The sequence below is a fragment of the Medicago sativa genome, chromosome 1 (assembly GCF_051527215.1).
Source record: "Medicago sativa cultivar Bolivia chromosome 1, Bolivia_mono, whole genome shotgun sequence".
Lineage (NCBI taxonomy): Eukaryota > Viridiplantae > Streptophyta > Magnoliopsida > Fabales > Fabaceae > Medicago > Medicago sativa.
The window spans coordinates 91,222,328-91,289,056 of NC_140749.1; the positions used below are offsets into that span (position 1 = coordinate 91,222,328).

The 66,729-nt window shown below is 34.2% G+C and overlaps 5 protein-coding genes across 5 annotated transcripts; 1 reads left to right on the top strand and 4 right to left on the bottom strand.

Annotated features, from left to right (window-relative positions):
- The first annotated feature begins 1,303 nt into the window (after window positions 1–1,303).
- On the top strand, window positions 1,304–7,972 carry LOC146959078 (uncharacterized). The gene is made up of 6 exons (XM_085753008.1): window positions 1,304–2,045; window positions 2,265–2,955; window positions 3,149–3,542; window positions 3,640–3,843; window positions 3,958–4,133; window positions 7,669–7,972. Exons 1-6 carry the CDS (start codon window positions 1,304–1,306, stop codon window positions 7,970–7,972), a joined length of 2,511 nt encoding a protein of 836 aa, XP_085609134.1.
- A 672-nt stretch (window positions 7,973–8,644) lies between these two features.
- Window positions 8,645–10,771, bottom strand: LOC146959079 (3-ketoacyl-CoA synthase 6). Its single transcript, XM_085740605.1, has one exon. The coding sequence runs from the start codon at window positions 10,505–10,507 to the stop codon at window positions 9,017–9,019; it is 1,491 nt and encodes a 496-aa protein (XP_085596731.1). The 5' UTR covers window positions 10,508–10,771; the 3' UTR covers window positions 8,645–9,016.
- Window positions 10,772–20,300: 9,529 nt separating this feature from the next.
- On the bottom strand, window positions 20,301–21,766 carry LOC146959080 (ethylene-responsive transcription factor ERF118-like). Its single transcript, XM_085734742.1, has one exon. The coding sequence runs from the start codon at window positions 21,510–21,512 to the stop codon at window positions 20,424–20,426; it is 1,089 nt and encodes a 362-aa protein (XP_085590868.1). The 5' UTR covers window positions 21,513–21,766; the 3' UTR covers window positions 20,301–20,423.
- A 5,120-nt stretch (window positions 21,767–26,886) lies between these two features.
- LOC146959081 (alpha-xylosidase 1-like) lies at window positions 26,887–30,899 on the bottom strand. The gene is made up of 3 exons (XM_085740606.1): window positions 30,644–30,899; window positions 29,877–30,559; window positions 26,887–29,127 (listed from the first exon to the last, which is right to left on the bottom strand). Exons 1-3 carry the CDS (start codon window positions 30,877–30,879, stop codon window positions 27,272–27,274), a joined length of 2,775 nt encoding a protein of 924 aa, XP_085596732.1. The 5' UTR covers window positions 30,880–30,899; the 3' UTR covers window positions 26,887–27,271.
- Window positions 30,900–36,866: 5,967 nt separating this feature from the next.
- LOC146959082 (alpha-xylosidase 1-like) lies at window positions 36,867–40,859 on the bottom strand. Its single transcript, XM_085740607.1, has 3 exons — window positions 40,603–40,859; window positions 39,436–40,121; window positions 36,867–38,943 (listed from the first exon to the last, which is right to left on the bottom strand). The coding sequence occupies exons 1-3, from the start codon at window positions 40,815–40,817 to the stop codon at window positions 37,040–37,042; spliced, it is 2,805 nt and encodes a 934-aa protein (XP_085596733.1). The 5' UTR covers window positions 40,818–40,859; the 3' UTR covers window positions 36,867–37,039.
- Window positions 40,860–66,729: the final 25,870 nt, after the last annotated feature.

The following is a 66,729-nucleotide window of genomic DNA, read 5'->3' on the forward strand; positions in this document are numbered from 1 at the left end:
TTGTAAACTTGTGTTCAATCATATGCTTGGATTAATTGGTAAATAATCGTAGCTGGATCACTAGTTCCGTAAAAGGAAAAAGGATAAAATAATGTCTAACCCACCAAAACGGCATTAATGTAGATGAGGCACAAACATAACATTATTTGGATGGTCGTCTTTGCTTTGTATTGGTGATGATGCCCTGTAGTCTCAGACTCAGACTCAGACCTGCCAATTCATACCCATAATTGCGTCAGTCACATTCTAGAACTAACAAAGTTGTATTAATTTCAGTCATGTTTGTTTTGGCTTCCTTCTTCTTTTGTTTGCCGACCTAATTACTAGTCTTTTGGCCATCTTTTATTAATCTTGATAAGTTTGGTAGACAGGTCCAGGCTTTCAACTTCACTTTCACCATATCTCTAAAAAAAATGTCTCATTTCCATCCATACATATAATAATACTATACTATTATGTAACATACCCACATTATCTTATCTTGAGATAATTAATTGCCTTCTTGCCCTAAAATAAATGAAAGCATGGAGAAAAATACAAGTAGATATCAATAGCTTTTCCGACTGCGTTATGCTTAATATGTGATAAAATATTTCTCTTTGGAAGGCAAAAGAGGATATATAATAAACAAAGTGTACGATAGTACACAAACCTTATATACACGTGTCTCAAGCAGCAACAGGAAATGCTGTCAAATTAGTACAAACTATGAACATCATCCAACAGCATTGCAGGACAATTAAGAAAAGACAACACCCACCATTTATTTTTGGACTATAAAATATAAACCTTTTTTCCCCAGGTAAGCTTATTCTTATCTCTGGTTAGCGAATAAAATTAGTTGTGGAGTTTGAGATGATAATCTCATTTCTATGTATGTCGATTCAATTTTATGATAATCATGTCATATTTACTTTAATGGGTCATTAATTTCATCACGAAGTTTGAAAAGATAGAAGATAGAATAACTATGTATCATGTCAAGGATTTTCATCCGGTAAAAATTGAAACCCTAGAGTTAGACCTCTAGCTACTTATATCTATGTATCTTTTTATTTACAACGTATCATTTAATTAGGTAATTAGTTATATAAGTTTGAATTTTTAATATCAAAAGACTGAGTTCAAATCACATTTATAATAGTTGTAGAATTATCAATTTTTTTTTTTAAGGAAAGTTGTAGAATTATCAATTGTCACTTCACTTATTAATAATAACTATTAGGTGATAACATGAGTACACACCTACATATATAAAAATTTGTCAGTCGATGAGGAGAATTGGGGACCCCGACCTAATCGTATGTTGAAGTGTTGGCAAGATGTTCCGGGTTATAAACAGTTTGTGTCTGATAAGTGGAAGATGTTACAGGTGGAGGGTTGGGGAGGTTTTGTTTTACGTGAAAAATTAAAGTTGATAAAAGAGGCGTTGAAGGAGTGGCATGTTACTCATACTAGGAATTTAACTGGGAGAATTAATTCTTTAAAGGAAAGGCAAGCGGTTTTAGATGGGAAAGGGGAGGACGAGGTTCTGCCTGAGACTGAAATTGAAGAATTGCATGATATCTCGGTCAATATTCACTCGTTATCTCGGGCGAATACTAGTATCTTTTGGCAACAATCTCGGCTTCAATGGCTTCGTGAAGGGGATGCGAACTCAAAATATTTTCATTCCGTTCTTCAGGGCAGGCGTCGTCGTAACTGTATGCATTCCATTGCTGTTGATGGGGCGGTGGTGGAGGGAGTACAGCCCATTCGCCAAGCTGTTTTCTCACACTTTTCGAATCATTTTAAGAGAGGTGAGTCTGGTAGGCCAGCTTTGAGTAATCTCTCCTTTAAGACTTTGAGTGGTGCTCAAGTTGGGGGCTTAACTAGACCTTTTTCTGAAGACGAGGAGAAGGCAGCAGTGTGGGATTGTGACAGTTTCAAAAGTCCAGGTCCGGATGGGGTCAATTTTGGTTTCGTTAAAGACTTCTGGAAGGATATGAAACAGGACATTATGCGGTTTATGGTGGAATTCCATCGGAATGGGAGGTTGTCCAGAGGTATTAACTCAACTTTTATCGCTCTTATTCCTAAAATTGACAACCCGCAAAAATTGAATGATTTTCGACCCATTTCGTTGGTGGGAAGTATTTATAAAATTTTGGCAAAGGTCCTTGCGAATAGATTACGGGCTGTGGTCGGTTCAGTTATTGCGGAAGAACAGTCAGCTTTTGTGCAAAATAGATAAATTTTAGATGGGATTCTTATTGCAAATGAAGTGGTGGATGAGGCATATAGATTAAAAAAGGAATTACTGTTGTTTAAGGTAAATTTTGAAAAAGCGTATGATACAGTAGACTGGGGGTATTTGGATGCGGTGATGGAAAGGATGCATTTTCCGGTTCTTTGGAGAAAGTGGATTAAGGAATGTATAGGGACTGCAACAGCTTCTGTCTTAGTAAATGGTAGTCCAACTGATGAGTTTCCTTTAGAGACGGGTCTTCGGCAGGGAGACCCTTTATCCCCTTTTCTCTTTTTGTTGGCGGCGGAAGGGTTGAACATAATCATGAAGTCGGTGGTTGCGAGAAATATTTTTGAAGGGTACAAAGTTGGGGCGTCTTCCTCTGTGACCGTTACTCACCTTCAATTTGCGGACGACACGTTGCTCCTTGGTGTGAAGAGTTGGGCGAACGTCCGAGCTATGCGAGCGGTTTTGATGTTGTTCGAGGCTATGTTCGGTATGAAAGTTAATTTCAATAAAAGTAGGTTGGTGGGTGTTAATGTTTCTGATTCTTGGTTGAATGAGGCAGCTTCTATTCTCCGTTGTCGAGTGGGGATAGTGCCGTTTGTGTATTTGGGCCTTTCTATCGGGGGTGATTCGCGTCGATTGATTTTTTGGGAACCTCTTCTGCGTAGCATTAAAACGAGACTGTCTGGTTTCAATAGTCGGTTTTTGTCGTTTGGTGGCCGGTTAGTTCTTCTCAAGTCTGTCTTGACCTCTCTACCTGTCTATGCTCTTTCCTTCTTCAAGGCTCCGTCAGGTATAATTTCTTCCCTTAATTCTATTTTTTCTAAATTTTTTTTTTTTGGGGGGGGGGGGGGGGGGTTGTGAGGATTTTAGAAAATTATCTTGGGTCAGTTGGACCACTATTTTTTCCCGGAGGGAGTTTGGCGGTTTCGGGGTGCGGAGGTTGAGGGAGTTTAATGATGCGTTGTTAGGAAAATGGTGTTGGCGGTTATTGGTAGAGAGGAGTAGTTTATGGTATAGGGTTTTGGTGGCGAGATACGGTGAGGAGGATGGGAGGTTGGAGGTAGGGGGCCGGAGTGGTTCTTCTTGGTGGCGTGAGATAGCTAATATTAGAGATGGGTTAGCAGGAGTTGGTGGCGGGTGGTTTCAGGAGGGTGTGACCCAGCTGGTGGGAGATGGGGCTGATACTCTTTTTTGGCATGATCTGTGGTTAGGTGGTGTGCCGTTTTATGTGCGCTTTGGGCGCCTTTTTGATCTTGCGGTTGATAGATCTTGTACGGTTGTGTATATGTTTGCGCAAGGTTGGGAGGTTGGGGGTGTGGGTGGGAATTGGAGGAGGCGGTTGTGGGCGTGGGAGGAGGACATGCTAGGGGTGTATTACTTTACTTTCTAATGTTACTTTGCAGTTTAATGTGAAAGATACTTGGAGATGGGACCTGGACCACTCTGCAGGCTATACAGTTCGTAGTGCATATCAGCTTCTCACTTCTCAGGACACCCCACAGGTGGCAGGTGTGGAGGCTCTTGTTTGGCATAAACATGTTCCGCTAAAAGTCTCTATTTTTGCTTGGAGGTTGTTACAAAATCGGTTGCCTACAAGGATGAACTTGGTGCGTCGCGGTATTATTTCTGATAACGTAGCAGGTTGTTTGTTAGGATGTGCGGCAAACGAGACTTGTCAGCATTTATTCATTTCATGTGATTTTTATGGCATTCTGTGGCAGCACGTTCGGTCTTGGCTTGGTGTCTCAGGCCCAGACCCTGTTACTGTTTCAGATTATTTATTGCAGTTTACTCATTCAGCAGGTGGCTTGAGAGCTCGGCGATCTTTCATGCATCTTGTGTGGTTGTTTAATAATTTAGGTAGTTCCATTGATCAGTTATTGGATAAAGTAAAGCGGTATTCGCTTTGGTGGCTAAAAGCGAGTAATGTAATTTTTGTATTTGGTTTTCATTTGTGGTGGTCAAATCTTTTGGCTTGTTTGGGAATTGGCTAATCTTTCTGACTTTGTGTATTTGTAACTTTGGGGGGTCTTCTTGGTACACCTTGTACTTTGAAGATCCCTTGGTTTGTTAATATATAAGCTTCATTTTTGATTGTTCAAAAAAAAAAAATCCTCCCTACATCCTAAGATGATTACCTAGTTAATTGTTTCGCATATGTTATTGTATAATTTTAACATTTAATATATTTATTTATCTATTTGAAAAAATTATAAAAAGTTGATATTTTGAAAATATTATTAATCGGAAAAAATCCAACAACGTCTAATATGATATCATCTGTCTTTATATATCAATAGAAAAATATGATCAAAGTATGTCATGTGAATAGTGATCTTATATACGGCCGATCAAATTAAGGCGGAGGGGGTAAGCCATTAAAATACTAATACATTATAAGCTACATGTCAATGCTAAAGCTTTGTTTGCGAGTTTGGAGGGGAATGCTTGGAAAAAAGGAATGAACAAGTGAAAGAAATAGACGAAAATGGAAGGGGAGGGCTTTGGGGGGTTAATTTTTTTTCATAACACAAAACCCTCCTTATTCGGAGGAACTCAAAAATTGTATTAAAGGAGAGTTTTTTTTTTCTTTTTTTTGGGGGGGGGGGGGGGGGGGGGGTTGGAGGGTTTATATGAATTCTTTAAATTTAATCTATGTTGTTATAATATTTTTAAAATTAAAAATATTGTAGTCATAAGCATTAATTTATCATTCTCTAAAAAACTATTCTTTTAAATTTTTTGAAAGATTTCTTTATTTTCACTCATATTTTCCACCTCTCAAAACTTTTCATTCCCCTCTCCTCCAAACTCTCAAACAAAGACTAAGTGTTTCGAATCGGGTCAACCTTCTCCATATTAAACTTTTGCACCGTACGTACATCTAAATCCACTTCAAGGTAACCATAAACTTCGCGTGCAACCATATGATCAATCAAACAATGGTATGCACATCGCGGCAAGCTCCTTACAATCTATTATATGCACGTAAATCTCTATGATTGCTCAATTATATAAGAGAATTTCTTCACCATAATCAAATGAATAAGTTCATTTTGCAGCTCTACCTCATTTTAATCATGGGCTAACTTAAGTTTTAGAGTATTTGCAAGTACGCCATTCCATAGGAGAACTCGCACAGTTTGTATTCCACTGTATTATAGCCGGCTCTTGAGGTCGATCACCTCAAATTACTAAGACTTTGTTTGGGAGTTTGAAGAGGAGGGAAATGGAGGGCTTTCGATGGTGAAAAATATAGAGAAAAATGGATAAATCTTTCACATTTTTTTGAAATAGTATTTTTTTAGAGAATAATAAACCAATGCTTATAATTCATATATTTAATATTAAGAATATTATAACATCATATATTAAATTTGAAAAATTCGTATAAACCCTCCAATTCCAAAAAACCCCCGAAAACCCTCCCCTCTCAATGTCCTCTATTTCTTCCACTTGTTCCTTCCTTTTTTTTTTCAAAACACTCTCCTCTCTTCCCCAACACTCTCGCAAACAAAAGCCTAAGGAAATACATATCCTCTCATTTACAAACTTGTAAAACTTCTGTCAAAATTTCTTGCTGAGTTAAGAACAAAAAACACTTTTATTTGGATGAGACATTGAAGTTTCTACCCTAATACTTCTGTCAAAATTTCTTGCGAGTTAAGAACATAAAACACTTTTATTTGAATGAGACATTGAAGTTTCCACTCTAATAAACAACTGGTTTACATCCCATCAGTAATTCAATTATTTATCATTATTAATAATTATTATTTTCATGTGATTTCCCCCTACTTTTATTTTTCTTTCGGCTCAAATTATCCATGAATTAATTGAAAGATGTTGATATCCCTAACCCCCAACAAACAATTACTCCCCGTTATCATGGACCAGACCCGTCAACAACATCCCCTTGCCAACAATAGTCACAAAAACCAGAGAGGAACACAAAGCAACCATCAATTTAATGCAATGGATATACTTACTACCAAATGATAGAGCAATTGAAAACTACCATATCTTCCTCCAAAAAAAAATGAAACTACCATATCGAAAGGAAAGGATCACTTGCCAACTGCATATGTATTTTATGATGATTGGTAGGTACTAGTAATTCTATTCACTTGCTGTAGCCATTATTTTAGTGCACAGTCAGAAGTTGACAATTGTGATTGCTTTAATCCAACATTCTGCATTTATGTACTACATCAAAATTTTAGTGCTAAAAAATTTTAGGTCATGCACACAATCAGAAGTACTTTTTATATACATAACCTCAAATTCCGAGTACTAAAAATACATATTTAATCGTGTTAAATGGACTGATCATACTTACAAAATTGATTTATAAGATGAGAGATGTCACCCATTAATTCATTTCAGGCTCTATTTTTAGACAGAGGGTTATTATTTAAACAACCAAAATTATACAACAGTATTTGACAACGTACTATTTCATGAGGTCGCATACTCACCCTTCTTCTAGGCATGCATCCCAAGATGCATACAAAAATTGAAAAAAAAAACCCACTAAATCGTATATACATACGGTGTGGTCGTTGATATTGGATGTTCACATAACATTGTTGTTTTAGATATACGTGAGACTTAAGTTTTGCTCAATACATCCCCCTCACACTCATCACTATAGGGTTTGGAGCATATATATAAATAGTTGATGACCCGATCGATAGACTCTTATACTACTATGTTAGTTTTAATATTTGGTCTAATTTATCTTTACAAAGCCGACTTTAAGATGAACGATGACACTTTTTATAAACTCATTTTAAGCTCTATCTTCACTCTATGTGGGATCTGATTTTTTTCTTCTTATTCTAATCAAAGACTTAAAAAAATATTATCTCTAACTCGTAATAATTGATCTATGTATAAAAATTATTTGTCCTAAAATAATTGACACTTTCAATTTTCAAAGTGACATTAAATATATATTTTTCCTAAAATAATACCTCCGTTGTCTAATTTTAATCGTCATTTTAGAATTGTGTCGATTCTCAAGAATATAATTGGTTGAGTTGATTTTAACAGTAAAATTAGTATAACTTACTAAAAGATCTTTATTAATTGTAGTTAATAGCGTAGTTAAGTTGAGTTAATTGATTTTTTTTCATTGAATTTGAGTTCTATTCATCTTTTTGTGCTTATAATTTGCTTACTTTCCAACCTTCGACTGTCTCTCCGGTGGCGGTGTCCTCCCTTTGGAATAAAGATATCCCTTTGAAGGTCGTTCTGTTTGCTTGGCGTTTGTTCCGTGATAGGTTACCAACAAAGGACAACCTTCTTCGACGTGGGGTGATTCATCTCGATGCTCGTTTGTGTGTTACTCGCTGTGGCTCTGAGGAGAATTTGGCTCATTTATTCTTACATTGTAATTTTTTTGGATCGATTTGGTATCATATTTATAGGTGGATCGGTGTGTCGACAACAATTCCATTCTCTGTAGGGGACCATTTTAATCAGTTCACTACTGAGGGTGGAGTTACAAAGGCTCATCGATCTATTTTACAGGTTCTTTGGTATGCCACTATGTGGGAAATATGGAAAGAAAGGAATAACAGGTTGTTTAATGGCAAAGAGTGCTCAGTTGTGCAGGTGGTTGATAAAGTTAAGTCGTTGTCGTTCATGTGGTTGAAGGCGAAATTTCCATCTCTTCCCTTCAACTATCATGGTTGGTGGCTTAGCCCTTTCACCATGTTGGGCATAGGCTAATAGTTATTGTCTTTCTTTAGTCCCTGTTTTTTGTTTCCATTGTAAATATTTGTTCTGTGACTCTGGTGTCTTTCTCCGGCATACCTTATGCTAGGGAGGACCTTTTGATGTGGTAATATAATTCATTTTATCCTCTTCAAAAAAAAAAAGTATTTGATAATGGCGATGTAATAAAATTATTATTTTCTCTCTTCTTTATATAATTGTCTTAATTTTAAGAAGAAAAGAAAAGTAAAGAAGTCAATTATCATGGGATAGAGAAGAAAAATTTATGTTTACGTTTTTGGTACCCAACAAAACTCCGGGTTGCCAAAATTTTATTTTTTTTATGTTCATTTAATAAATTTATATATGTAATCTATTTATAGACCACATATATAATTTATTGAATGAACCTAAAAAATAAAATTTTATTTATAAGAGTGATCAGAGGGCGCGTAAATATTTAATAAAAAATAATTTTCTTAACATTTTTTCAATATAAGTCTTTGGAACTTTTTCTTTTACAAATAATTTTCTTCAAAAAGTCTTTGGAACTAGAAGACAAAATTAATTAATAACATTTCTACATATAAAAGTGAAAACAAAATATTACTCATCTGAAATCAAAACAACCCCTAAACTTTTCTTTCTAACATCATATCAAAGCATTTCTCTAATTACAAGTAAACATAAAGTAGAAATTGGAGTTGTATTTCCCTTACATGATATTGCACAATATTGATCAATACATAGAATTTCCTATGCAAATTCACAAGAAAAGCCTACCATGTAGTAATTGTTTGGAAAATGAAAAAAATTACAAATATATATATATATATATATATATATCATCATATATTAAAAAAAGAAAGTAGAATAACCAATAAGACTGATGATCACAAATGAGAATGAGAACTATGGTAGGACTTGAACAGAGAGAGTAAAGGGGCCAAATGGTATAACTATGACCACTCATGAACTATTTGATAGTATCAATAAAATAGTAACTGAAATATTCAAAGTAATTGACCAAATTTTTTTTACCCCCTTCAATAGTGTAGACTAGAGTTTAACAATTTCAGGAATATGAACTGGGTAACGATCAATGCAATCTGTCCAAGGTCCATCAATAGGTGTCTTAATGCTTCTGTTACATTTCCAAACAGCACTATTGCATTTAAATCCACTGCCAAATGCTATCTGCCATACCCTGTCTCCTTTCTTCATCCTACCTTTTGATTCAATGTAGTTAAGTTCATACCATAGTGATGATGAAGATGTATTACCAAACCTATGAAGTGTCATCCTTGATGCTTCCACATGTTCAGTAGATAATTGAAGATTCTTTTGTAACTCATCAATCACAGCACGACCACCAGCATGTATACAAAAATGTTCAAAAGCTTGTTTAAAATCAGGAATATATGGTTTCCATTTAGGGTTGAAGATTTTTCTACCAATGAGTGTGATGAGAAAAAGTAACTGTTCTGAAGCTGGTAAAACAAGAGGACCCATTGTTGTTATATTTGATTTAAGAGCTTCACCTGCAATTGCCATAAGATCTTTTTGAAGTGATATTCCAACTTTACCTTCTTTGTCTTCTTCTTCAAAAACACATTTATATGCTTTATCATCACCTCCTTTATGTGTTCTAACAACATGAACTAATCTGTATTTTGCTCTTCTTTTCTCTGATGTTCTGTTTGATAACAGAATAGCAGCACCACCCATTCTGAACAAACAATTTGGTAAAAGCATGGCTCTTTCATTTCCTTGGTAATAGTTTGGTGTTATAATCTCTGTGCTAACAACAACAGCGTTTGAATTTGGATGAACTTGAAGAAGATCACGAGCTAAATCGATCGAAATGAGTCCAGCACTACACCCCATTCCAGAAAGATTGAAACTTTTGATATTGCTTCTTAATTTGTATTTGTTAATCACCATAGCAGACAAAGAAGGTGTTGGAGAAAACAAGCTACAATTTACTATGAGTATGTCTATGTCTTTTGGTTTAAGACCGGTTTTTTCAAACAAAGAATCCATGGCTGAGAAAATAACAAGTTCAGCTTCACCTCTTGCTGATTCCATGGTTGGTTTTGGTGGAATATAATGAATTGAAGGTGGTAAACATGTTTCTTCACCAAGACCAGAACGTTCAAGAATCCTCATTTGAAACTCGACACTTTTTGGATTGTTTTTAAGGATGAGTCTTGAATGTTCCATGAAAGTAGCAAAAGGGACACGACATGTAACAGGTGGTTTGAAACAAGCATAGTCAACGAGGTAGATTGTGCGTGGTTTTGACATGAAATAAACAGTGGCTATAAAAATGACAAGGAAAGAAGAACATAGAATTTGAACAAGGTTTAAGTTTAGTGAGTTCCAAAGATTGAGGATTTCATTTGGGCCTAAACGTATTAATTCAATGGAAACACCAATCATGATTGGAATAAGAGTGAGGGTTATAATGTGATTAACAAGATATTGGTAACCAAGTTTGACATATTTGAGCTTAACTGAGCTAGAGAAATCAGGCAAGATTGGAGGCATGTTTTTTGTTTGAGAAAAGAAAAGAGAAAAGTGCTTTTTTTAATTGCCAAAAAAGGGGTGTGAATAAAAACTTTTAGAAGAAGAAGAAGAAGGTGGTGGTTTGATAAGAAAGTAGGATGGGAAGGAGGTGAGGTTTTAAAGGCAAAGGGGGCCATGGGACTGAAGGGGGCAGATGGGGAGAGTTAATGTAGGACTTCACGTCACTCAACGCTCACTTAACATTGGTATTAATTTTCATAACTCCCCACTTCGACATCTAACTAAACCCTAACCTCCTTACACCTGTAAAATCTTTATATAATTTCTCTTGTTTGTATTATTATTATTATACCTCATTGTTATTAATATGGTTCTCTCACTTAACATCTTTAGCAATGTGGTTTGGTTTGAAAACCAAATTGGAGATACCCGCCCGTGTTTGCTTCCAACTATTCATATATGTGATTAGGGATATAAATGTGTGCCCCCTCTTGTTTGATATATAAGAAGAAATAAACTAGTTCACACCATATAAGAAAAGTACTTACTTTTATTTAATTTTTTTTTAAAGTAATAGAAAAATAATTATATTCTCTAAAATGTTCCTCATGGGTGCTAGTTCCATGAATATTAAAAGCACTTGTGTGTTTGCACTTGGCTTATCGTGGGTTCCTCCTGGACTCTCCTCGTGATCCAACAGTGATGTCAAAGTTGATGGTTCGATAAAAGGTTCGACCAACTCTTTATATCAAATGTCTTCATAAAATGTTGGTCAGACGCATGTCTCGTTGATGTAGTGACAACGGAGCTGCAAATATATATGGATGAAAAGAAGGGGGCATATACCAATATGAATAGATGGAATCTCTCACTTAATGAAGAGATTATTGTGGAAAGTGTGAGAAGAATTAGAAGTTTCACATTGCATGGAAATGAGAAAGTTGAATAGCATATAAGCAAGAGCAGACATAAGCCCAATGACTTAAGATTTTTGGTTTGGATGTGTTGTTCAACTTTCTCTTAGTTCAATATCGATGATCCTCTGAACTTCCGTGATGATCCAACAAAAAGTCCCTAGCTCCAATCGTAATAATTGTTGTTTACTATATTGTTTTTAACAAATAAAGAGAGATAAAAAGAAAGTTGTCATCAAACTTGTCTTAAATGGTCATTCAAATAACACCACTTATTTGAGAAATGGTTTCACGCTGAAACATAATAGAATAAAGCCTAACTAATCCCGATTTAAGAAAATTAAAAATGGTTTTTAATATCATCCTTTAATTTGGAGAATATATAATTGTAAAACTTAGATTACGAAAGAGATTATGGAAAGGGGTAGGTAGGTTCCAAATGTTTTGTAAGAAAGTCAACTAACATATTTGAAATAAGACGTGAAGCAATACGAAGAGATTTTCACGAACAATATGCGATCAATATCTATATGTAACATACAAATATTTCCAGAGTCAATATGCAATATCTATGTGATGCAGCTTTTTGTTCGTTAGTTACATTTTCCTTGATGCTTAAAATTTTAAGATGCCGATAGAAAGATATTTTATGAGTAATATGCAAAGTCAAAAATTGGTACTAATACATTTGATTTGTTTTTTGAATTTGGTTTCTATTTTCACATTTGTACTGTTTAAGATCAGTGACCTTTTTTTAGTCAAAAAAATCATTGATCTTTTGAGTCAAAAAAGGACTATTGACCTTTTAAACTTGATGAATATGAAGTGTATGTATATATTATCAATTGAGTTGCAACCAATAACTTTATATCACTATATATATTTCAATAAACTCGTCTATTTTAATTTAGTTTAATTTACTAAGCAGGGTCTACAATAAAAATTAAGAGGTCATATGTACATAGCCACTTTTCCCTAAACAAATTTGTCAACATAGTCACTACTAGAGACCAGCTGACAAAATACCAAAATTACAAGGTCGAATGTCGTGATCGGGTTTGAACTCCGATAATCATTTATGTGTTTAAGTTTAAATGATTATTTGTCACTTTATCTATCTACCAACAAAAATCATCTAGAGATACAAAAGATTACACATGAAAACAACAAGAAATTTAAATTAAATTATTAAGAAAAAATATAACAGAAATTGGTGCCCGTGATACACGGAGATAAGCTCATACTTTTCTTCGAAGACACAATTTTGTTTTTTGTGGGAAATGGTTCTATCAACATAATTTATAAGTCGGATCTAACCGAAAAAAGTTGCTCGCTTAAGCCTTTCAAAATTAAATATGTTCACATAATCATTTTCGAAGATCACTCCACACTTCATAAGCTATCTCCATCATTACACCTCGACGTGAACTTGATGCATCTAAAAAATTATTGATGGTTTCAAAAAAAAAAATGTAGTCAATGAACTAAAATTTATTACTCCAACAAGAGGAGTTGTGACAGGGAACAAATCCTCTGCACTAAGATATTAGTCGTTAAACTAAGAGCGTTTGAATGAGATTAGGTGGGTCTCTTCTATCTTAAGTAAGGTTTTGGATTCGAATTCAACATTAGGCACGCAGTAGCTTTAAAACTCTTAAGAAGAGCTTGCCACTCATTTGGGTGCCACAAAGTTCGATAAACTAATCTTCGCAGTTGCACATGGAGGATATCTAGTTTACGCAAAAAAAGATCTCAATCGTTTACTTTTTATTCTCGTTATAGTCAAGTCAATTGAGAAGAAATTGAATGATATTGATCTCCACTGCAGTTTCCTAAAACTTTCATGTTGAAACAAGTATTATCCCCAAGTGCCGCTCGTTTGGGTGCCATAAACACAAACTACACCTAGTAGGATATCCAACAAAGGATTGGCCATGTTTTGAAAAAGATGGATGATAGATCATAGATGGAAATTTATCGATCAAGGACACAATCGAAGTTAACCAAAAAAGAGTGTCACTTAAGAGCACCAAAAGTGGAAACTCTGATACATGTTAAAAATTGTTGGAAGATCAATAAAGTAATGAGAAATGCTCCAAGACCCCAAGAAGTAAGGTATAATATAAAGTTTATATTTTTCAAATAACTGTCTATTAAAACAACTCCACGTTCAAATTAATTAGAGCTTTTCAACCATTCCAATATAAACTGAAAAAAATGCTGACAAAATAATAATTTTCAAGATTTAAAATAAATATTTTTTAAAAATAATATTGCAAATAAATATTTAAACCTACCCCCAGCATCACAAAATAATCATTTTTAAGAATGAAAATAAATATTTAAAAAGAAAGAAAGAAAGATAGAAAAAACGGAAATATATCGTAAAACAGCATAACCTCATATATTACTTACTACTGGAGCTGTAGACTGTAGTGAACCATGAATGGAGAAAATCCCTTAGAAAAATGAAAGGAGAAAATGATTTCCAACCATCAGCTAAATCCCTAAAAGCATTTAATATTTGATGGGTTGCCACATATTTAACCAATTTGTACGTGTACCCTATTTTTTTTTATTATTTGACAAATACAGTTTTTTTTACAAATATTAGACAAATACGATTTTAATTCATACTGTCAATATTTTTACTACTCATATATCAACATGAGTATCTAATTTTTATTTAATTTATACACGTGTATATATTTTTACTCATATATCATCAATACATGTACTTAACTTTTTTAATTTATACATGTGTATATCTTTTTACTCATATATCAATAAGGATACCTAATTTTACTTTATTTGTACACATTTCTATTTTTTTTTCTTCATATATCAATACGAGTTTTTTTTTTATTTATACATATATCTATTTTTTTTTCATATATCAATATGGGTCCCTAATTTTACTTTATTAATAAACGTGTCTATATTTTTTACTATATCAATGCGTCTACCTACTCTTTTTTTATAATTTTTTTTATATGTGTCTATATTTTTGCTCATATATTAATAGAGGTACCCAATTTTTATAAGTGTCTAAATTCTTACTTGTTTATCAACACGAGTGTCTTTTTTTTTTTTTTTTAATTTGTACATGTTTATGTAGTTTTACTCATATATCAATACGTGTACCTATGTCTTTTTATTTATACAAGTGTATATATATATTTTTACTCATATATAAATACATGATCTATTTTATTAGTAATTTATGCACGTGCCTATATTTTCACTCATATATTCACACAGTGACCTATTTCATTTGTAATTATTAAATTGTCATCAAAATTCTCTGATTTTTTTTTAAGGACTGAAAAATAGATATTTAAAAATAACTTTTAATTAAGTTTTAATAATATTACAAAATTATAACAACTTACTCAATATATAATATTTTAAATCAATTTTAACTGACAATATACCTAAGTGCGTATTATGAACACACACAGAAAAAGAGTGCAACGCACTCACAATATAACTCAATGATAAATATTTGATCTATGTTTTTTATTTTATTTATGGGTAACAAATATATGTCCTACTTTTTTTTTATGTATCAGTAACAAATATTTGTCTCGTCTCTTCTTATGTTATCAGGGAAAAATATTTATCTCTTGTTTTTTTATATATATTCTTGACAAATATTGTTTGTGTATTTTTTATTTTTTTTTTTATAATTATCGTTGACAAATATATGTCTTGTGCTTTTCTATATCAATCAGTGATAAATAATATTTGTTAGTATTTTATTTTGAATGATTGAATATAACCAGGTGATGTTTGCGTGTGTGTAAACTAATGTTGAAATATTCAAATTCATTAATGAGTGATTTGGATAAGAAAATGAAGAAAAGAAAAACTAAATTAGTTCATTATAAAAAGACACTCCTAAAACATCAACTAACAAAAAGGCAAGAGACGGGTATATTCAAGGGGTTAATTACCATCATGTTATGATAGACTTCGAATTATTTTTTGTTTTTGACTGAGTTTGACTTTGGAACCATTGTATGTTCAACTCTCTACCATGTTCTTTACAAGAGATTGTCGATGCAGCAAGGTTTGAACTTGGCAATGACTAGTTATATAAAGTGAAATTTATCTTCATTCAAATATCCCTTATCAAGTTGATTGTTAAGTCCCACTACTTTGGAGGGTAACTTATATAGTTGGTTTTCAGCTTTCTAGGTTTTTGCTAGGGGCTCATGATGCATCATGGAATGTTGGGGTAGTGTTCATTTTCTTGCTGGTGTGTTGGTTTGGGTTGTGCTCATGTTATCTCTCTCATTAGCTTTGTAGTATGTCAGTGTCAAGTTGGTTGTTTTTGGTCTTAGTTTTGTTTAGTTTTCTCTGAGCTTTGTTTTGTATTTGTCCGGGTCCTTTTTATTTAGTACTCCATCCGAAAATGAAATGTAAGTCAAAGTAATAGTTGAAAAATCAATATATGTGGTTAATAAATTAATTCATATACATCAACTTTTCACCAACCTTTTTATTGTAAATGTCTTTAAAGTACTTGTTAACAAATCTAAAGTGAAAAATTCATCTTCGGAAATGCGTATACTATTCAACACATTGAAACTTAAAAAAAAAAAACTTTTTTAACATAAAATTTATCAATTATTTCATTTTTTAGCATAACTCTAATTATTATATTGGTATTTTCTCTCTTGTCATGATTCAAACCCAAAGGTATTATATATAAGAGAAAGGAATAGCATTTACATCAACTTTTGTTCGAACGCAAGTTGGGTCAACAAAAGTTGAGGTAATTGATCCAAAATTATTGACCCAATTTTCTCTTGAATATGGTACAAAAGGGAGTAGCATTTTAAAACTATATAGAGAAATAGTACATTAGCATTTATAAAAAAAATTACACAAGGTTAACTTAGTAAGAAGTTGACTCATATCCTATAAAGGTGTGGATTCAACTCTTTAGTGAATGGTAGTAAATACTTCTCAAAAAACTCGTTGAGTCTTAAAGCCTTCTCTAACCTGCGCTCATTAAACTTTAAGATTTGTGTGAACCTTGATGACCACATAACCTAACTTAAATAAACTCTTTTCTATCAAATCATCAAGGGGTACACCGAAAAAACCAAAACAATTTCATCGATGAAGTGAATGCATCCATTTACAAAAAGGTTGGTTATTTTAAGAACATTCATACACAAAAATAAATAAACACATTGAACACATATCTACTTTTTTTTTTTTGAAGTAACATATCTGCTTTTCTTAATACATTCGAAATTTGCAAAATGAGCTTCTAGTCATATATCATTATATGTTTTCTTATTACTACTATTCCACTAAGGGTGCGTTTGTTTCAGATTTTTTTCAAAAAAAATCTATTTTTTCCCTTAAAAAAATCACTTTTTTCATTTTTAAGTGTTTGTTTAGGATTTTTAGAAAAATCATTTTATCAAAAAAATCTATTTTGACCCTAAAATGAAAAGCTATTAGGATTAGCTTTTCTCAAAATCTATTTTTTTTCAACAACAAGGAGATAACACATGTACATGTTAGAACTCATTTTTTAAAAAAATGGATTTTTATGAATAGTAGGCAAACACAAATAACTTCAGATTTTTTTTAAAATCTCTAAAAAAAAAATCTCTAGATTCTTTTGACTCAAAATCTATTTTTTTTAAAGCTGAAACAAACGCACCCTAAGGCTTTGTTTGCGAATTTGGAGGGGAGGGGAGGGGAGGGTTTGAAGAAAAAAAATGGAGTAAGTGGAAAAAATAAAGGACATTGAGAGGAAGGGTTTTGAGGAGCTTATTTTTCTTCAAAATATAAAATCATCCTTATTTTGGGAACTAAAAAATTGTAATGGAGGAGGTTTTTGAGGGTTTGAGAGGGTTTATGTGAATTCTTCACATTTAATACATGTTTTTAAAATATTCTTAAAATTAAAAATATATTAATCATAAACAATAATTTATCACTCTCTAAAAAAATACTCTTTCAAAAAATGTGAAAGATTTCTCAATTTTTCCCTATATTTTTGTTCCCCAAAACTCTTACTTCCTTCTCCTCCAAACTCCTAAACAAAGCCTAAGTAACTAAGTCCTATTAAATTCGAAGTTGAACCAAACATTGACCTACCTTAGAAATAAAAAAAATCTTATCATCAATATAATTATATGATTTTAGAAAACTCACACAAGGCTGAGATAACAATGAAGGAGTAGTATTTCTTTACTGTCTAAAGTTGAAAATAGGCTGAACCGAATTAAAAAAAGGGAAATGTTAACTTGTGCCCTCAAGGCACAGGTTAATGATTCAAAATAGAAATATTCTATTATAATTAATGCATTTGACTTTAACTTTTTTACTTTTCAACAATTGAATGCACAAAAATTTAAGAAAATGTTTCCATTTTTGGGTTGCTTAACATGTGCCCTAAGGGCACAAGTTAACATGACCCTTAAAAAAATCATAAACAGGTCACACTTATTTAAAAAGTTTAAGTTGAAGTCCAACTTTTACTTGTTGAAATAGTGGTGCCTATCACTATAGTTTTAGGTTATGAATGAATTTGTTAGATCAAAGTCATTTCTAACATCCTATTTACATAGAAGTGTAAGGTTTAAACAAACTAAAACTCATATGATCTTATATATAGCGTTAATTATGACTTATTTTTTTAGAGGGATTGTATATGAATTATTTACAATCAATCAAAATTCAATGACTTATTTTGATATTTTATTATATAAATTATATGTACTTTCTGACTAGGAAAATTTGAACTAACATGTTTCAAGGAAAATAAAACGTTTCACTGTGAACAATGTATATATCAGCCCTAAGTTTAAGACATCCATAAGAACGTAGCCTGGGGCTATATTTTTCACCGTACAAGTCATTTGTGTTCCTTTAGCTGAATAACCCTTTTCTTTTTAACTATTTTTTTGACGAAAAATGATACTTATATCACTTGTGCACTGCCGCCGTCCAGCCGGACTTGGGTCAAAAAGAAATATATTTTTATCACCTGAAAATTTTAAATTAATTTTTTTAAATTTAATCATTTCTTTACAATCCGATCCAACAGAATATCCAGAAGGTTCTGGATATATCCACTCGCGTGAGAACCGATCCACAGATTGCTTAAAGATTAAGTTTGTTTAATTCTTAAGTCACTCCGGATTTGTGCAAACTCTCCTTATAAAAGGAGAGCTCGCCTCACTCATTCTTCACACCGAAAAACACAGTTGATGCTTCCTGCGTTTTTCATCTCTTCTCTCTCTTTCGGCTTGAGTCATTCTTCCTTTCTTCTACTCCTTCTTTGACGATGGAAGCAGATGGGTGGCTAAGGAAAGCATTCCATAAGTCTAGATCTCGATCGTATTAAGGAAAGGAAATGCTCGTGAATGCATAAATTAACGTGGCCGGTAAAATAATAGAAAATATATGATTGCTGAATTGATTAAAAAATAGTCACCGGAAGAAAATTCAATCTAGCGCCATTAAATACGGAACAAATTGGGCAGGTTACGAATTTGGCAACTGCAATGGAAGAGAAAGGTAAATATGTGGAGTCGGACAATAAAAGGCTACGTGATGGCAAGAATGAAGAGGAAGAAGAAAGTGTTATTACTCAATCATTACCTCATGATCAGAAATTAATGCAAATTGATGTCGGCCAGAATACTCTCCATTGCAACGTTGACTTTCATGAAAAAGCAGTAGTACCAAAAACTGATAAAAAAAAAATGAATCAACGGGTCTGGCGGTCTGGCCTGCCAAGAACAATGAGTTTTGTGAGTTGGAATTGTTGGGGATTGAGTAACCCCAGCATATTTCTGACACTTAGAGACATGACCCACAAGTATCGCTTGGATGTCATTTTTCTTTGTGAGACTTTGGTTCATGCAGATAGATCCGAATCAAGTTAACCTTTGATCCATCTTTTGTTGTCAACAACATTGGAAGGAGTGAGGGTCGGCAGTTCTTTGGAAACACCCTTTTGATTGCAATCTGGTCACTTATTCCTCAAATTTTATTAACATGAAATTTAGTGATCAACATTATCCCAAATGGAGGTTTACATGTTTTTATGGGTATCCATAAAATAAGCGAAGATGAACATCTTAGGACCTGGATTGAACATTTTCACAAGATAATGCACTACCATGGTGCGTATGGGAGACTTTAATGATTTATTGTCAAATGAAGATAAAAGGAGCCGATTTGATCATCACCATGGAGGATATTGGGTTTTCGGAAGGGGGTAATGGTTTGGTTGATCTTAGATTTTCTTAGTATCCACTTACATGGGTGAAAGGTACATGGGCAAAATAGGAAGAAATAATTCACATAGCAATGGCAACGCAAACATGGTATGATAAATTCTCTCGGAGTCAATTGTATAATATCATATCACACCGATTAGATCATTATCCAATTCTAATTAATCTTCATGAGGAACAAAGACGAAGGGGAATTTAAGGAGTTTAAGTTCGAGAATGCATGGCTAGTGGAAGAGATTTTTTAGAACATAGTTGTTGTGGGTGGGAGGAAAATCCAAATGTGGATTTGTTGTCTGGGTTGAAAAATTGTACAGATGATATGAATAAGTTGGGTAAGTTGCAGAATAAGTATAGAATTGTTATTGATGAGTGTCGGGAAGAAATTGATTAATGCTAATAATGTAAAATTACGTAGACAAGCTCATAGACATCAAACGATATAAAATAAAAGAAAAACAATGTACCCAAAATATTTGAAGGTTCATTCATTCACAGCAATAAAAAAACTTTCAAATCAAAATACTACTAGAAATACAGAAAAGTTCAAGAACTCTTAGGATGCCTTTATTAGCATAAGAAAACAAAATGATCCACATTCAACCAAAGATTACAACTCCTCAACAAACAAATTATAAAAGCAAAATGATAATAGAATCACTCTCAACGAAAAACTGATTATGCATCTCCTCATATTGTCTCGCAAAACTACATAAACTTCCAGGCCTCACTCTTAGGTGACTGCAAAACTTAGAGATAACATATGTTGTGTTGGAAGGGCTCTTCAATCCAACCAGCAAATTCATCATCATCACCAATATCACCAAAATCAAAATCAGGAAGCTCACTAGGTTCATTGTCATCAAAACCATGAACTTGAATATCCTCGAAGTCACCTAAGTCACCAAATTCTTCAAAATCTGGTCCAAAATCATCAATGTTAAACCGAGCAAAATCAAATCCCAAACCAAGATTGGGATCAGTCCCAGTTGGATTCTCAACAGTAACTGGTTTAGGCAAGTTACAAACACTCTGATTTGGAATTTCTAGCTCTTGAAGTTGACAAGTCATCATTTCACTCGTTTCATCAACAACAACAGCAACTGCATTGTTTGATGGAAGATCAACCTTCTCAATCGGATTGGATGCTAAGGTATCCAACTCAAGCACGGAAGAAGGTGATATTTTTGAGACCAAGCTCTCATAGTCTTTAGCAGTTGAACATTTCTCTGACACTAAAGCATTGGCAACATCAGCATCTACATAAGAGTTCTTGTTCAATGTTGCAACTGGAGGGATTGCAGAAGAACCGTTATTGAAGCATATTTCTGCAATATTTGCCTGATGTTCGAGTTTAAATTGAAGCCTTTTAGATTCACAAGCTTGATAAGCTTCTTCGGCGGTATCGTAAGTTCCCAACCAAATTCTAACATGTGTGTAAGGATTACGAATCTCAGCAGCCCATTTTCCCCATGGCCTTAACCGAACGCCTCGGTATTTGGATGAAGATTGTCTCTTTGTTTTTGGAGAAGATATTGTTGGAACAACTTTCTTCTTTGTTTGACGTTGTGTTGAAAGACATGCCTTTCTCCTTGTTACAGTCTTTGACTTCTCAAAGAAACTGTTTTGAGAAGCCAAATAAACTGCAGATACACGAGGAGGGAGAGTGACTTCAACGAAGCTTACTTTTGTCAATGTTCTCGCATGTTGTGACTCATCTTCAGATGAGTCAGTTGCCTCAGGGTCATTAAAAACAACTTGCAATTTCCTTGTGATCAATTTGGATTGTTTCAACGGGTTAGGCCTTGATCTAGCTCTAGATTTTCTAGAACCCCGCATGGTGGATTAAAAAATATTTTAATTTTTTTTAGTTTGAGAAAAACCCTAAAGAAACCCCTTCAGAATCCCCAAAAAGTTTGTATAAAATTGAAATATAAATATTAAAGAAAATGAATCAGACACAAAAAAAAAAAATTGACAAAATCTCTCAAAATCTCAATTAATCCCTCTCAAGAACAAAAAGAGAATTGAAAATCTTTGTTTATGAAAGTCTCTGAAACACACAACTCGGCTACAAGTCCTGAAAAATTACAAAAACATCATTAAACCCAGAATCCATAAAACAATAAGCGAAATTATAATAAAAAAAATAGTATTATGCTAACAGTTGAATGAAAAAATAAAGGAAAAAATCAATTTTTTAAAAAAACTTTTTGCCTCGATCGCATTGAAATAGCTAGAATCATCAAGAAAATTGCTCTTAATAACAAAGAGCGAATAGAGAGCGGAGTAGAAAAGAAAAAGAGTCAGTAAAAGAGAAGGAATACAGAAAGTCCAGAGGTTCCTCAACAAAACCCCGATCAATGATTTCAAAATAAACTGAGAAGACATACATTCATTGTTCGTCTTCTTTTAGAGACTAAATTCCTCCAGCAAAAAAAATGTTTCAACCATTTCTCCGTTCTCTTTAGACCAAGAATAAAAAGAGTATCAAATGGTGAGTGACACACGCTAATATCTAACAAAAGATAACACAAAAAGGACCACAAATCTATGGTCAAGATTTTATGTTCAATTCTTTCAAAAAAAAAGTATGTTCTATAACAGTAAAAAAAAACACAAATGTGTTAATTTTTTTATCGATCTGGAATTTTGTACATGTGATATGGGGTGAAACAAAATCAATAAAATAAAAATTAGAGAAATAACCGACCGCAATACGATGCACAACAACGATTAAAACACATACAATCTCAATGCAAACACCAGTAGATGCAGTCCAAGACCGAGATTTTTTTTTATTAAATTAATAATGTTACACGGACTTAATATCAATAATTTAGTATTTTAATGAAAATGAATTTTTCATGGAAAAATAACACACACAATAAGCGCAAAGAGTTAGAGAGAGAGAGAATTGAAACTTGACAGTTCAGAGTGAAGTGGAAATTTTACCCTTTCGTTTGGTTTTCTCACTAAAGCGAAAGAGACTTTTGTGTCTTTGCTTATATATTTGTCTTTCCCATGTCACTATCTATCTCTCTCTCTCTCTCTGTATGTTTGCAGTGTTTCTCTCACTCTGACTGGCCCCTTGTCTCCTCACATTTTACTATATACTACTAGACCCTCCATCAATTTTCCATTTTTTAATAGTTGATCAAATAATAACCAAAAATTAAGGATTTTTTTTTGGGTAGGTAAAACATAAAATATTATCATTCACACTATTTATTGAATTTAAACATAGTAGTAACTTCTCAATTTTAATTTTAATTTTGATGAAACTTCTCAATTTTAATTGTGCATCGAAAATTGATTTTCAAATATTAATACAATATTAAATAAATTGGATTTGATTTATATATATACGTATTTTATATTTCAATGGACTTGAATTTTTTTTTTTTTGTAGTGGTCAGGGTTTGAACTCTGAACTTGAATTTGATTTATCTATATATCAACATATTTGATTAGATATTTCAATCAATCATAATTGTCGGATCATTAAACGTAGATCTCATTTATATATAAACATATTTGAAATGGTTAAACATATTTGAAATCATAATTAGAAAATAAGTATTAGTTTTTTTTAGAGGATGTATTAGTTTTTTATAATGACTAGAAATAATATATTGGTTTGTATTTTGACTCTTTTTTTTTAAGGAAGTTTGTATTTTGACTAGAAATAAATGCATTGGTATTTTATATAAAGTTAACTATATGAAAAAAACAAAAATTACACATAATTTAATATTTTTTATAATTTAAGATATACTTAAAAAGTAGAATCCACTGTAATCACATTTTTTTAGTAAAATTTATTGGTTTTAAAATAAAAATAAAACTATAAGTATTGTTATCAAAATGTTCAGTTGATTAACACACACAAAAAAAATGTTCGATTGACAATATCTTTTTGCTAACCAAGTGATTAGACTAAAGTGATTAATGAGTTCCACCAAAAGACGAACCCTTCAAAAGAACCTGAGTTTTAATTGATAGGAGGATTAATTATTGAAAAGATTTTACTTACCTTTGGACTGAACTCTAGATTACCGGGGGAACCTTCCCCCTGGAAACTAAAGTGTTAACACAAACAAAAAGGAACTATTTCTTTTTTGAAGAAGTCAAACTATCCCATAAAAAAGTATATAATCATTTATAAAATACCTTATTAAATCCTTAAAAAAAATATACTATTAATATTTATCAAAAAAATTATAATTTATAGTATTTTTTTCGAAGAGTGACAATACGGGTGATAATATATTAGTAATTTTATACAATACTGGTAAAGTATTAAATAGAAAATAGTATTTGTAAAATATATAGTAAAATATTAGAAGAAGAAAAAAATATAGTAAAATTAAAAATTATTTTTTTGTCGATAGACGGACCAACAAACACTACTAAAATTTGTTCCCGTGAGCTTAGTTCAGTTGGTTGGGACAAATGCATAATATATGTAGGGGTCGGGATTCGAACCCTGGACACCCAACTTCTCCACATTTAAAATGTGTGAGCTCTAGCCACTAGACTACTTGACGAAAACAAACTGTTGAAATTCAAACCCACGCAACTTTGAGGTCGTGGATTTGAACTCAAATGAAGAATATATTATCAACATTGCAAGTTATGTTATGTCTTGCTAACTTATAAAACTTCTAAAAATAATTGTCATCATGTTATTTGTAGGAAATTTCTACCTTCGTTCATTCAAGTTATTTTTTAGGTTACTATGTTATTGATATGAATATTCTACAGTCATTTAGCAGTTATTAATCTTTCTCAAAAAAATTATAGGACACACAAAGTGGATGGTTATTATCTCTGAACCGAATATGTTCTAACGATAACAGCATAAGTGGAACTCATAATTTTACAAGTTAGTCAATTTCTTATCAACTAAGTCATGTTCATTCATCTAGAGGTTTCAAATTTCTTACCATTTAAACAAATTTATCGTTGGTATAAGATTCATATTGTAACCTTATGAAGAAAAAAATATTTTAATCTTATATAGAATCATGTTAAAAAATGTTACCTAATTTAAAATCTTTTATTTAGGACATTTAATTTATTCTTTAATGTATTTTCATTCTTAGATATTAGTAGTACTGACTAACATTTAATAAAAAAGAAAACATAAATCATTTTTTAGAGAAATAATAATCTTTATTTTTTATATAAAAAAAACAAGAATGTAAATAAGTGATGAATTTGAAATTCGAATCCCGATTAATGTATATATTATGTCACAATTTTTTCTATGGAACCATTCTGTTACTATTAAAAGTAAAAAGTAATATTTTAGATTCATTGGTAAAAAGTAATATTTTAGATTCATTGAATAATCAATGTATTTGATCTTTTTTTTTTAGCAACAATGTATCTGATCTATAATATAAACTAGATACATTAATTATGTAATGAACATCAAAAGTTATTTTTTGTTTAAAATAGTGATTGGAGAAAGTATAACGGAATGCTCCTGACAACTGAATTAAACTTACATACACAATACGGGAACTAATTGTTTCTATAAAAGAAAAGTACGAGAAATAATTACTTTCATTGTATAAAAAGAGAAAATGCTAACACATACTCTTAAAGAAGTCTAAAATGGAATATATATATATATATATATATATATATATATATATATATATATATATATATATATATATATATATGGTTTTGCTAGAAGACACCTTTCATGAAGGTGTATTTTAGCAAGTTATTCTATGAGCATTTGCTAAAAGACACCAACTAATTTTTATGAAGGTGTCTTACTAAAAAGTGAAAATCACACCTTGAGGTGTGGATTGCTAAAATACACATTCATGGGTACCATATTTGATTCCTTAACCAGTGCCCCAAGGGCACTGGTTAACATTTCCTATATATATATTCTTGGAAATTGTTTCTTTTAACACATTGAAACTTTAAAAAGTATTTTTCTATGTAAAAGCTATTAATTGTCCCTGGCACAATGTTTAGGGGCCAAATTAGTTCTCCCAAATATGAAGACCATATTTAGTCATATTAAGTATGGTTTTGCTAGAAGACACCTTTCATGAAGGTGTATTTTAGCAAGTTATTCTATGAGCATTTGCTAAAAGACACCAACTAATTTTTATAAAGGTATCTTACTAAAAAGTGAAAATCACACCTTGAGGTGTGGATTGCTAAAATACACATTCATGGGTATCATATTTGATTCCTTAACCAGTGCCCCCGGGCACTTGTTAACATTTCCCATATATATATTCTTGGAAATTGTTTCTTTTAACACATTGAAACTTTAAAAAGTATTTTTCTATGTAAAAGTTATTAATTGTCCCTGGCACAATGTTTAGGAGCCAAATTAGTTCTCCCAAATATGAAGACCATATTTAGTCATTTACAAACTGAACCTAGACAATTTAAAGTACTGATTAATTTTCTATCATTAAACATATGTCGTATACTGTTAATTTGATCGTGTGACGTTAACAATGTCAGTTAAGCGCCAATATTAAATTAAATGAATTTTTCAAGGGGACAAATTTGTCCATAAAAAAAATAAGAAGAAAAAGGAGAGAAAACAAAATTAAACAAAAAGGGTTAAATAAGTTTTTCTTTCCTAAAAAAAATACCAATTTGGTCCCTTAAAATTTAACAAACTTCATTTTGTTTTTATTTTTTTGTTGTGTTGAAATAAAAAAGTAATGACTAATTTCACTTTTTATATTTTTATGGGGACAAAATTGTCCCCAAAATTTTGTAGGGACCTAAATGTGCCTATTTTTTTTTTAAACAGTACATGTGACAATCAATAAGACGACTAAATTGTCACATATGACCAGTCACAGTTCTAAAATGAAGGAAAAAAATCGATTGGAGAAACATATTGATTGAAGGACTAATTGTCTAGATGTAATTTTTTTTTTGTGGTGGCCGAAATTTGAACCCCGGACCTTTCATATTTTATGCATTGTCCAAACCAACTGAGCTAAGCTCACGAGGACTGTCTAGATGTAATTTAGTAATAGACTAAATAGGGTCATAATTTTTGTCGAAGACTAATTTGTCCCTTGCACATTTTACCAGAGATTAAAATGGATCTTCGTTCTAAAAAAACAACTCCGTATATTACGACTACTTCGATCAAAACAAAAACAAAACATACTACTACTTTGAACCGAAAATAAATTATCACTTTAGTCTCTGGCGTTAAATAATTATCTTAATCAATGGCGTGGCAAAGATTTTATGCTGACAAGGAATATGAGGTGTCACAGAGACTAAAACGAAAGTAGAAAATGATCACTTTAATCCCTGAACCGAAAATCAATATCCCCACACCCTTTTCTAACAAACAACGCCACCACCCTTATGTATCTTTGTTGTTGGTGGCACGACGTCGGTCAAGGGCATCATACAAGGCAGAAATATTTGACTTTAAGCGTTTCAAAAACTCTTCCTATTAAATAGACCAGGATGAGCTTTTTTCTAGCCCATCTCCTATCCCTCTAAAATGCTAGTAAAAATAATAGAAAACACAACATAAAGTTTCAAACTCCCAATTATGTAAGACAATCTAATATATATACTCATGATCCCATCTTCCAGGTCATAGCAAAACTTTTACCTACAGGGATATTTAAGCCCTTCATTCCAACCATCAGTATGTCCTTTTCTCCATCTCCTCGTCCGTGTATGTAATTTTGTTTAGTTCTATCAACTTTCACATTTGTTGGTTTCCCATCTATCTCAATGGTACCTATTGCTCCATTTCCATTTAATCCTAACACATTTATTGTGTCAATGACCCAACCTTTATCCAAAGCAAACTTGCCCTCTTGGACTTGTGACCAAACTTTCACAGTTCCTTCTTTCACACTTGCATGAAAGTCAATATAGGTTGAATAACCATTTCCAAGCTTCATTTCTGGAAGTTCATCATCATCAATGAATAGGTTCCCTTTAGCCTCTCCTTCATTTGCACCTGCTGGAAATGTCACAATGAGGCTGAAGGGTGTCATTCTAGCATCCTTTGATATCATTCCACCTTGTTGCATTGGTAGAATGGTATTCTGATACAAGTGAACATTGACCACATGCAAGGGTGCATTAAGGGTCACGTTGGTTCCATCTTTTGAAATAATGACTTGCGTCAAATCAAATAAACTATACCATGTTCCAGGTGGAAAGAGTGCATCAACTTCTGTTTTCCCTTGCTCAAGAACAGGAGAAATCATTAGGCTGCTCCCAAGCAAGAATTGGGTGCTTAGACTATAACATTCAATATAAGTTGGGAATGAGAAGAAAAGAGGCCTAGCAATTGGGGCTCCACTAATATGAGCCTCATAGTTTAGGGTGTACAGATAGGGTAGAAGCTTATACCTCATCCCCAATGCATTTCTTGCTGATTCGGCTACCGTCTCCCACTGGTAAAGTTCTTGTCTAGGAGAGTAGTAGTTTGCATGGTCCCTTGAGAATGGATAGAAAGCACCAACTTCAATCCACCTATTGCAAAGCTCTTCAGTGGGTTGTGGATAGAAACCACATATATCTGAACCAACCATTGGCACCCCAAATATTCCAAAATTCAGCATAGTGGATATTGAGTATCTCAAGTTCTCCCATGTACCCTGATTGTCACCTGTCCAATGCGCTGCATATTTGCCAGAACCAACATAAGTAGAGCGGGTCAAAATAAAAGGCCTTTTTCCTTGAAGCCCTTGAAGGGCCTTGTGAGTTGCAATGGTTTGAGAAAAACCATAAATACTATGAGCATCATATTCCAAAATGCCATTATAGTGGACTGCACTTGTGGCTATAGTTTTGAAACCTATAGGAGCTTGTAATCCTGAAGCATTAATTTTGTAGGGAGGATCATCCCACCGTGTGCTTGTGATGTTTTTGCAATCTAAGCAACATATCCAACCAGGTCCTGTTCCACTTGGGCACACCTTTCCTGTAGGAATTGTGCACTTACCAGAGCAGAAATTTGAAGCTTCATTCATGTCAATCCATAAGCCATCAACTGGGACAAGTTCATGGAAGCGGCGAATCTCATCACCCCACCAAGAAACTGTTTTAGGATTGAGAAAATCAGGAAAGTACACTGCTCCCGGCCAAACTTGAGCCAAGAATGGTTCACCCTCATGTTTGATAAAAACATCATTAGCCATACCCCTTTGGTATACACCATAACTGGAGTTAACAGCAATACCAGGATCAATTATCACAATGTATTTCATGCCAATGTTGTGTATTCTTTCCAGAAAGTTTAAAAGTTTTGGATGTGGGTAGTTAACTGGATTGAGGGTGAAGTCCTTGTGTCCATCCATGTGATCATCATCATTCCATATAACATCAAGTGGAATTTTGGCTTTCTTGTAATTTTCAACAACATCTTCTACAACAGATAGGTTGTGATAACCCCATCTGCATTGGTGGAATCCTATCACATAGCAAATAAAATAAGTGAGCATGTTGGTCAGGTACTTCTTTACACAGAATAATTTTTTGATGGATTTTAAATAGTTTGTGACTTAATTTAGAGAGATGGTGATAGTTTAGGGACTAAAGTGATGGATTACTCTTAAGTTATATGTAGATACAAACAAAATATTTTATTCCAATACATGGTCTCTTTTGATGTATAAGAGTAATAAGACCATGGATTCATTAAAACATAAAGGTTTTTTTCTTCTTTCTCCTTCATGAATAAATGGATTAGTAAGTCGTCCTCCCTACCGATATATACAATATACTATCCCATAAATCACGAGACAATGCCATCTTTTTATACAGATACATACAGTTACAAATGTATTATCTACGTAGGCATATTTGGTTATTGACAAAGACCCACAAATTGCTCTGCACATAACAGACACATGCCATATAGGCCAAGTCCCGTGACTTAAAATATTAAAACAAAATATGCTTTATAACTTTTCAACTTTATGTGTAGCTTTATGTTTCCACGAGCCCTATCATCAAAAGTATGATACCCATCATCACAATCTCAGATTTCTTTTTGGTGAGCACAATCTTAAATAGAATACCCTTCTTCAAAAAAGAAATCTTAAATAGAAGACAGAATACTAGGCTATGTGAATACATACATACTAAATAGAATAGTAAATAGAAAATGCAATGCAGCAGAGTGATATGATATGAGAGATTGTGAAAAGTGAATCATACCAAAAGCCCAATAAGGCATTGGAGCTGGTCTACCAATGAAGGAAGTGTACTGATCAACAACACTAAGAGGCGTGGGTCCTGCAAAGAAGTAAAAATCAAGTACCCCTCCAATAATCTTGTATGTCAAAGAGGTCCCTTTGTAAAACACATCCATTCCATTGCTATTCAACAACAAAACACCATGTGCATTAGGCTTGCCACCTTCATTTCTAAGATCCATGTATACAGGGTGAGACCCATATAGATCAGTGTTGAGATTAATGGCTGCTACATCAGTGGTATACAAAGTATAAGGATCATTTGGATACAACTTTATCCCATGTGGCTGTGTGTTCTCTCCCAAACCATACAGAGAAGCATCTTTGGGAAGTTTAGTAGAAATTTCCAAATATTGGTCTTTGAAAACCAGTGGACCAAATGTGTCTGAGTCATTAGAATTGGAGTCAAAAAGAGTATCACCAGTGGACTTCCTTTTAACTGCAAAGCTAAATGGATCAGAAGTGTAACTGAAAACAAGCTCAGAGCTAGAGTACTCTGACACTGATAATGAGTTCTTCTTCAACCTCTTAATGTTCTGCTTCAAAGGTGGTGGTTGCTCCCTAGGCAAAAGATCATAAGGAACTTCCCATCTTTTGTTCTTTGCATCAGTAATGTGTACCCTCAAACGATTCTCAGTCTCATGCCTTAAAAATCAAGGAACAAAGTATAAGGTTCATAAGTAAACTTCATAGAGAAGAAAAAATATAATGCATATGAGTATCACTTACTTGACATAGAAGCTTAGAAGGGGAATGTCTGGACCATAGATATCATTCTTCTCCTTAACTTGTAGAAGTCCTGTAATAGCGCCATTAGGGTCATCTTGAATAGATATCAAACGGTAACCTTGACCAATTTTTGTGGACTTTGGAGAAGAAGTAGCAGCTTGTTCAGCTACAATAAGAAACAAAGTTAGAAGAAGGTAAGAGAGACAAAGAGTGGATAATGGATTGAGAGAAGCCATAGCAGCACACACTTTTGAGTAAGGCAGCATGGGAGGGTTATGCTTTATAACTTACTTTTGTTGTTGTTTTGTTGTTTGTGAGTCATAGGATCCATTACCTTACGCGTGACTTTGGACTTTAGGAGGATCACGCGTGTGGGCCATTCTATCCCTGTGGTGTGAGTGGACCCACCTTGCATTTCACTCATTTTTGTTATCAAAGCCAAAGTTCGTGAGGTGATAATCATCACTGAAAGAAACTACACATACTTTTTTGTATAGATATCTTAAAGTTGTTTGATTTTTTACCCTAAATAATAAAGACAACGTTTTACACATTGTTACTTTTTTTTCTCTTCACTTGCTTAACTGTCTTCACAAAACAGCACATGACCACATGAGATGATCCTAGATGACAATGAGATGATCCTAGATGACATCGTTGTAACACATTGCTGGATTCTTGGTCTTCGACATTTTCTTGGTAGAAACTGGTTTTAACATTCGATTTTAAAGCAAAAGGGGTTGTAAATATAATAAGGAGTTAAGAATTCTGTAGGTAATAACTTGTAAAATGAAAAAGAATTTTAGGTAGCTTGACGGGTATCTGAAGAAAATATTTGATATAAATGTTATTTTAAATGAAATAAAACATTTGGCTGATGAACTTGTTGCTTATGTGCACAGAGTTATCTTCTTGATTAGTTTTTCTTAACGGAATTTCATCTGCCTGGGAAAGCTATGCTTAGAGAGGAAAAATACTTGGGTATCTTTGGTTTTGGTGTCTTTAGTTCATTTTAGAGTGGCTCAAAGAAAAATGTATTATTTTAATTTTAAACATTGAACATTGACATAATTTCCACCCCGTGTTTTAGCATGGGGCAATTGTCAAATTTCCTCATGTTAGATCAATTTTGTTTTACTTACTTAGTTGTACATTGCTATTTTATATTCCAATTTATAGCCCTATTCCATTATAATTGGGTTGAGTTAAATAAGTAAATAGTCCTCCTAAATATACCAACATTTGATTTTAGTCCCCCTAAATTATTCTTTAGGTTTTTCGTCCTTCTAAAATTTTTCATCTAAGAAATTAGTCTTTGCTCTAGTGTAATACTCAATGTAGAGCAATGACTAATTTCACAGATGAAAATTTTTAGAGGACCAAAAACCTAAGGAACATTTTAGAGAGACTAAAATCAAATGTTGGTATATTTAGGGCGACCATTTACTTATTTAACCCATTATAATTTGACCCAAATTAATTTACTTGTGATTGTGTTATTTTTTAGAGTGTTACTTTTCCCATCATGCTGCCTTCTCGCGCGTCCTATAAAAATTCCAAAAATATCCATGGTCTAGAAAATATAATTCGAACCAGATTGTTAGTGTTTCCGGAAAATAAAATCCGGAGAAATACGATATGAAATTTTGTGTCTTTCTTTGATGTCAATGGTCTCTGTTGACCGTCATATAACCCCCGCATAAGTTGCAATGCAATTGCAGGGGTCGTATGAACGGTCAACAATGACCATGACACCACAGACACACCTAAAAGCTACCTAAAAAACTAAAAAAAAAATGAAGAAAATGTAAGAAAGGAGGTGAAGAAGAATGAAGGAAATTGGTGAAGATCCAAGCCTTTTTATAGCCTTAAATCAGTCATAGGTCTTAATTACAGTCAAATAAAACGTGTTAAACAACCTAAACGTGCAAAAATCATTAAACACCCCACTAACCGTCCAAACCTTTGTAGAAACGTCACCGGCCAAAATGAAACTGAGGTGTTCCAGATTTTATATTCCAGAATGCATGAAGTTTGTCCGGATTTTATTATCCGGACTGCATCAGGCCCTTGTTTTCGTGACACATGGCTTGGAAAAAAAAATAGAACAAAGGTACATAACATAAATAGAAGCAACATAAGACAAATAAAAAGTTAAAAAAAAAACATAATAACAGAAATGATGAAACAGAAAGGCAAGGTGTTTCAAGAGGATTTCTTTGAGTTAGATCATGCTGCCTTGCCAAATGACATATTCATCTGGCACGCAGCAATATCTAACTAATAGAAACCTCTTGATATTCAAATATAGAACAACCTCTTTATATGATCGGTCAACGGGGAAGGGGTCAGTCTAGGTGTGAGGTTGGTCTGTCTTGGTGTAAGTTTGACCATCATGGCCTTTTGCTCCCTAGAGGCCCTTGTGCCCTCTCTGTTTCCCCTCCAACAACAAAGCTACTGGTATATCCTATCAGTAGCGTTGTTTTCTTCTTCCCATCCCCCCCCCCCCCCCCCCCCTCTCTCTTTCCTCTCCACCAGTGGTTGGAGCCACTGGTATAGCTTATCCCCTCCCCCTTAGAAATAGTTTTAGGTTCTTATGTAAAAAGCTTCAACATTTGTAATGTATTATTCATATATTAATAAAATGACTTCTTTTTATCTTTGTGTTCTTTTTATTTCTATTTTATATTTCTATTTTCAAATTTGAAAGCTTAAAATGAAAAAATTCTGGAAAAAGATCGTTCCGAATTTTAAAATCCGAACAAATCTGGAAAATATTAACAATGCAGTCCGGAAAACTAAATCCGGACCAGGGGTAAAAGTGAAAAAAATAGGGCGCGCGAGAATAACATAGGGTGGGAAAAGTAATACTCTATTTTTTAATCTCCAATTTAAAATTCTAATACGCCCAGCCCATTCTCAATAATTTTTCTACATGATCAAATCTGGGCTAAAAAAAATATGACCTATATATATATATATATATATATATATATATATATATATTTTATAATGACGTAAATATATATATTTACTGCATTATTTACAAAGAAATAAATTTAGTTTGTATCTAACTTTGTAATATCAATCCCTTCAAAAAACTTTGTAATATTAATTAGGTTAAATAAAAATTTTGTCCCTATAAATATAGCGAACTTTGTTTTTAATCATCATACAGAAAGTGACATGCTTTGGTCCCTGTAAAAAATTTCAATACGCAGTTTTAGTCCCTAATAAATTAAAATTTGTTTTGGTCCTATTATTTTAATGAATTGAGATTTTTTAAACGAGTCTTATAAAAAAAAACAAAGAAAAAACTTAAGACAGTCTTATATTTAGAGACAGTTGTAATATGTATTTTTGTGTGGGTGTGCCTTAATAATGTGTACAAAATTATTTTTTATAGAAAATCATGTTTATGTTATCAAAAAAGTTAAATAAATAATATATAAGATAAAAAGATATTCTTCATGTTTTTTCATCTTAAAAAAAATAAAAGAAAGATATTCTTCGTGTTTTTTCATCTTAAAAAAAATAAAAGATATTGTTTTGTCCCATGAGGTAAATAAAAATTCCTTTAATTTTCAAGTAAACATCCAAGAAGAATCTTATCCATTGATATAAATTAATATTAAATCAATGACACTTATTAAATTGACCCAAGATGGAAAAAATGGTAATTGCCCCGTGCTAATTTCCACTGTTGTATACATGGTGGTCAAATAGATAGACAGACATATTATAAATTTTGATAGATGGCTCCTGCCATGAAAAATACATTATTGTTTAGATTGGAATATCTTAATTTGTGAATCGTTTGTCTATTTCGTTTTATTGTGGATGCTACCTGGATTGTATTACATGAAGCTCATTTTTATTGTTTAGATCGGAATATCTTAATTTATGTATTTCATCAATTAAAATACGTTGTTTCACTTTCAACTCATGATTTCATTTCATTTCAATGGAGCATCCAGAATGGAGACACCCATTTTTGATATTTAAATGGGTCTCACGTGTACACATAACTCATTTATACTTTTTAAATTGTAATACTTAATAAGCATTCAATTATTCTAACCCAACAACATCTCACGCAAATTTCATAAATAAGACTCACTAATCAACTATCAATAACTTTATATCATTACATTTCAATTTTTAATATTAAAAGAGAGTGGGTCCCGCTTAAGATTGAGAGTCTTAAGTGAGAACCCGGACCTTATAAGACCCTAAAAAAAATTCTCCTCAATAGAGGTACCTAAGAACATCCACAATGGAGAGTGGAGACATCCATTTTTGGATACTTAAATGGGTCTCACGTGTACACATCATTTATTAATAATTTTTTAATAGTATTACCTAAGAACTTAATCCCTCCAACCCAACATCTCACAAAAATTTCTTAAATGGGACCCACTAATCAACTATCAATAATTTTATATCATTACATTTCAAATTTTTAATGTTAAAAGAGTGAGGGTTCCACTTAAAAGTAGGGGGTCTTAAGTAAGACACTGGATCAAGATCCTGAAAAAGATTCTCCCCAATGGAGTATCTAATAGGTACCGGATCTTAAATGGTTAAGACCCTCCTATTAGAGATAGTCTAATAGGTGTCGAAGACCCTTCCATTAAAAACGGTCTTAGTATCATCTCAATTGGTTTTTTGTTCTCTTTGGTTGGTTAATACGGCCTCTGCATAAATTAATTAGGTGCTACAAAACCTTTTCCCGTTAAGGGAATTCGGTCCAATAGTAGATTCTCATATTTTTTATAAGTTTTAATAAAATATTTCTTTTAAAAGGAAAATAAAATATTATTTTTGTTATCAACTCTTAATTATTATAAAATTTACTTTTTACTAAAACTGGTAAAGATACACCTTTGAATTATTTTTAAGATGTTGGTCAAAAAAATAATTATTATAAAATTTACTTTTTACTAAAACTGGTAAAGATACACCTTTGACTTATTTTTAAGAATATTAGATGTTGGTCAAAAAAATAATTATTATTCCCTAAAAAAAAATATTATAAAATTTACTTTTTACTAAAACTGGTAAAGATACACCTTTGAATTATTTTTAAGATGTTCATATTAGATGTTGGTAAAAAAATAAAGTTGTTCGTATTAGATATACGCATTTGTGAAAAATATAAAACTTTTATTGGGTACTTAAGAAATAAAAGCTTTTACGGGAAAGATGTTATAAATGTTTGGGGATACTTAAGAAATAAAAGCTTTTACAGGAAAGATGTTATAAATATTTATCAGAAATTATATAAAAAATATAGGTTTAAATGCAATTTTGATCCACCTATTTTAAAATTGTTAACTTTCGATCCCCCGTTTTCAAAATCAACTTTCTCTTCCCCTAATTAAAAAGTCAACAAAAATTTTTAGTCTCTCTTCTCTTTGAATGATGTGGCAAACTCATTGATATTTAAATATAATCATAAAATTTAAATATAATCATAAAATTTAAAAAATTGTTAACTTCTTTTGATACATTATTTCCACTTTATTAAAATTTAAATATAATCATAAAATTAAATAACGAATTAATATTAAAATAAAAAAAAAATTAAGAAATAAAATCAGAAACACTAAACTTTCGAAATTATCATCGAAAGAGATCAATAAGGGAGGGAGGGGCTCGAAGCTGACTGTTCACTCTACTCTCTCATATTGTACACTTTTCTTTCTATCTTATCTTTTTGCTTAAAGACTCTGCATTTTGTGTGATAAAAGTGATATAAGTATGCAAAATTGTTTTTCCATGGTACTTCTATTTGGGATGACGTCGACTATGGAGTGGAAAGTTGAACTGAGATATTAGTGAAGTGAAAATCAATTCTTCTTTTATTATTAATTTGGGAATAAAAGAACAGTTTAGTTTCTAATTTAATTTCCCAATTCCTTTTTATTTTATTTTAATATTAATTTGTTATTTAATTTTATGGTTATATTTAAATTTTAATAAATTGGAAATGATGTGTCAAAAAAGATGTGTCACATAGACAATGACATATAAGATCCACGTTATTAATGAGCTTGCCATATCAACTAAGGAGGAGGGGGACCAAAATTTTTGTTGACTTTCTAACCAGGGGATGAGAAAGTTGGTTTTGAAAATAGGGGTTTCAAATATTAACAATTTTGAAAATAGAGGGATCAAAATTGCATTTAAGCGAAAAATATAATTTACAAATAAAAGGTAAGAGACAATATTTTCTTCCTTCAAAAAAAAAAACATTTTTTTTTTACAAAACTCGATGTTATTCAAAATAAATTCTTGCTTTATTACACGAAGATAGGACAATGAAAGACAACAATAGGGGCATAGAAATTTAAGCCTAACATTGAGATCCAATAAAGATGAGATAGTCTAAACTTATGTCCCCATCTTCCAAGTAAGAGCAAATCTTTTTCCTACAGGGATATTCAAGCCCTTGATTCCAACCATTACTGTCTTCTTTTCTTCATTTCCTTGCTTGAACAAGTACTTATGTTCAGATGAACTAAGTTTAACATTTGAAACACTAATTGATGGTTCCCCATCAATCTCAATTTTTACTAGTGATCCGCTTCCATAGTTCAATCCCAACACATTTATTGTGTCAATGACCCAACCTTTATCCAAAGCAAACTTGCCCTCTTGGACCTCTGACCAAATTTTCACAGTTCTTTCTTTCACACTTGCATGGAAATCAATGTAGGTTGAATAGCCATTTCCAACCTTCATTTCTGGCATCTCATCATCATCAAGGAACAAGTTCCCTTTAGCTTCTCCTTCATTTGCACCTGCCGGAAAAGTCACAATGAGGCTAAAAGGTGTCATTCTAGCATCCCTAGATACCATACCACCTTGCTGCATTGGAAGAATAGTATTCTGATACAAGTGCACATTGACCACATGCAAGGGTGCATCAAGGGTCACAAAGTTTTCATCTTTTGAAACAATGACTTGTGTCAAATCAAATAAACTGTACCATGTTCCAGGAGGAAAAAGTGCTCTAACTTCTGTTTTCCCTTGCTCAAGAACAGGAGAAATCATTAAACTGCTTCCAAGTAAGAACTGAGTGCTGAGGCCATAACATTCAATATAATTTGGAAATGAGAAGAAAAGAGGCCTAGCAATTGGAGCTCCACTAATATGAGCCTCATAGTTTAGTGTGTAAAAATAGGGGAGGAGCTTATACCTCATCCCCAAGGCATTTCTAGCTGATTCAGCTACTGATTCCCATTGGTAAAGTTCTTGTCTAGGGGAAATGACACTTGAATGATCCCTTGAGAAAGGATAGAAAGCACCAACTTCAATCCACCTATTACAAAGCTCTTCAGTAGATATAGGGTATCTTAAAGTTGGATAGAAAGCTGGATAGAAACCACATATATCTGCCCCAACCATTGGCATGCCAAATATTCCAAAGTTGAGGATGGTAGATATAGTATATCTTAAATCCTCCCATGTTCCTTTGTTGTCACCTGTCCAATGAGCAGCATATTTGCCCGATCCTACATAAGTCGAACGAGACAAAACGAATGGTCGTTTACCTTGAAGTTCAAAAAGTGCCTTGTGTGTTGCAATGGCTTCAGAGAAACCAAAAAGACTATGAGCATCATATTCCAACACACCATTATAATGAACTGCACTAGTGGCTATAGTTTTGTACCCTATTGGAACCTCGTTTCCTGAAGCATTGATTTTGTAAGGAGGATCATCCCATCTTGTGCTTGTGATGTTTGTACAATCTAAGCAACATGTTGAATTTGGTAATTTTTCTCCCTGAAGTGGACAAAATCTTTCCTTTGGAATAGTACACTTTCCATTGCAAAAATTTGAAACTTCATTCATGTCAATCCATAAGCCATCAATGGGAACAAGTTCATGGAAGCGGTGAATCTCATCACCCCACCAAGAAACTGTTTTAGGATTGAGAAAATCAGGAAAGTAAACAGCCCCTGGCCAAACCATAGCCATGAATGGTTCACCTTCATACTTGATAAAAACATCATTAGCCATACCCCTTTGGTATACACCATATTTGGTGTTAACAGCAATTCCAGGATCATTAATCACAATGTATTTCATGCCAATGCTGTGTATTCTTTCCAGAAAGTTTAAAAGCTTTGGAAGTGGGTAGTTAACTGGATTGACTGTAAAGTCCTTGTGTCCATCCATATGATCATCATCATTCCATATCACATCAAGTGGGATTTTCGCTTTCTTGTAATTCTCAACAACATCTTCAGTAACAGATAGGTTGTGATAACCCCATCTGCATTGGTGGAATCCTATAAATACACCAAACCAAAAATTAAATAAGTGAGTATATTGGTCATGATGCAACAGGTTTCAGCAAAGTTGTTAGTTAAGAGTAACTTAATAGAATTAGTATAGGAGAACAGTCTAATCTATAGTCTTGGCATCTGGAAATTATGGATTCATAGTGTGCTGTTAAATTTACTAAACTTGCTTAAGCTAATATAGATAGATATATTTGCACCTGCATTCCTTCCCAGAAACTTCTAACATCTTCTTGATCTTATCTTTTTCTATTCGCAGTAATAAATAAATACTTAAATCAAAATATGCCCTGTAGTAAAAGTTTAATATTAGTATATGACTTCATTTCATTTATTTGTGACACTGTCCTAAAGTGCATTTCATGTGTCAGTATCATTTAATCTTTTTCAATTTTTTTTTTTGGCAAATTTTTCATATAATTGATAAGAAAATATACACTACAGTGATGGGACTATGGAAGAGTGAAAAGTGAATCATACCAAAAGCCCAATAAGGCATTGGAGCTGGTCTTCCAATGAAGGATGTGTACTGATCAACAACATTCAGAGGCGTAGGTCCTGCAAAGAAGTAAAAATCAAGTACTCCTCCAATAATCTTGTATGTTAGAGAGTTCCCTTTGTAAAACACATCCATTCCATTGCTGTTCAACAAAAGAACACCATGTGCATAAGGTTTTCCACCATAATTTCTGAGATCCATGTATAGAGGATGTGATCCATATAAATCAGAATTGAGGTTAATAGCTGATATGTCAGTTGTATACAAAGTGTAAGGATCATTTGGATGTAACTTCATTCCATTTGGTTGTGTGTTCTCTCCTAAACCATACAAAGAAGCATTTTTGGGCAATTTGGTAGAAATTTCCAAGTATTGGTCTTTGAAGACTAATGGACCAAATGAGTCTGACTCATTAGAATTGGAGTCAAAAAGAGTATCACCATTGGACTTCCTTTTGACTGCAAAGCTAAATGGATCAGAAGTGTAACTGAAAACAAGCTCAGAGCTTGAGTACTCTGACACTGATAATGAATTCTTCTTCTTCAACCTCTTAATGTTCTGCTTTAGAGGTGGTGGTTGCTCCCTTGGCAAAAGATTGTAGGGAACCTCCCACCTTTGCTTCTTTGCATCAGTGATGTGTACCCTCAAACGACTCTCAGTCTCGTGCCTGCAAGACCGAGAACATGTAAAAGTGTTAAAAATTTCACGTTACATATATGTCATGTAGAACTTATTAAGTTCAATTCAAATTCTAAAATAGATCAAGTAGAATATGTGGGTGCATAATATATGCTACTACGTGCGATTTAGACTATATTTGGTTCTATGTTTGTACTTTCCGTAATCACATTTTGGTTTGTCAAATGGGATTGGACCATAAATTGTAATGTTTGGATTTTAGAATTGATTGCAGTCCTAAAATCAATTCTACCTAAAAGCTAACATTTCTATTTTCTCTGGCAACATAGAATAGAATAAATTCTCAAATTTATTGACATAAACACAAAAGCAACTCTAATTCATACAATCCAAACATAAATTGATATAGTTATTTGCAAATTTATTCAATTATAAATTATTTTAGTTCAACTAATTTTCAATCAAATCAAAATCAATTTTTGTTTGTTAAGAGTCAAAGACACGCTTACTTGACAGAGAAGCGTAAAAGAGGAATGTCCACACCATAAATATTGTTCTTCTCCTTAACTTGGAGGATTCCCACAACTGCACCATCTGGGGTTTCTTCTATGGATATCAAACGGTAACCTTGACCAATTTTGGAAGAAGAATAGTTGGCTTCCACAGCTAAACATAGAAGAAAGGAAGAGAGAGTGAAAGCAAGTAATGGCCTTAGAAAAACCATAGCTCACTTTGGAGTGAGTAACAACCTTTGACTACTATTTTTGGGGACTTCTCATGCATATGGATTATAAATAGAACTAAGGCTAAACTGCACTTTTCAACCCCTAAGTTTTAAAAAGTTGCGATTTTGGCTCCCTATTAAAAAAATTATAATTTTGGCCCCTTTCGTTCCAAAATTACTGAGAAGACGCCACGTGTCCAAAAAAAGGGGTCATAATTGCAACTTTTTGAGAAGATAAGGGGTCAAAGGAGCATATTTCCCTAATGTTAGGGGTCAAAAGAGCATATTTCCCTAAACATGGGGTCACTTTTGTCATTTTATTTCATAGGGGGCCAAAATCGCAACTTTTTAAAACTTAAGGGGTGAAAAGTGCACTTTAGCCTAGAACTAATGCTAATGCCACTTGCATCTACATCCAAAAATATTTTTTAATTTGTAAAATAATAAGTTACTAATTTTTTGATCAATTATTAGTCTTTGTTAAATTATGATATTTGGATTTCATATTGCATATGATGCTGAATCTTAATTTCCAAAACTATAGTTTTTTTTTTTTTTTTGGTTTCTCACATATTCCAAAACTATGATCTACCACCCATTTTTATACAATACTAACGTTGAATTAGTTCCTTTCTATCTTCACTTGGTCTCGTTATTTTCTCTTGTTTATACACAAGTTGTGAATATTATTTTTAAGGGACAGGTTGAATTAGTTCCTTTCTATCTTCACTTGGTCTCATTATTTTTAAGGGACAAGTTGTAAAAAAAAAAAATGGTTTAGCCTAAAATTAGAGTTCCCCCACAAAATATCATTTCAATTTTGACTTAATAGCAGTTTTAGTTCCCTAACTTTCTCAAAGTTGCGATTTTGGTTCCCTAAGAAAAAAACTACAAAACCGCCCCCTAAGTTTTGCACATGTGGCCATAGTTTTAAAAACCGGACCGGTCTTTGACTCGGTGGGGGTACTGGTTCATTGGGTCACTGGTCGAACCGTTGAGTCACTGGTTGAACCCCATGACTGAACCGGATTGAACCGAATGACTCGATCGTACTACTCGGTCCCTATAAAAAAAGAAGTTGTATGCATATTATCCTAATTGAGACAAATGACTATGTCATTCAAAAACATTTAAAAAATATGACACAAAAATTAACATAATTGAACAAGTTAATATTTTTAAATAAAATTGGTTGATTCATCATTTTTTTTTACAAGACAATTTTACATTATTCAAAATAATATATCTATATTAAATTGGTTTTAATTAGATTACTCATCTCCAAAATTATTGCAAAATCATTCATAACATAATACTATTTAAAAATACAATATACTATGTGATGGAAAAATATTATATGTTTTGTCTCTATAGTATATACTAACGCAGTATGCCAGTAACACGTATGTGCAAGAAACATTGAAAAAGAAAGAAACATCTTATAAAATATGGGTTTATTGAGAGGCCCATTAACCACCAACTGTTAATACAAACCCTAATAGTTGTAGAACTAACAAGAATTCTGCTCTTTACCCAAATAGTTTTGCTCACTTCCAAAGTAAAAGTCGAAAATGCCCCTACGCAACTTAACTTGCGCTAGTGCATTCTGTACGTACGTTAAGTCGCGTTACGTGACTTAACATGTGTCAGTGTATCACGAACGTGACTTAAGTCACGCCCAACTACAACACTAGCGCAAGTTAACTTGAGTACGTTGGGTAGAAATTGATTTTATTCTATACTAATTCATTATTATTCGAAATTATAAAATAAATGCAAAAATAAATAAATTCAAAATTAATAAAATAAATGCAAAAATAGGTACAAATAGTAAATAGAACTCTCATTTTATTAATATTATTCAAATATTACAATAAGCAATACAAATATTTTATTCCAATTAACTAACATACTTAATATTTATTTTGACCCTCTTCGGTATATGTCAATAGCTTTTGGTGGAAAATAGTGATCCATCCTGTTAGGGAAAACAACATCAAGACCCCTTGAGGCAAATTTATATTTGGTTCCTTTTATACCCCCATGATGATTCTTTTTACCCACGGTAAAAAGATTTTGGGAGTAAAAGGAAGCAAATCGAAATTTACCTCAAGGGATGATGCCATTTTCCCCAACCTAATGGACCACTATTTCCCCCAAAAGCCACCGGTATTTACCTAAGGGGGCTTAGAGACTAAAGAAGAAAATAAAAAGAAAATAAATAGGGGGGAGAGATAACGAGAGGAAAAGAGGATGGTTGGGAGGGTATTTATAGGTGGTTTAAGGTCCAAAAACGTGTGAAAGACTCAAAAAAAAACATGTAAAAAACAATGAAAACCATTGACCACCGTCCAAGAAACGTTTGTGCTTCAGTTTTTAGCACCGGCCAACATGCGCAAGTTAACTTGCGCACAGCTTATAAGGTGCGTGACTTAACATGCGCACAAATTATAAGGTGCATGACTTAACTTGCGCATACCTTATAAGGGGTGAAAAGTGCACTTTAGCCTAGAACTAATGCTAATGCCACTTGCACCTACATCCAAAAATATTTTTTAATTTGTAAAATAATAAGTTACTAATTTTTTGATCAATTATTAGTCTTTGTTAAATTATGATATTTGGATTTCATATTGCATATGATGCTGAATCTTAATTTCCAAAACTATAGTTTTTTTTTTTTTTTGGTTTCTCACATATTCCAAAACTATGATCTACCACCCATTTTTATACAATACTAACGTTGAATTAGTTCCTTTCTATCTTCACTTGGTCTCGTTATTTTCTCTTGTTTATACACAAGTTGTGAATATTATTTTTAAGGGACAGGTTGAATTAGTTCCTTTCTATCCTCACTTGGTCTCATTATTTTTAAGGGACAAGTTGTAAAAAAAAAAAATGGTTTAGCCTAAAATTAGAGTTCCCCCACAAAATATCATTTCAATTTTGACTTAATAGCAGTTTTAGTCCCCTAACTTTCTCAAAGTTGCGATTTTGGTTCCCTAAGAAAAAAACTACAAAACCGCCCCCTAAGTTTTGCACATGTGGCCATAGTTTTAAAAACCGGACCGGTCTTTGACTCGGTGGGGGTACTGGTTCATTGGGTCACTGGTCGAACCGTTGAGTCACTGGTTGAACCCCATGACTGAACCGGATTGAACCGAATGACTCGATCGTACTACTCGGTCCCTATAAAAAAAGAAGTTGTATGCATATTATCCTAATTGAGACAAATGACTATGTCATTCAAAAACATTTAAAAAATATGACACAAAAATTAACATAATTGAACAAGTTAATATTTTTAAATAAAATTGGTTGATTCATCATTTTTTTTTACAAGACAATTTTACATTATTCAAAATAATATATCTATATTAAATTGGTTTTAATTAGATTACTCATCTCCAAAATTATTGCAAAATCATTCATAACATAATACTATTTAAAAATACAATATACTATGTGATGGAAAAATATTATATGTTTTGTCTCTATAGTATATACTAACGCAGTATGCCAGTAACACGTATGTGCAAGAAACATTGAAAAAGAAAGAAACATCTTATAAAATATGGGTTTATTGAGAGGCCCATTAACCACCAACTGTTAATACAAACCCTAATAGTTGTAGAACTAACAAGAATTCTGCTCTTTACCCAAATAGTTTTGCTCACTTCCAAAGTAAAAGTCGAAAATGCCCCTACGCAACTTAACTTGCGCTAGTGCATTCTGTACGTATGTTAAGTCGCGTTACGTGACTTAACATGTGTCAGTGTATCACGAACGTGACTTAAGTCACGCCCAACTACAACACTAGCGCAAGTTAACTTGAGTACGTTGGGTAGAAATTGATTTTATTCTATACTAATTCATTATTATTCGAAATTATAAAATAAATGCAAAAATAAATAAATTCAAAATTAATAAAATAAATGCAAAAATAGGTACAAATAGTAAATAGAACTCTCATTTTATTAATATTATTCAAATATTACAATAAGCAATACAAATATTTTATTCCAATTAACTAACATACTTAATATTTATTTTGACCCTCTTCGGTATATGTCAATAGCTTTTGGTGGAAAATAGTGATCCATCCTGTTAGGGAAAACAACATCAAGACCCCTTGAGGCAAATTTATATTTGGTTCCTTTTATACCCCCATGATGATTCTTTTTACCCACGGTAAAAAGATTTTGGGAGTAAAAGGAAGCAAATCGAAATTTACCTCAAGGGATGATGCCATTTTCCCCAACCTAATGGACCACTATTTCCCCCAAAAGCCACCGGTATTTACCTAAGGGGGCTTAGAGACTAAAGAAGAAAATAAAAAGAAGATAAATAGGGGGGAGAGATAACGAGAGGAAAAGAGGATGGTTGGGAGGGTATTTATAGGTGGTTTAAGGTCCAAAAACGTGTGAAAGACTCAAAAAAAAACATGTAAAAAACAATGAAAACCATTGACCACCGTCCAAGAAACGTTTGTGCTTCAGTTTTTAGCACCGGCCAACATGCGCAAGTTAACTTGCGCACAGCTTATAAGGTGCGTGACTTAACATGCGCACAAATTATAAGGTGCATGACTTAACTTGCGCATACCTTATAAGGGGTGAAAAGTGCACTTTAGCCTAGAACTAATGCTAATGCCACTTGCACCTACATCCAAAAATATTTTTTAATTTGTAAAATAATAAGTTACTAATTTTTTGATCAATTATTAGTCTTTGTTAAATTATGATATTTGGATTTCATATTGCATATGATGCTGAATCTTAATTTCCAAAACTATAGTTTTTTTTTTTTTTTTGGTTTCTCACATATTCCAAAACTATGATCTACCACCCATTTTTATACAATACTAACGTTGAATTAGTTCCTTTCTATCTTCACTTGGTCTCGTTATTTTCTCTTGTTTATACACAAGTTGTGAATATTATTTTTAAGGGACAGGTTGAATTAGTTCCTTTCTATCTTCACTTGGTCTCATTATTTTTAAGGGACAAGTTGTAAAAAAAAAAAATGGTTTAGCCTAAAATTAGAGTTCCCCCACAAAATATCATTTCAATTTTGACTTAATAGCAGTTTTAGTCCCCTAACTTTCTCAAAGTTGCGATTTTGGTTCCCTAAGAAAAAAACTACAAAACCGCCCCCTAAGTTTTGCACATGTGGCCATAGTTTTAAAAACCGGACCGGTCTTTGACTCGGTGGGGGTACTGGTTCATTGGGTCACTGGTCGAACCGTTGAGTCACTGGTTGAACCCCATGACTGAACCGGATTGAACCGAATGACTCGATCGTACTACTCGGTCCCTATAAAAAAAGAAGTTGTATGCATATTATCCTAATTGAGACAAATGACTATGTCATTCAAAAACATTTAAAAAATATGACACAAAAATTAACATAATTGAACAAGTTAATATTTTTAAATAAAATTGGTTGATTCATCATTTTTTTTTACAAGACAATTTTACATTATTCAAAATAATATATCTATATTAAATTGGTTTTAATTAGATTACTCATCTCCAAAATTATTGCAAAATCATTCATAACATAATACTATTTAAAAATACAATATACTATGTGATGGAAAAATATTATATGTTTTGTCTCTATAGTATATACTAACGCAGTATGCCAGTAACACGTATGTGCAAGAAACATTGAAAAAGAAAGAAACATCTTATAAAATATGGGTTTATTGAGAGGCCCATTAACCACCAACTGTTAATACAAACCCTAATAGTTGTAGAACTAACAAGAATTCTGCTCTTTACCCAAATAGTTTTGCTCACTTCCAAAGTAAAAGTCGAAAATGCCCCTACGCAACTTAACTTGCGCTAGTGCATTCTGTACGTATGTTAAGTCGCGTTACGTGACTTAACATGTGTCAGTGTATCACGAACGTGACTTAAGTCACGCCCAACTACAACACTAGCGCAAGTTAACTTGAGTACGTTGGGTAGAAATTGATTTTATTCTATACTAATTCATTATTATTCGAAATTATAAAATAAATGCAAAAATAAATAAATTCAAAATTAATAAAATAAATGCAAAAATAGGTACAAATAGTAAATAGAACTCTCATTTTATTAATATTATTCAAATATTACAATAAGCAATACAAATATTTTATTCCAATTAACTAACATACTTAATATTTATTTTGACCCTCTTCGGTATATGTCAATAGCTTTTGGTGGAAAATAGTGATCCATCCTGTTAGGGAAAACAACATCAAGACCCCTTGAGGCAAATTTATATTTGGTTCCTTTTATACCCCCATGATGATTCTTTTTACCCACGGTAAAAAGATTTTGGGAGTAAAAGGAAGCAAATCGAAATTTACCTCAAGGGATGATGCCATTTTCCCCAACCTAATGGACCACTATTTCCCCCAAAAGCCACCGGTATTTACCTAAGGGGGCTTAGAGACTAAAGAAGAAAATAAAAAGAAGATAAATAGGGGGGAGAGATAACGAGAGGAAAAGAGGATGGTTGGGAGGGTATTTATAGGTGGTTTAAGGTCCAAATACGTGTGAAAGACTCAAAAAAAAACATGTAAAAAACAATGAAAACCATTGACCACCGTCCAAGAAACGTTTGTGCTTCAGTTTTTAGCACCGGCCAACATGCGCAAGTTAACTTGCGCACAGCTTATAAGGTGCGTGACTTAACATGCGCACAAATTATAAGGTGCATGACTTAACTTGCGCATACCTTATAAGGTGCGTGACTTAAGTCACGCTAGTTAAGTCACGCTAGTTAAGTGCGCATACCTTAGAAGAAAATTCGAATAAATATTGCGAGAGCGTGAATTCGAATAAATATTGCGACAGCGTGAATTCGAATAAATATTGCGACAGCGTGAATTCAAATAAATATTGCGATAGCGTGAATTCGAATAAATATTGTGTATCGAATAAGTAAATTATAATAAGTACACAACATTAATTCAAATAAAAATGGCGTATTGAATAAATAAATTCGATAAGTACACAATATTAATTCTTAGACAATTTTATTTAGATATAATTTCATCTACGTTACATTACATTGTGGTATCATTACATTACATTACGTTAAAGACATGTACGTCAACTATCATTACATTACATTCGAAAATGTACCTTCCAACTATAACAATTATCTTACCTCTGAATGGGGTCAATTCAAACTAGCTAAAAAGCAGGACTCCGGCATTCGTCCAGAAAGTGTTATTGTTCCATTCCAAATGTTAAATTCTTGTTGGTCTTGGTTTTAAATGATAGTATCTAAGTGCCAACGGAATGAGGTCCAGACCTTGACACTTCGATACCATCATTTAAACGAAGCCAACAAGAAATTAACATTTAGAATGGAACAAAAACACTCCCGGGCGAATGCCGGTGTCCTGCCATTTAACTAGTTTGAATTACCCTGATGAAGTAGTTTTGCATCAAAAACAAGATAAGTATTTGTATCGTCTCCACAGGGATTAGTGCGACATCACGGATATTTCAACATCAAATATCATTCTAAGTAAAAAGGGTGATTGTTTGTTTGAATTTACAACTATGTTAACTAAATGCAAAAAAGTAAAAGATGAGATTAATAAGGATTGAAACTTGTTAGGAGTAGCGTTCCTTAGCCAAGCGTCACACGTAAACTAATGATCCATACGAATTCTAGCTTTATAAACAACATTATCACAATCAATTCTAAACTATCCTTCGTGTCCAAAGCAATATAATTAATTCTAAGGTATCGTTTAAACATTCGTGTCCAAATCCCTTAAACGATAACAAAGTCGATCGAATAACCTAATCGACCGTGTCCAGCCTGATTAAGTATCCGAAAGCATTTAACTCTTGATTATGGTGATTATCACAAGATTAACAAACTTGTCAAGAATGATATAACCTAAGATATATTGCTACTCTAGCTCTAGATTCAAGAGTTTGTGTCCAAATCATCTTGAATCTCATTGAAAGCATTAACACAAGAATAACAACAATATTGAATATAAATTGCTAGAATCATATTTTGCAAGATCAAAAGATTACATGTTAGCAAGAATCAAGTACCTCTCATCCCAACAAAGAGTGTTTAGCTACACATCATCATGGAAGCCTTGCAAGGATGGATTGAAAAGGAAGGAACCATTACACTTGTGATGTCTCAACAAAGGAATAAGGATCCAACTTCCAAAATCACTCTCACTTCATATGATCTACCCTATTTTCTCTCTAAGATATTACAATGAAAACTAAGAGAAAAGCTATGAAAAACTAACTAAGTTACTAAGACTAATATGAACTATATATCTCTCTAATGAAATTCTAATAATATATAATATATCAAGCCCAAAATATCTAAATAATATCTAACATAATATCTAACATAATATCTAAATAATATCTAACATAATATCTTCCAAGAATAGCAAGTGGGCCACTTGAATTGAGCAAACCGCCTAACTTACGCTAATAGCGCCAAAATCGCTAATAGCGAAATTTCTTTAAGCTCCAGATACGCCAATAGCGTATCTCTCTGGACTTTGACACTTCTTTGAACACGCTAATAGCGTAGAACACGCTATTAGCGCCATTTCTTCAAGCTCGCTGGACAGCTTTTACCATTTCGCACTTTTTCATGATAAATTGGTCTTTGATCAGTGTCTTGAGGCTAATTCCTGCACAAAAGGATAGAGTAATGATAAGTAAAGCGTAATAAGGCATTTAACGCTTATTTCTCGGCTTTTCCTTCAATAACTTGCAGAACAAGTAACAAAAAGTGCTTAAAATATAACATGAATTTAACACTTTTATGACACTCATCATACCCCATCTAGAGGAAGACAATTGTTGTAGTTGGAATGTGCATTCCAACTACAACAATTGTCTTACCTCTGAAATGGGGCAAATTCAAATTTGCCAAACAACAGGACTCAAGCATTTCGCTCGACATTCATGTTTTCCTTTAAAAAGAATAAATTTTTGTTATTCTTGATTTAGATTAAGGTATTCAAGTGCCACCGAAATGAGGTCCATTCCTTGACACCTAATACCTTCATCTAAACTAGCCTAACAAGAATTTAATCTTTTCAAAGGAAAAACATGAATGCCGAGCGAAATGCTTGAGTCCTCGCCGTTTGGAAAATTTGAATTACCCCATTTCAGAGGTAAGACAAATGTTGTAGTTGGAATGCACCTTACCCTAACTAATGACGATCTTCTGGCGGAATCAAGTTGTTGATGATATCTTCAGTTGATCTCAGCAACGTCACCTGCATATCGATCCACTGGAACTTGGTGTGCTCCCAAAACATGCTCGTCACGTTTTCGTCATTCTTTAACTCCACCCAAGTGAATGATACTCTCCCCTCGTCGAGCTTTGGACGTTTATACAGAATATTTTGCACCCTCTTTGTGTCTCTGGGGTTGACTCCTTGGTAGAATTCATTCAGTTGATCCTTGAGACCTCTTAACGTTACATCAAGGCACCGAACCTTCAACCTCTGACTTTCTCCGCCGTTTAATTTTGCATGAACGTCGATCCACCCGACCATTGCTTCAAATCTACACAATTACAAATTAAACACAATCAATGAAAAACTCATTCAAACATTTAATCAAACACTTGGAGTGCAAATTATACATAAACCATAAAAATGATAACTACAACATATACATGCAAAGATCAAAATAATTAAGCAATATTACTCATTTGCATGTAACATTGTATCATATATTGCAAAAAACAAAATAACCAAAAATTAAACAAACCCTAAATCTAAAAAAATCTAATCTAAGTGTAAAAAATCTAACATAATCATGCAAACATCTAAACATCATAAGACTTAAGCACTATAAGTCATTTGCATGTAGCATTCTATCATTTCTTGCAAAAAAAATAAAAATTTTAACAAAACAATAAACCTAAAAAATCCTAGATTAAGTGAAAATTTTTATCATACCAACATAGTTTAAGTGAAAGCTTACTTGTTGTTGTTGTTGTTGTAGTGTTATTTGATTTGAAGTTGAAGGAATTTTGTGAAGGTGAGAAAAAACACAAGAATGGGGGTTGAATTGTGTTTTGAAAAATTCTTCGTTTCTCCTAAAAACTGAACACACTGATCAGAAGCTAAGTGAGACAGCTTCTGAAGTGATAATCAGAATCTAAATGCAGCGGAATAAAACAGAGAGAGAGAGGAAGAACGACACAAAGCAATTATACTGGTTCCTTCCACAATCCGGAAGTAGTCCAGTCCCCCTTGCACTTCCAAGGAGATTTCACTATGAGTAATATCTGATTACAAATGCTCAAGCACACAAGCAAGAGACTTCCAATGCTCAAGCACACAAGCAAGAGACTTCCTTTGCTCAAGAACACAATCAAGAGACTTCCTGCTCAAGCACAACTGCAAGAGACTTCCTAACTAAACAAAATTACACAGAAAATTGTTTAAGGTTGAACACTTGATATACAATCAGAGGTGCTCACAATACAAATCAGATACAGACTCAATGGACTTAAGAATTTCTAAGATATGACTTTGAGACACAGAAATTCTAAGTGAATGCAGAACAATTTCAGCAGAGGTTTGGTACTTGTGAAAATCTTGTGAGTCTTTCGTTCAGCGTTCTTGCATTACCAAAACTCTAAGTCTTCACTCCTTTATATAGAGGTGTGAAAGAGACGTTGTGAAATTGCCAGCACACCAAAGAGTCGTTGTTGAAGCTTGATCTTTCACCAATGATCTTTTGCCTGATTTGGTTGTTGTCCTATGAAGAACCAATTTGAAATCCATTCCTTATCCAAAGGAACATATATGCAGGCGAGACCGTATTCTGGAGCTGTTTTCTTGTCTTGTAGCGTGGACACAAAACAGAGTGGTGGAGAACGTGGTTGTACAATTCGTACAAAGTACAATGTCAACGCTTTCGTCCAAATTGCAAGCACAAGCCTTCAAACACCTTTGAAATGACCGTTGCAAAATTCCACTAATCCTTTGTTTGTGTTTTAGAATCCAATAGACAGCTTTTGCATTGATAATTCTTCAATTCTTGAATCTTTTGCAAATCCAGTTGAGATTCAGCTTCTGGTGAAATAGCTTCTGATGAGGCAGCTTCTGATGATGCAGCTTCTGATGATGCAGCTTCTGATGATATGACTTCTGCAACTTCTGATGATGCAGCTTCTGATGATATGACTTCTGGACTTCTTGTCTTCAGGAGCACTATTCTTACTTCAGAAGCGTCTTAACTTCAGGAGCACTATCATTACTTCAGAAGCGACTTAACTTCAGGAGTGCTTTTTCCCTTCAGTAACAAGTTGCCTTCAGGAGCGTCCAAGCTTCAAATTTTTGTTGTTTCCTTTGCTCTTTATTTGCTCATTCAGAACCAATGATGATGTAACTTTATAATTATGGTCCTGTACACTTGAACAAATATTAGCTAGTCCAATTTACAATTTTTAATACCTTGTTATCATCAAAACTCTTTCAGGTTCATTGTTAAACACATTTTGTTCCAACAATCTCCCCCTTTTTGATGATGACAAACAAAAGTATTTAAAATTGATCAATTGTTGTTAATCTAATTAACAAGTTGACTTTGGGGTTCTGAGGTTTGTAAGCTCAGAGTCTGAGGTTTGTAAGCTCAAACTCCCCCTGAGTCTGATAGTCTTTAAGGTGAGGTTTGTAAGCTCCCCCTAAGTTCTATCCAGGTTAATTAAATTCATTTTTCGCACAATAAAAATATCAGAGCTTTAAAAAATTGAATCATTGAAAGAATTAACTTATAGATAAGAAGAATGGTTCAATTAATTTTACTTGAATTTTGATACTTTTTCGTTCGTTCATAGCTTATACCAATAAGGTAAAAAAAATGATAGAAGTTTTTCAAAAATTTCAAGTGCCATTAATGTTAATGGGGCTCAGAGCCTTTAAATACTTGTCACATATACTCCCCCTTTTGTCATTATCAAAAAAAATGATAAAAAAAATAAGCATAAAAGACAAAAAGATTTGAGAAAAACTTAAACATGAGAGAGTATACTAAGAAATAAATTAAATAAAACAGATCAAAAATATATGAGCATGAATATCCATTTATCAGAAGCAGCTAAGCAGTCAGAAGCAGTAAGCATTCAGAAGCATAGAAAAACAAGATGGTTTCAGAAGCAAGGACTAAGAATTTAAAACAAACAACAAACAAAAATAACACAAAGGTGTGCAACTAAGGGTTGGTTTGTTGTTGTTTCTTCATCTCCTCCATTTCTTCAATTTTCTTCTGCAACAGTTCTTCAAGCTGTTGTTGCCTCTGGAGAAGAGCTTGTTCCCTTTCTCTAGCCTCTTGTTGCTGCTGTGCCATCTGTTTCATTAGAAGCTTACACAACCTTGCTTCTCTGGTCAAGTAGTCCGTTTCTAAGAAGAAAGGCTGGTTTGCCAGGAGCAGTGTAGAACTTCTTACTCTAAGACTCTGATTCAGTTTTTCCATAAGCCTTCTGACTGAAGCTTGCTTGACTCTGATGCACTTAGCCTTTATGTTTTCAATGAGCTCATTTGCCCGGTTCTGAAGAGATACCCAGGAGTCTTCATATGCATTGGTGAGATCAATTGACCTTCTTTGATTCACCAGATTATGCATTTGACTAAGGATTGTCAGAAGCTCAGCATTTATATATCCAGATTCCAGGATGTTTGTGGGTGGTTGTTCAAGGGTTTCAAGATCAGAATCACTGATTTCCAGGTCTTGAACAGGGTTAGGAACTGGAATGGTAAAGTGTGTTTGTGTGTTTGAAGATGAGGGCTGGTCAGAAGCAATGTGTGCGGTAGAGATTGAGGCTTGGACATTGACTTGAGAGTTGTCAATATCCATGGGAGTTGGTTGTGGGGAGTGTTCAATGTCAGTTGGTGGTTGTTGTGGTGAAGTTGATATATGAGTGTTGAGTTGGGGGTCAATGGTAGCTGTTGGTGATTGTGGGGGTGTTGTGGGTTTATGTGGTTCAGGTGTGTGTTGATGGGGGTTTTCTGAAACAACATTTTCAGAAGCAGCTGCTTCTGGAGTTGTTTCAGAGGCCTTTTCTGAGGTAGATTCAACATTTTCTGGAGGAATTATGTTGAGAGGTTGAATGTTAAGGGGTTGAGGGTTAATGCGAAAGATAGTATCAATGACTCTTTCTCTCTGCTCAGCCATTTCAGCCAACTTCTCATTAATTATGTGACCAACTGGTTCATAAGTAGTTGACTGAGAGGGCTTTGTGTTGGTTTTGGTTGATGTTGACTGGCTTTTTACTGGTTTTTGAAAAAGTTGGGCTAAGGGTATATCATCATCAGAATCTGAAGATGATGATGAGGATTTTGAAGAAGGTGAAGGAGAGTCACTGGATATCTCATGTACTACAGGTTCTGAGTGTGTGAAAATATTACCTGTAGTAGAGGGTTCTGAGCAATCATCTTTAGTAGTGTCAGGGATTTTAAGACGTTGTGATGCTTCTGTTATTACCCTCTCTTGAAGCTCAGAAGCAATCTCCATAGCTTTTCCAATAGCTTCTGACACATTAGTAGCAGCTTCAGTTTTCTTAGAAACATGAGGAAAGTTCTGAAGGTGAGAAAAACACAAGAAGGGGGGTTGAATTGTGTTTTTGAAAAATTCTTCGTTTCTCCTAAAAACTGAACACACTGATCAGAAGCTAAGCGAGACAGCTTCTGAAGTGATAATCAGAATCTAAATGCAGCGGAATAAAACAGAGAGAGAGAAGAAGAACGACACAAAGCAATTATACTGGTTCCTTCCACAATCCGGAAGTAGTCCAGTCCCCCTTGCACTTCCAAGGAGATTTCACTATGAGTAATATCTGATTACAAATGCTCAAGCACACAAGCAAGAGACTTCCTTTGCTCAAGAACACAATCAAGAGACTTCCTGCTCAAGCACAACTGCAAGAGACTTCCTAACTAAACAAAATTACACAGAAAATTGTTTAAGGTTGAACACTTGATATACAATCAGAGGTGCTCACAATACAAATCAGATACAGACTCAATGGACTTAAGAATTTCTAAGATATGACTTTGAGACACAGAAATTCTAAGTGAATGCAGAACAATTTCAGCAGAGGTTTGGTACTTGTGAAAATCTTGTGAGTCTTTCGTTTAGCGTTCTTGCATTACCAAAACTCTAATTCTTCACTCCTTTATATAGAGGTGTGAAAGAGACGTTGTGAAATTGCCAGCACACCAAAGAGTCGTTGTTGAAGCTTGATCTTTCACCAATGATCTTTTGCCTGATTTGGTTGTTGTCCTATGAAGAACAAATTTGAAATCCATTCCTTATCCAAAGGAACATCTATGCAGGCGAAGCTGTATTCTGGAGCTGTTTTCTTGTCTTGTAGCGTGGACACAAAACAGAGTAGTGGAGAACGTGGTTGTACAATTCGTACAAAGTACAATGTCAACGCTTTCGTCCAAATTGCAAGCACAAGCCTTCAAACACCTTTGAAATGACCGTTGCAAAACTCCACTAATCCTTCGTTTGTGTTTTCGAATCCAATAGACAGCTTTTGCATTGATAATTCTTCAAATCTTGAATCTTTTGTAAATCCAGTTGAGATTCAGCTTCTGGTGAAATAGCTTCTGATGAGGCAGCTTCTGATGATGCAGCTTCTGATGATATGACTTCTGCAGCTTCTGGTGACGCAGCTTCTGATGATGTGGCTTCTGGACCTCTTGTCTTCAGAAGCACTATTCTTCAGGAGCAGCTTACTTCAGGAGCGCTATTTCTTCAGGAGCAGCTTGACTTCAGGAGCGCTTTGCCTTCAGAATCATCTAAGCTTCATTTCCTTTGCTCTTTATTTGCTCATTCAGAACCAATGATGATGTAACTTTATAATTATGGTCCTGTACACTTGAACAAATATTAGCTAGTCCAATTTACAATTTTTAATACCTTGTTATCATCAAAACTTTTTAAGGTTCATTGTTAAACACATTTTGTTCCAACAATCTCCCCCTTTTTGATGATGACAAACAAAAGTATTTAAAATTGATCAATTGTTGTTAATCTAATTAACAAGTTGACTTTGGGGTTCTGAGGTTTGTAAGCTCAGAATCTGAGGTTTGTAAGCTCAAACTCCCCCTGAGTCTGATAGTCTTTAAGGTGAGGTTTGTAAGCTCCCCCTAAGTTCTATCCAGGTTAATTAAATTCATTTTTCGCACAATAAAAAAATATCAGAGCTTAAAAACAAAATTGAATCATTGAAAGAATTAACTTATAGATAAGAAGAATGGTTCAATTAATTTTACTTGAATTTTGATACTTCTTCGTTCGTTCAAAGCTTATACCAATAAGGTAAAAAAAAATGATAGAAGTTTTTCAAAAATTTCAAATGCCATTAATGGGGCTCAGAGCCTTTAAATACTTGTCACATATACTCCCCCTTTTGTCATTATCAAAAAAAAGGTAAAAAATAAGCATAAAAGACAAAAAGATTTGAGAAAAACTCAAACAAAAGAGAGTATACAAGAAATTAATCAGATCAAAAATATATGAACATGAATATCTAAAAAATCAGAAGCAGCTAAACAGTCAGAAGCAGTAAGCATTCAGAAGCATAGAAAAGTAAAACAAGATGGTTTCAGAAACAAGGACTAAGAATTTAAAACAAACAACAAACAAAAGATAACACTAAGGTGTGCAACTAAGGGTTGGTTTGTTGTTGTTTCTTCATCTCCTCCATTTCTTCAATTTTCTTCTGCAACATTTCTTCAAGCTGTTGTTGCCTCTGGAGAAGAGCTTGTTCCCTTTCTCTGGCTTCTTGCTGCTGCTGTGCCATCTGTTTCTTCAGAAGCTTACACAACCTGGCTTCTCTGGTCAAGTAGTCCGTTTCTGAGAAGAAAGGCTGGTTTGCCAGGAGCAGTGTAGAACTTCTTACTCTGAGACTCTGATTCAGATGCTCCATTAACTTCCTGACAGAAGCTTCCTTGCTTCTGATGCACTTAGCCCTTAAGCTTTCAATTAGCTCAGTTGCCCGGTTCTGAAGTGATGCCCAGGAGTCTTCATATGCACTTGTGAGATCAATTGTCCTTCGTTGATCCACAAGATTATGCAATTGACTAAGGATTGTCAGAAGCTCAGAAGTAATATATCCAGATTCCAGGATGTTTGAGGGTGGTTGTTCAAGGATTTCAAGATCAGAATCACTGATTTCCAAATCTTGAACAGGGTTAGGAACTGGAATGGTAAAGTGTGTTTGTGGGTTTGAAGATGAAGGCTGGTCAGAGGCAATGTGAGTGGTAGTGGTTGAGGCTTGAACATTGAATAGAGAGATGTCAACATCCATGGGAGTTGGTTCTGGGGAGTGTTCAGGTAAAGGTTGAAATTCAGTTTCAGTTGGTGGTTGTTGTGGTGAAGTTGATGTATGAGTGTTGAGTTGGGGGTCAATGGTAGCTGTTGGTGATTGTGGGGGTGTTGTGGGTTTATGTGGTTCCGGTGTTTGTTGATGGGGGTTTTCTGAAACAACATTTTCAGAAGCAGCTGCTTCTGGAGTTGCTTCAGAGGCCTTTTCTGAGGTAGATTTGTCTAAAGGTAACTCACCTGAGTAGTGGAGAGCAAGATTGTCTAAGACAGAAGTGTCTTCTATTGGTTCAGGTGCTGATGGTGAAGAGGGTGAAATGGGGAGAGAGGTGACTGGAATCTGAATTACCTGATCTGCAGGGCCAGCTTCAGAAGTGATCTTTTGTGGATCAGCAGCTTGAGGAACTACTTCTGAAGTTCCCTCTTCTGGAGCATTTTCAAAAATGAGCATCATATCGTCTTCCTCATTGTCTTCAGTAGGCTTACCAGCAATGGCTCTTACTTCAGCCAATTTATCTTTGTAGAACCTATCACAATCTTCCAATCCCAAGGCCTTGAGCTTTTCATCTCTTTGATGAATGTATTGTGCTTTTTGTTCCTTTCTGTCTGATATAAGATCAGAAGCACGTTCATCTGCCATCCTTTTCCTTATTGGAGTCATCTCAACCATAGGACTCACAAGTTGAAGGGGAGCCTTCTTCTTCTTCAGCTTGGGATCAGCCTCTTCTTTCTCCATTTCTTCAAGAGCTTCCTCCAGCTGCTCTTGGGTGATTACCAAATCTGCCTTACCTTTTCTTCTTTTCTGAGGAATAGAGGCAGCACCAACCTTCTGCATCTTTCCTTTTTCCTTGATAGAAACAGGTTTAGCAGCTTCTGACTCAGTACTAGTTCTGGCCTTCTTTCCTTTAGTAGGAGCAGCATCAGATTCAGAACTAGTTCTGGCCCTTTTCCCTTTAGGTGCATCAGAAACAGCAGCTTCTGACACAGCAACTGCTTTGGCCTTCTTGCCTTTCCCTTTAGCAAGAGCAGCTTCCTCCTGAGACCTCGCATCTTCCTCCAAGACGTACTCAGCTACTGATTGAACTAGGAAATCAGAGTCACTTTCCTTAAAGATGGGAGGAAAGTCCCTGATTATCTCAGTTTCAGCAGTTGTCATCTCTAACCACTTTTCATCTTTAGGGGCTTCTTTGATGAACTTCATAGAGCATAAGCTCCTGCTACTGATAGTCCTTTCAGCAGTAGAGACTTCGAAACATCTATCAGAAGCACTCCTTGTCCTTTTTAAGAACTCCAGCACCCTTCCTTGATAAAAGATTTCAGACAGCAATCTTCCATAGGGTACTTGTTTTCTTCCTCTGATAGTGCTTTCATTTATGGCCCAGCAGAGATGATCCATTACATATCTTGGGAAGTTTATCTTTTCCAGAATAGCCATGAAGTAAATTGCTAGCTTCTGTTGATTGTTGGGTTGGTCAGATCCTCCTGCTCTTTGAAAGAAGCAATCATTACTGAATTTCACCAACATCCTGTTGTGAATCTCCATTTCAGAAGGCTTTGCATCTTTCTTCCCACCCAAAAGAGTGTTGTAGTAACCTTGTAGCAGGACATCTTCCTTCCTGACTATTTCTTGGAATCTTCCCTCTGCATCCATCCTACAAGCTTTAGCTATAACGTCCTCAGTGATGGTTATAGGAATGCCCATCACTTCAGACCTTATTTCTAAGCTATCAAATGATGTAGGATTCATATCCATGACCATTTTCCCTTTCTTTGACCCAGCTTGTTTGCTTACGACTTTTGCAGGCTTTTCATTGTACACTTCAGCCTTTAACCAAAAGTCCTTGACCAAGTTCACATATGTTGGCCCATTTAGCATCTTGAAATACTCAGACAGCATCTGAGTCTCTATCAATCCTTCCATGTTTACTTCATACTTCTTGAGTGAAGCAAAATCCACCGGTGACTCTACTTGAACTATTAAGGATTCCCATGGAATATCCATAGTCTTCTCTTTGTAGATGGACCCAGATTCTGATACGCTTTGCTTGTTTGATGTAGATTCTGAAACTTTTGAACTTGATGATGCCATTTGATGATTGACGAAGACTTGAAGAAGATGAAGATTTTAGGGTTCTAAGGTTGAGAAGAATGCGCTTACTTCGCAAGAGGTTTGAGAGCAAATGTGTTTGTTGTGAGTGAGTAGTGTGTGAATTGACAAAGTGTTAAAAGTAAAACGATTGCAATTCAAAAGAGACAAACAAACATAACATTAATGACAAAAATTGGGGGCGCGTGAAAAGTACTTTCAAAGCTATTAAATCATCATTGCCCTTTTAGTTATACACCAACACATACAGGCCACGTAAGAAGTTCACAGAGTAACTACCAAGTTAGTGGGCCAGAAGTTACTTTTTAAAAGGTAACTTCCAACGTTTCCACTAATTCAACTATTCAGAAGCAACAAATCCAGCTTCTGGACTTCAGATGCTGACGTCATCATCAGAAGCGAGTTTTCCTCAGAACCTCAATAAAGAGCTTCTGATGGACTACCGCTTCTGAACTAACTTCAGAACCTAAAATCCTATTCAGGAGCAAGCAAGCATTTAATCAGATACAAAGTGCATGTTCAAATTTTTCTTTATAAAATCAAATCTTTCAACAGTTAAAGGCTTAGTAAATATATCAGCCCATTGATTTTCAGTATCAATGAATTGTATATCTAAAATTCCTTTTTGAACATAATCTCTGATAAAATGGTGTTTGATTTCAATGTGCTTCGCTCTTGAATGCAAAATTGGATTTTTAGACAAACAAATAGCAGCAGTATTATCACAATAAATGGGAATACTGTTAGCAGTTATCTGATAATCTTCCAACTGATGTTTCATCCAAAGTAGTTGTGTACAACAACTTGCAGCTGAAATGTATTCTGCTTCTGCTGTAGACATAGCAATAGTTGTTTGTCTTTTGCTAGCCCAGGATATAAGATTATCACCCAGAAATTGACAATTGCCACTGGTTGACTTTCTTTCAATCCTATCACCAGCATAATCAGCATCACAGAATCCAATTAGCTTATAATCTAAGGATTTCCTATAAAGGAGTCAAAGATTAGTTGTTCCTTTCAAATACCTGAAGATTCTCTTGACAGCAGTCATATGTGATTCTCTAGGATCTGATTGGAATCTTGCACACAAGCATACACTGAATAAAATATCTGGCCTAGATGCAGTAAGGTATAACAAAGAACCAATCATACCTCTATACAGCTTCTGATCTACTTTAGCTCCTTCATCTTCTTTGCTTAAGGTGCATGTAGGGTGCATTGGAGTGTTCATCACTTTACAATCTTCAAGTTTGAACTTCTTCAGAAGCTCCTTTGTGTACTTTGATTGATGAACATAGACTCCATCTTTGCATTGATTGATTTGAATGCCCAGGAAGAACTTCAGCTCTCCCATCATGCTCATTTCAAATTCATCCTGCATTAACTCAGAAAATTCCTTGCAAAGAGATGCATTAGTAGAACCAAATATTATATCATCAACATATATTTGCACAACAAGAATATCTTTCTCAAGGGTCCTTCTGAAGAGTGTAGTATCAACCTGTCCTCTTTTAAAATCATTTTTGATTAAGAAATTACTTAGTCTATCATACCAAGCTCTGGGAGCTTGTTTCAAGCCATATAGTGATTTCTTCAGTTTAAAAACATGGTCAGGATATTTAATATCCTCAAATCCAGGAGGTTGCTTGACATACACTTCTTCTTCTATGACACCATTTAGAAATGCACTCTTGACATCCATTTGATATAATATTATGCCATGATTAACTGCATAGGAAAGAAGTAACCTGATTGCTTCCAATCTTGCAACTGGAGCAAACATTTCAGTGTAATCAATGCCTTCTTGTTGACTATACCCTTGTGCAACAAGCCTGGCTTTGTTTCTTGTTACTTCACCTTGCTCATTCAGCTTGTTTCTGAATACCCATTTTGTTCCAATAATGTTCTTGTGCTGAGGTTTGGGTACCAGATCCCACACATCATTTCTTTGAAATTTATTCAACTCTTCTTGCATAGCTAGGATCCATCCATCATCTGAAAGTGCTTCATCAAATGTTGTAGGTTCAATCATTGAGATTAGTCCAATCATTGACTCCTCTTGTCTGAAATGTGATCTTGTTCTTCTTGGACTATCTTTGTTTCCAATGATTAGCTCCTCAGGATGTGAAGACTTGTGTTTGAATGTGTTTCTGGGTGGATCTGCTTGATGTGAGCCATCTTGTGCTTCATCAGAAGCAGCTTCATCTTGCGCTTCAAATGTGGGTTCAGCTTCTGGACTATCTTCAGATTCAGCTATCTGATCAGGTTCTGGAGTAGCTTCAGGAACCTGTATCTCTGCAAAACTTTCACCTTGCTTTGAAGTTTTATCTTCAAGCTCCTTGTCATCAAATTTAACGTGCATAGATTCTTCAACACAAAGTGTTTCTGAATTATACACTCTGTATGCCTTTGACCTTTCAGAGTAACCTAAAAAGATTCCTCTTTGGGCCTTGGCATCAAATTTCTTTAGGTAGAGCTTGTTGTTCAGAATGTAACATGTACATCCAAATTGATGAAAGTAAGAGATATTGAGTTTTCTTCCTTTAAAGAGTTCATATGCTGTTTTCTCCAAAATAGGTCTAATATAGATCCTGTTTTGAACATAGCATGCTGTATTCACTGCTTCTGCCCAAAAATGTTTTGGTAAATTGTTTTCATGAATCATGGTTCTGGCCATTTCTTGTAAAGTTCTATTCTTTCTCTCTACAACCCCATTTTGTTGTGGTGTTCTAGGAGAAGAGAATTCATGGAAAATTCCATGTTTTTCACAAAAAGCTTCAAATGGCTCATTTTCAAATTCTCCACCATGATCACTTCTGACTTTCAAAATTTTTGATTCTTTTTCAGATTGAATTTGAGTGCAGAAGCTACTGAATACATCACACGCAACATCTTTACTCTTTATGAATTTCACCCAAGTCCATCTGCTGTAATCATCAACAATGACTAATCCATATCTACTTCCATATAAGGATGCAGTACTCACTGGTCCAAATAAATCAATATGGAGTAATTCTAAAGGTCTTGAGGTTGAAACAATGTCTTTGGTTTTAAAAGATGATTTCACAATTTTCCCTCTCTGACATGCACCACAGAGTGCATCTGAATGATAGTCAATGTCTGGTAGCCCTTTCACAAGTTGTAACTTACTAAGCTTAGAGATTAACCTCCAGTTAGCATGTCCCAACCTTCTGTGCCACATCCATTTCTTATCATTCACTGATAGTAGGCAAACCACCTTCTGATCAGCCAGTTCAGAAAAATTGATTTTATAGACATTGTCAACTCTCTTTCCCTTGAACACAATGGATTTGTCTTCCTTGTTGATTACTGTACAGTTGGGTTTTTCAAAAAGCACATCATAACCATTATCACAAAATTGACTAATGCTCAAAAGGTTATGTTCAAGACCATCTACCAACCATACATTATTAATTGAGGTAGAGGAATTACCAATAGTTCCTGTACCTATGATCTTGCCTGACTGGTTGCCTCCAAATTTCACATTTCCTCCCTCTTTCATTGTTAGGCTGAGGAACATGGACTTGTCTCCTGTCATGTGTCTTGAGCAACCGCTGTCTAGGTACCATGATCTTTGCTTTGGCACTGCTCTTAGACATACCTGCATCATTGACATTTTTAGATTTAGGTACCCATTGTTCTATGGGTCCTGGAAGGTTAGTACTTAAGGCTTTACTCTTCACCTCTTGTACCTTGTGCTGTGAGTTGGGTTGCTTCTGATTAACCATCACCTTAGGTTTTGGTACTTCAGAAGCAGCAACTGTCTTCTTCTGAAACTTAGACTTCAGAACCCCAGATTTTGGTTTCACCAGACTCTGAGGAATAGGTTCTGATCTTTTCAGGATCCTGACCTTTGAAGTCTTGGAATCAGATTTGATCATAGCCTTTGACTTAGAGTTCTTTGGCTTTGAAGTAACCTTAGCCTTAGAACTAGAAGCTTCAGGTTCTGATTGAACAACAGTTTCCAACTCAGCCCCTTCTGGTACAAAGAATGTTTTCAGACCTTCCTTGATGCATTCACAACAAGATTTTAGATTGGTTTTCTCAAGTTTCACTTCTGGAAAACCAATTCCTCTGCCATTGTTCTTGTAAATGCTATAAATCATAGAAACCACTCTGCTTCTGTCAATGCCAGATATAATAAAATCTTCAAGAGCAATTTCATGGTTACTTAAAGGTTTTTCATTACACTTTTCTTGTAGCTTCTGACATAAGAACCTGAGCTGATCTTCATATGTTTTACACATGAAGTCAAAGCCCCTAAGTCCTTGTTCAGAAGCTTTCAGATCCAATAGAGTTGATTTTTGCTGTTGTACCAAATCAGCATATTTTTCTTTTAAATCCTTCAACTCATTGGTTCTTACTTCAAAATGTGTAAGAAGTTCTTTAAGTGACTCAACAAGTTCATTTCTGGGAATTTTGGAATATACCTCGTTTTCATCTTCTGAGTCTGAATCTGATCCAGCTTCTGAAGTTGCTGTTGCTACCAACCCAACAGCTACCTTTGCATCTTCATCAGCTTCCTCTTTATCAGATCCAGATTCACTACCCAAATCATCCCAGGTTGCCATTAAACTCTGCTTGATCTGCTTCTTGAGTTTGCTTGGTTTGAATGTAGACCTCTTTGACTTGTCCTTTGACTTTTCTCTTTGAAGATCAGGGCATTCAGCAATGAAGTGTCCAGGCTTCTTACAGTTGAAGCATCCCTTCTGATCTTCTTTCTTTGAGCTTCTGGAGTTACCCCTTCTGGAGAGAAACTTTCTGTTCTTCTTGGCCAGATATTGAAGTCTGTTTGAGAGCATGGCCATTTCAGCAGCATCTGGTTCAGAATCTGAACTTGACTGTTCTTCCTCTTCAGATTCAACTACTTTGAGAGCTTTTGATGACTTGCCTTTGGATGGAAGAGCTATTGATTTACTCTTCTTAGTAGACTCATGTTCATTAAGACTTAACTCATGAACTTTGAGAGAACTAACAAGATCTTCGACACTTAAAGTGTTTAAATCTTTAGCTTCCTCAATGGCAGTCACCTTTGGTCTCCATCTGGCAGGTAAGCTTCTGAGTATCTTGCTTACATGATCAGAAGCAACATAGCTCTTCTTTAGAATCTGTAGCCCAGAAACTAAGGTTTGAAACCTTGAGTACATCTCCTCAATGGTTTCATCATCCTTCATCTTGAATAGCTCATACTGATGTACAAGCAGGAGAGCCTTTGCTTCTTTGACCTTCTTGCTCCCTTCATAATTTGAACAGAGAGAAGCAAACATAGCTTTAGCAGTGGATTTGTCACTCATCTTCATGTATTCTGCTTTGGGTATGGCAGTGACAAGAGCTCCTCTGATAATATGATGCTTCTTGTAGAGTTTCCTCAGTTCTGGAGTATGTTTCTTTCTATCCACAGCAGCTCCTTCTTCATCAAGGACTAAATCACCAACACCATCTTCCAGAATATCCCATAATTCTTCATCCAGGCTCATGATGTAACTGTAAAAGTTGGTCTTCCACCAAGAGTACTCTTCAGCATCTCCATTGAACTTTGGAACTTTTCCAACACTGGTTTTCTTACTATCACTATAATCATGTGAGACATGTTTATAGCTAGTATCACTAGAACCAGTAGGAGGAGGAGTAGACATGTTTTTCTCAGATCTTTGACTGTTGCACGGTTAAGTGTTACACAACAGACCAAGGCTCTAGATACCAATTGAAGGTGAGAAAAACACAAGAAGGGGGGTTGAATTGTGTTTTTGAAAAATTCTTCGTTTCTCCTAAAAACTGAACACACTGATCAGAAGCTAAGCGAGACAGCTTCTGAAGTGATAATCAGAATCTAAATGCAGCGGAATAAAACAGAGAGAGAGAAGAAGAACGACACAAAGCAATTATACTGGTTCCTTCCACAATCCGAAAGTAGTCCAGTCCCCCTTGCACTTCCAAGGAGATTTCACTATGAGTAATATCTGATTACAAATGCTCAAGCACACAAGCAAGAGACTTCCTTTGCTCAAGAACACAATCAAGAGACTTCCTGCTCAAGCACAACTGCAAGAGACTTCCTAACTAAACAAAATTACACAGAAAATTGTTTAAGGTTGAACACTTGATATACAATCAGAGGTGCTCACAATACAAATCAGATACAGACTCAATGGACTTAAGAATTTCTAAGATATGACTTTGAGACACAGAAATTCTAAGTGAATGCAGAACAATTTCAGCAGAGGTTTGGTACTTGTGAAAATCTTGTGAGTCTTTCGTTTAGCGTTCTTGCATTACCAAAACTCTAATTCTTCACTCCTTTATATAGAGGTGTGAAAGAGACGTTGTGAAATTGCCAGCACACCAAAGAGTCGTTGTTGAAGCTTGATCTTTCACCAATGATCTTTTGCCTGATTTGGTTGTTGTCCTATGAAGAACAAATTTGAAATCCATTCCTTATCCAAAGGAACATCTATGCAGGCGAAGCTGTATTCTGGAGCTGTTTTCTTGTCTTGTAGCGTGGACACAAAACAGAGTAGTGGAGAACGTGGTTGTACAATTCGTACAAAGTACAATGTCAACGCTTTCGTCCAAATTGCAAGCACAAGCCTTCAAACACCTTTGAAATGACCGTTGCAAAACTCCACTAATCCTTCGTTTGTGTTTTCGAATCCAATAGACAGCTTTTGCATTGATAATTCTTCAAATCTTGAATCTTTTGTAAATCCAGTTGAGATTCAGCTTCTGGTGAAATAGCTTCTGATGAGGCAGCTTCTGATGATGCAGCTTCTGATGATATGACTTCTGCAGCTTCTGGTGACGCAGCTTCTGATGATGTGGCTTCTGGACCTCTTGTCTTCAGAAGCACTATTCTTCAGGAGCAGCTTACTTCAGGAGCGCTATTTCTTCAGGAGCAGCTTGACTTCAGGAGCGCTTTGCCTTCAGAATCATCTAAGCTTCATTTCCTTTGCTCTTTATTTGCTCATTCAGAACCAATGATGATGTAACTTTATAATTATGGTCCTGTACACTTGAACAAATATTAGCTAGTCCAATTTACAATTTTTAATACCTTGTTATCATCAAAACTTTTTAAGGTTCATTGTTAAACACATTTTGTTCCAACAAGTTCTTGGTTCTCCTTACTGCTTGCTTTCTTTTCTTCTTTGGTATAGCAGGTTGATCAAGAGTAATGCCAACATCCATGATCATCCTGGAATCCATGTCTTTAATGGCTTCTTCAATTGAAGGTACTGATGAACTACCAATCTTGAGCTTGTCAGTAGCAACTTTTGCCTTTTTAGCAGATTGTTCAACCTCTAGATATTGCTCTGCAGTCATCTTCCTTTTTGACTTTCTGCCTCTGGCTCGTGGCAGAGCACCACCATACATTTCCTCTGGAATATCTTCCAATCTGATTCTCTCATTGGTTGCCTCAAAATGTTCCTTGATA

Excerpts from the sequence above, each read along its gene's own strand:
- LOC146959078 (XM_085753008.1), top strand. The coding sequence starts at position 1,304 with ATGTTGAAGTGTTGGCAAGATGTTCCGGGTTATAAACAGTTTGTGTCT. Across the intron at positions 2,046-2,264 it reads GAATGGGAGGTTGTCCAGAG|TGGTGGATGAGGCATATAGA; the intron begins GTATTAACTCAA and ends TTGCAAATGAAG. Across the intron at positions 4,134-7,668 it reads TTATTGGATAAAGTAAAGCG|GTGGATCGGTGTGTCGACAA; the intron begins GTATTCGCTTTG and ends TCATATTTATAG.
- LOC146959082 (XM_085740607.1), bottom strand. The coding sequence starts at position 40,817 with ATGGTTTTTCTAAGGCCATTACTTGCTTTCACTCTCTCTTCCTTTCTT. Across the intron at positions 40,122-40,602 it reads CTTTTACGCTTCTCTGTCAA|GCACGAGACTGAGAGTCGTT; the intron begins GTAAGCGTGTCT and ends TCGGTCTTGCAG. Across the intron at positions 38,944-39,435 it reads AATGCCTTATTGGGCTTTTG|GATTCCACCAATGCAGATGG; the intron begins GTATGATTCACT and ends GTGTATTTATAG.
- LOC146959081 (XM_085740606.1), bottom strand. The coding sequence starts at position 30,879 with ATGGCTTCTCTCAATCCATTATCCACTCTTTGTCTCTCTTACCTTCTT. Across the intron at positions 30,560-30,643 it reads CTTCTAAGCTTCTATGTCAA|GCATGAGACTGAGAATCGTT; the intron begins GTAAGTGATACT and ends TTGATTTTTAAG. Across the intron at positions 29,128-29,876 it reads AATGCCTTATTGGGCTTTTG|GATTCCACCAATGCAGATGG; the intron begins GTATGATTCACT and ends GCTATGTGATAG.
- LOC146959079 (XM_085740605.1), bottom strand. The coding sequence starts at position 10,507 with ATGCCTCCAATCTTGCCTGATTTCTCTAGCTCAGTTAAGCTCAAATAT.
- LOC146959080 (XM_085734742.1), bottom strand. The coding sequence starts at position 21,512 with ATGCGGGGTTCTAGAAAATCTAGAGCTAGATCAAGGCCTAACCCGTTG.